The following is a 72,089-nucleotide window of genomic DNA, read 5'->3' on the forward strand; positions in this document are numbered from 1 at the left end:
CTTCCCCCAAGATCAGCTTCCAAGATTTTTTTTCTACAACCAATGAGATTTTTTTAAACTTTCTTTCCCCCTCCCTTTCCCTCAGAACAAAAGAAAAAAAAAAAAAAAAATCAAAAGACTGAAACTCATCTCTTAAGAATTTAACCAAGACAAACCTGAGGGTTGTACCAGGTCTAACCGCTAAGACACACATGGGTTAAGAAATTGCCAAATTCCATCAATCTGTTTGTAAATAAAACAAACCAACAAATGCTCAGGGAACAAGTAAATTTTTTGTTACATAAAACTGGCAGTTTTTTCTTTTGTCCCTATTATTCTATTGTTTTCATGTGAAATTGAAAAATAAACTGAATTTTGCAAATGCCCAAGGGCAAAAATTTTAAATGGACTGATACACAGAGACATTCCCTTCTATGCCAGCTATAGAGGGACATTGTTAATGATGCCATACCTCCAGCCAGAGTCCCCTAAAAGTTTCATGAGATCAAAGACCGAAGAAATGTTATAAATAAATCAAACCACAAGACTGAATAATCTCACCATTCTGTTTTCAACTTCAAAAATATAAACTGCAAGTCATTATCCTGCCGGTAAAGAAGTCTATGAATTATATAGGGCCGTCATCCAGAATTTGAATTCAAGTATCCCAGTAGCCCCAAAGAGGAAGCTGCCTATGTTTATTAGATAATTAAGTGGGATCCATCACTAACTTCTCTAAAGTCTGGAAATTTCCAGTTTTAAACTTTAAGTAATACTATTTGTATATCCCCAATGCAGCATTTGTTCTTTTCTTCCTCATGCAAAATCCATGGAGTTATCTTTGAAATACATGAGGTGCTTGGAAACATTTCAGGGAAAAGAAAAAAAAAAATACATTTGTACCTGCATTATACTTCATGGATAATGTTTTGCACACCGTTAAGAACTGACACACAGGAGTCTGTGGAAACATTAAATCTGAAAATAAACAACATTCTCTGCAGGTTACATTATGCTTTAAGATCCGTGGTGCAAAGAGCTAACTCTCCTTTCTTAAGCAAGATGCACTCAAGTGATCAACAGGTCGATTTTCAAAGAAAGTTGGAAAAGCCAGACATGGAACCCATGAAAACATGCTCAGAGACAGGCATTCATTTCTATAAAGAAATGGACTGTACAAATAATGTGGCCCAACACAAATCCACTGTTTAAAGCACCAGGTGCCACTTTACAAACAGAATGAAAATCACACACTGAATCAGATGCATGGACTCAACTTGGAGCAGCATGTTCCACAAACAAAGGACACATGCTGTTAAAAGTACGAGATCTAAAGGAGCCTGTGTTCTCTACATATTAGCGCATACTCACTGCCACTCCCAGGAACAGTATTAGTCTCTGGGAACTTAATGATGGCTACTCTCACTGAGCTTTCATCGTAATGGGGGATGCATATAATAAAGAAATAATAGCTAAGACTGGAAAAATTAGGAATAAATTGAAATAATACAAAGCCACGAGTGAGTTCCTAAAAATAGACCAGACCGATAACTTTCCAGGCAGGGACATTTAAACTGAGACCTTAATCTTAGAAAGTAAGACACAATAAGATCTGGGGAGAGCATGGTGGAGAGAGGGATCTGCAGAAAAAATTCACATAGACATTTTCATTTAGAAAGAGCAGAAGTACATTTCTTTTCCAACCACCCTCACATTTAACTAAAAATCCAATGGGTGTTCATATTTGGGGGTGTCAGTATAGGAAGACGGGGCTCCTAATTCATCCTGGAGGGGGTTTGCTTTAGTTCCCTTTGAAAACAGGGGTTAACCATGATAATCCCCTCTTCAACTTTCTCTGGAGCGTTGCTAGGGTGACACTGTAATTCAAAGGACAGAATATCAATACAGCCAGGATGTACAGGAATGTAAACAAGCTTTTTAAAAAATAGTCCAAGTGTTTGTTAAATAGACCACAACGGGACAGGTCCATTATCATTGCAGAAAGCTCTGTACTTAGTATGTCCAATTATCTAAATAGCTCAAAAACATAATCAATCCATCAGTAGTATTCAGCTTCCTAGCTCTGATATCTGATTGTGAATTCTCTGTGTTTATCCATATTTCTGCCAAATGTCGATCCAGAAATGTATTAGCATCTGCCAGTGATGAATAAACATAAGATTGTGCTCCTCCTGCAATTCTTAGTGGAGCGCATAGCACGAGGGCTCGTCGAATCCATACCCCACGGATGTTTCTTCACATCACAGAGCTATGTTCTTTTCTTTAATAGAGTCAGCATAGTCGAGAATGACTCTCACCTTGAATTCTTGGCCTTACAGCAGCGTGCTTTTCCTCACACACTCAGCCTGCAAGGAGTTGTGTATGCATTTGCAAAGATGAGCTCTGGTTGCTTACTCATCCTTCAGATTTCTTCACAGGAAAATACTTGTGGAATTTGCTAAGCTCCAGAGGCTGAGGGCATCCATTGTGACTAGGCAAAGAGATGCATGAAGGGCGAGGTGGCTGCATTGTCTGTAAACCTACACAGCTGCTCTGAGAGGCTTCCTTTGCTTTGTGACAGGCAAAGTGGTATGCCACGCAGCAGTTTAGTCCCTTCCATACCTAGGTTGTGGGGTCCAGTCATTCTTGTGACAGTGGGATAAGAGGCAGGCAACTTTGTTGTAGATGAATGTGTCACACGTAGAGCTGTGTGACCCTGTGTCATTTATTTGGTTGGAGCAATTTTCTTGGTGAGTAGCAGAAGTTTTCAACGATTCCCCACTTTTTGCCCCTACTGCCATTGAGGTGGGTCATCGGTATGGTTTATGTCTAGACGTCTTCTCAAAGTGTCCTGAAGTCATCAGTGGGGCTCTTTCAGAGATAGACAAATTTGAAATGTATGACGGTTGGATTAAGGGTCTGTGATTATAAAATCAATCAACTGACTGACTTAGCAATACCCTAATCTCAGTAGCCTAAATTGAGTATAAAAAGTGCAGAAAAAGGCTGCTAAGGCCCCTTGCTTGTTTTGTTTTCTTGTGCCCCCCATTAACTACTTTTCCTCTGACATACCTGTCTGCCATGTGCCTCCCTACATTGGAGCCAGCAGACTAAGGACTGCAACCTCTACAAACTGTGAGCCAAATAAACTTCTCCTCCCTTAACGTTAGGTGTCAGGTTTTTTGTCTCAGCAACAAGGAAAGTGACTAAGACAGCTATAATCCCTTTTCAATTTCAGTGATATTCTTCATGATGCATGTTGCAAAATACAGATAAAAGAAAAGCAGTAAACAATAAAATCAGAGTTTCAGTTATCAACTTGTATGTAAGGCAAAGGTACTTTCAAAATACGTGTCAAAATGGTTTTTCTTGGGAGTATTTGGGAGTATTTGACTAAACATGGAGATTTTCATCTTATGGGAGAAGTCTTACTATAGCCACCCAGCTTATTTGACAAAAGGGTAATCTTAGTAGCATTTTTTGTCCATGGCAGTGAGGACAAGGTACCTGTGAAAGTACATATGTTGTGTTTGTTAGGCAGGAGTTTATGTTCCATTGCTGCTGTTACTTCCCTATTAACATCTATTAAATGGAGCTGTGTGCTCTGACATATTAAGAGAGTGTTAGAATAGTAGTCATAGTAATATATTTTTTATATTTGTTCATAGAGAATTTTAACCATTTTCTAAGCGCTTTAAGTTTTTCAGCTGCCTAGACTGTTTCTGCCTTCTCCCAGCAATCCACCTCTACTTGTCTGTTAAAGCCAAGCCAAAATATTAGGGTACTAGAAAAGTATACCAGAACTCCGAAAAATGGACATCTCTTCCTTAGTTTTGCATATTATTGCCAGAGCACTCAATATCGAATTTTATAACTGTGTAAATGTCTGCCTCATTTGTTCAATGTGAGATCATCCTAACTGGTAAGTTACCAAAACAATTAGAATTTCAAGACTTTTGTTACTTAGTCAGAAAAATAAAGAATTTAAAAAGTATTTTGTGTCTAAGTTGTTTTCCACTAGCTTTCCATGTCCTCTGGTGTAGGCACTGTGTCTTTTTATCTCACATCTCAGAAACTTAGCACCATTGCTGGGCCAGTTCTCACTGACATTTTCTCAGTGAATGAATGAATGTCACTGCCATGTGAAAGCATTTCAGTGACACAATACTAACTGTTAGCAAATATTCAGGGATATGAGACATCTTACTATCAGAAGTTAAATAAACTAGAAACGTGGTAACCCAGAAAACAGAAAATAGTCTTTGCATTTTCACCATTTGAAAAAAACGATGAAGTCTTTTTCATCTCTTAAGATGTAACGTAACTCAGGGGTGCCCTTTGTGTACTGTTACTAAATTCCTAGAAGCAGACACGTTTTTAAGAATACATTTACTCTCTTCTTCATATTCTGATTCATTTAATGTTTCTTAATTATAGAGCTCTTAGACTATAAACATATTTTCTTCTTTTGCAAAACCAGTGTTTCCCAATCAGAGCTTATGACTCCACCTCAAAACAGAAAGATTGGAATTCTTTTTGTTTGTTAAAATTGTATATGTGGGGATAAAGAGAGAATTATCTGAATGAATACAGACTGTGGATGCTGCTAAACACTCTCTGGTGGTGAAAGCCCTCATAATTAAAAATGACCCATCGCATAATGTCAATAGTTCTGAGCTTGAAAAATGCTGTGCTACATAATGAACTCTTTAAATACCAGAACTGTGTTTCAGTCCATTGCTTGTTTTAATTTACAGTCAAACACCCATTTTTCTCATATCTATCCTTAATAAACAAATAATTAATTGAGTGAACAAATGAACAACTAGGTAGGTGGATGGATGGATGTGCAAACAGATGAACAAATGCAGGTATTGGTCAGTCCTTCTGTGTCTACTTTCAATTCTTGACAGCATTTCCTATCCAAGTCAGAATTGCTATTTCTTATCCGAATTACAGTCTAATCAAGCCACGAACCAAGATGTTGACCCGACCAATTCTCATTTTAAGCTGTGCTTGACCGGAGATCTTAAGACATCTATTCATAGCAAATATTACTCGCCCTTTTCTGGTTGTTTGGTAACAGGGTTATTTATATTCTGTCCCATTGTGCTGAGCACATGTTTCTCAGATTTTATCATCTATCTTGCTGTTGTAATGCTTCTTATAACCGCATTATTCTCCAAGGCTGTTGACGAACATGACGTGACTCTCACTTTAAAAACCTTCTGAAGGGTCTTCTCTCTGGATTCCTCCTAGTAGTACGATTCAATCATGATATCCGAGGTAGAAAACATGCATTTTTTTCGGTCACCCTCACCCGCTGATCATTTGGTCAACTGCCATGTACTTTCATTTGTGATTTTCAAAATAATTATATCTAGACATGAGAAAGATGTTACTCAGTCTGAGAGGGTCCCTCAAACAAAAGCTATCTACATTCCGTGATATCTTTATACCTTTTCAACTTGTGTTGTTTCTTTATTTGCTACAGCAGGTGCCTTATGGACTTCAGGTGAAGGAAATGTGTGAGTTGCATGTAATTTTTCTGTCAGGCTTTTGAAGTGGTTTCCATCTGTGCACACCCTTACTGCATTATGAGCTGGATCTGGTCAATGAATACAGCGACATCACCACTACTAGAATTGTGACTTTTTAAAAATCAGGCTTGCTATACTTTTTTAAATAACAAAGGACTTTTAAGAAATTAAACCTCAAATCATAACAGTGTAAGCATAATCACATAAATACATACATAAAGACAGTCAGACACACACACACACACATACCCCAAATTTTCCCTGGAAATAAATCAGTAAGAATGATTTAAATTGCATAAAACTTCTACTATTCAAAAAAAAAAAAAAAAAAAAAAAAAAAAAAAAAAACGAAGGCAGCATTACTGTACAGAGATTTTAAATCTTGAAATTACATTAACTCAGTGTTTGCCTGCTTGTATCGAGGAATATGGCAAGAGTGAAAAAAAATACTTTCTGGGGAAAAATAATATTTAGGTATCCTACTACCATTTCATGTTTTCCAGTGCTGACTGAACTCAGGCTTTCACATCCTGGGCAGATACGCTACCATTAAGCTAATTCCCCAGCCCTCCAGTGATTCTCATCAACTGTGTTTCAATAGGTTAAACAAATGCAACGGGGAAATTCCAAGGACCAAATGTCTAGATCGGCCAAATATGAAGTGTTTCATTGAAGACAGTTTTTAAAAAATAGTATGAATGATGTGTTCTATATCTGTGTCAACTCCTTGTAATGAATGTAATCATTATGTACTATAAACATGTACCCATAAAAATAAAAATTTGAAAGAAAAAAATTTAAAATAACCTGAAAGAAATATGAGATTTAGATACATTGGCAAGTTTATACGATCTCAATATGGCATACTTTTCTCCCAAATTTTCTTTGCTAAATGTCGTATACATGAATTTTTGCATAAAACATACATATATCATTTAAAGGATAAAATGCAACATATGATCATTGTGGGCCCTGTACAGGGCCAAAAGACTAGATGTTATCATATCTGAAACATTTTTATGTGCTTTTTCTTGAATTCATCTCTTTCTTCTAGCCTTCTACTAACAGCTTTTCTGAGTTTTGTGTCCATTTTTTCTGGGTTTTCATTTGAAATTTTTACTCATGTGTGCTCTCTGAAATTTATCTAATCTTATTTACTTTAAAAATTACATGGGACTACTTTTATATTTTACATCAGCAATATTACAACTTTTTGTGGGTTTTGTTGTTGCTGTTTTGTTTTGCTTTGTTTTGTTTTACACGAGAATAGAGGTTGCTGTGTAGCTCATATTGACCTTAAGCTTGCTATTTGGTTGCAGGCTCCCTTCATATCCACAACCTTCCTGCTTCAGCCTCTTGAGTAACTGGATTACAGGCACGTGTCACTGCATCCAGGTCAATAGCATGTCTTTCAGATTTGTAATGTGGGTGTGTACAGCTGTAGATAATTTATCCAACTGTGTAAATATATCACACTTTAATGGATTCTACACTTGAGGAAGATTTGGTTCTTTCTTTTTTGTGTTTTTTTCCCTTTACAAACAGTACTACTCTGAGTATTATGAATATACACACACACACACACATACATACACACAAACATATATATATATATATATATATGTTTGCTCACATTTAAATATTTCTCTAGGATACATGTTTGATGTTGGAACACTTGGGTTGCAGGGTACAAGGGCACATGCATGTAAGTTAGGATGGGGAGATGTATAATTAAATGACAGTGAAAACAGTAAATCTACACTAGAAGAGGTTTATTTCTCTCATCTGTTATTCATATATAGCAGAAAGGTTTAAAATCTGCCCAATATGTTCTTTAGTCCAAAAACAAGCACCAAATGGTGACATTGCCATGCATTTGCCAGAGAGAAAAGACTACCTTCCAGCTTTTGCCAGCTGTACCAATAGTAATCATTCCTTCTCTTCATACCTGAACATGTATGAAGAGTACCAGGCAGTGACTTGGCAGTAGGTCATTTAATTTAAAGCTGATGTGTTCTCATGGTTAAAGTTTTTCAAAGGAATTCCACAGGAGTCCTGCTGAGCTATTCTTAGTGTATCAGATCAGAAGTCAAACAGAAATGTTTTGTCCTTTCTCTGGTGATGCTATTATTTGAAAAGGATAGTAAAACAAAATTCTAGTATTACTAAAGATATACTTAAGTGGATAATTTATTATGATGAAATCATTTGAAATTACATATATATCCTATTGCCTATTCACAGACCAGATTTAGCATTCCGTGATGATTTTTGCCTGACTCAGTTGAAACTATGATTCTTGCCAAGTGATGACTTTCTAATTCTATCTGCATTTCCTAGTTGGCATTCTGTCATGAGATACAGCTTTCTCCTCCTTTTTGTTTAATTAATACGTTAATTTACTTATACCACTGTAAACTTGTGGATCCTCATTTTACTCAAATGTTTACAAACTCTTACCTTTGTTAATTATTTTGATGTTCAAGTTATTTAAAATATGACCAGTAGAAGTTATTTCAAACTGGTTTCCATTATCTGCAGAACACAGTGTGAAATGAAAATGTGGAGGCTCTGTCACAACAGTGATAGTAGAAGATTACAGCAAGCACTGAGCTTTCTCAGTCCAGACTGCATGGGATGGCTCAGAGCACGCCTTGCTAGCACTTTATAGTAGACCACGGATCTGTTAGGAAATTAGCCCATCAGTGAGCCTTTTTCCAAGTCCAAAATCAAGGTATCAGCAGGGAGACCTAGTCCTTCTGAACTCTGTAAAGGAGAATCCATCCTTCTTTGCCTTTCCCAGTCCACAGTAGTGACTACTGGTTCTTGGCTTTCCTTGGCTCCTGGTTGCATTACTTCAATTGCTGCATCTGATTTCACATGGCACTTTCTTCATGTGCTTCCTGTCTTCGCATAGCTATTTGCTCCCGAGGACACCTGTCAGAGCAGACTAGGAGCCCACCCCTAACAGTGTGACTTCTAGAGTAATTGCATCTGAAAGATCTTGTGTGAGAACAAGATCACGTTTTGAGATGTTGGTAACTACGACTTTGTTCTGAAGGGTACAAGGGAACATGAAAGACTGATGCTAGGCAAGAGAATATAGAATTCTGTTCATATTAAATACCATGAAGTTCAAAGATAGACATAAAGCAAAGATAAACATCATGGTGTTTCCTTTTAAAATATATTTTTATTGTATGTATTTAAAGTTTACAATATATTTGGATGCTTATATTTTGAAATGACTACTGCAGTTAAATGAAGTAAGAAACACAACAGCTTCCAGCTTCCTTTGTGTGTGTTCATGTGATCAGTGCATCTGAAACTCCACTTCCTTGTTAATGCTGCAATATGATATAATATCATTAATTGTAATCTCCCTGATGAACATTAGACCTAGTCATCCTACATGGGTATAAATTTGTACTATTTGTCCGACGTCTCCTATCTTTACCATTGATAGTTATCATACTACCATATGTTTCTACGTATTTGATTTTTTAAAATGATTATATGTATAAATGAAATCCCTTCTGTTCCTGGCTTATTTCATTTAGTATCATGTTCTTAAAAAAGAAGATACTGTCATTTACAACTGTGGAAGACATTATGCTATGCAACTTTTTTCTTCTTAGAAACAGATACAACATGTGTAAAACTCCAGGTAAATTCCAATCTTGAAATGTTAATGACTACACAATTTCCTTTCATGAAATGAAATTTGCAGATAGGCTTGTAGGTTTGGGAAGAACCTGAGTAATATCTTGTTTATTAGTCCTTAGTAATTTTACTTGGACTAATTCTTTACTTTCGATTCCATTTATTATGCATTTTTGTGTCTTTGTTGGTGTGTATGCGTGTCTTTGTTATAATTAAATTAGATTTTTTTGGTGGAACATTGTAGATAGTAATTAGATGCGTAAAATTATACAAATAAATCTGTGGTATTGTTGCGTTGCTGCATATGCCTACCAATCTACAAGCTGCATTTCCGAGGGAACAATGTCATCATTTTTTTATCTCCAGTTCTAGAGTTACGAGGCCTGGATTTAGACCCACGTAGAAACATTTGTAAAGATCATAAGTGCATTACGTTTCAGTAGTTTAACACAAGAATAAAAACTCTATTGATTTTTCAGGATCTGCCATGCAATATGTTAGCTCTCATTGGATTGTGTGGTGTGCTTACTTTGCTTAACAACCATGGATTTTTAATTTTTAAAAAATATATCACCCTTGGTTTCTGCTCAAAGTGGAATACACGAGAATTTTTTCTTTTATTTATTTATCAGCTATTCATTGAATACTTAGTAATTTTTAGGCATTTTTTAGGCATACTTACTGGCTCTGTCATCCTACACAGTAAATGTTCCATTAAAATGCTGAGAAGAGTGTACCTGACATCACAGAGCTTATACTCTAGTCATAGACCAAAAAAAAAAAAAAGAAGCTATTGGGTAAGTACACACATAGACTTCTGTTAAGTACAAGGAAGAGGAAGTGAAGAGAGGGACGAGAGCTGGGATGGAGATAGGCAGCTGTTTTAGCGTAGATGATTCATTGCTGAAGAGGGATGTTAGGAAGAAACCTGAAGAACCAAATTGCTTTCCTGCGAGAAAAAATAAAAAGCAAATGCTCTGAGGTAAGAATGTGCTTAGTAGGTTCAGAAAATAGCAAGAGAATGTCAAATTAGACAGAGTTCTTTCCCCTGGAGATATCTACTAGTGTCAAAGAGTGTGCTACGTAATCCAAGGGAAAGGAGCGTGGCTTGCAGTCAAAAAGGAGCCAGCAATTCACCGTGTCAGGAGTGGTCAGTGAAAGCCAGCTGAGGAGTGAAGACTTAGAAGTGAAAGCGTCCTCTTGCATTCCTCAAAACTTGTTTGGGGAAGTGCATCACCAGCATCTCCTGGATCTTCCTGGGTACACTGACCCTCAGCCTCCACTACAGGAAATGCAACTCTAAGCCACTGTCAGGGAATTCTCTTCTAGAACAATGCGGAGAAGCATGTTTCAGCGCTGCTTCTCAAAACTGAACAGGCAAGCACGTTTCTTGGAATCAGTTAAAATGCTTTTGCATTCAGCAAATCTCAGGGAGGGCCTGAGATTCTGCGTTTTTAATGAGCTCTCAGGTGAGGTTATGTAGAGAAATTATATGTTTGGACCTTAGGATTGAAGTTGGCCAACTTTTTCTCTAAGGGGCCACTTAGTAAATATTTTAGGCTCTGTAGGCCACTTGGTTTTTGCTGCAACATGGTATGAAAGGCGCCATGGGCAATATATAATTGAATGAGAGCATTCCTGTTAAACTTTCTTTTTGGGCATTGAAATTAGAATTTCATAAAATTTTTATGTGTCTTGAAATATTATTCTTCTCTTGATTTTTTTCAACCATTTAAAAATGTAAAAGCTATTCTTAGCTCATAGTTTCCTGATCCTTGACCTAAAAGAAAAAGAGCAATTCCATGTTTTTGTTCCTCATTTGTGTAATCAGCACCTAATATTTATACAGAAGAAAGCTTTTAAAAAGATAATTTCCCCAACAATCAAAACGAAGCTCCAGAAAATATTTTTCATCATTAATAATATGTAAAAGATAAGTATCATATTTTATTTTTAAAATACAATGCAGATTCTACTTTATCTACAAAATACAATGTATGTTTTATGTTTATATGTAAAATAAAATATTGAAGATTTAGAAAAAATTAACAGGTGACAAAATATTAAAATGATAGCTGATTTCAAATATATGAAATTTTGACCAATTGAAGAAGCCCACATCATCTGCTTTTCTGCTAAGGCGAAACTGTAAGTAAAAGTTACAGGGAATCAGATTCCAGTTGAACTCTGAGAAAAAAACTTCACTAGTAATTAGAGTTTGGAAACAACCACATCATTGGTTTCCCCGGGAGATAATGTTGTCCTTTGTTCTTTTCTGGTAAGCATGATTAAATAAAAGGAATTATACATTAGATCTAGGCCTCGTTCCATGTCAAAGAGTTCTTTCAACCACATTCACTTTTACATTCTCTGTAGTTGTGCCTTCACTGAGTTCTTTTGTTCACTCTGATTAATGTTTTAAGCTCCTCCTCACTAGCTTCAGCAGACCCTTATGAACTTGACTCCAACCCAACAGTCAAGTGATCCAGAAATATTTAGAAATTATTCTGATTATGTCATTTTCCTGTCCCTAAAAGCTTCCATAGGTTCAGGTGATATTTAGTGGATATTTTATTTTAGCCTTCAAAGCCTTCTACAGCCTTTCCCAGTGTTATACTTCCCAGTTCTTCTTCACTCATTTATAGATTACTACTTAATAGCCAAAGGGCAGTGTAGGTCCCCACCTGATTCTCCACCACTCCACTGCTGAATTTTCTCAGTCCTGTCTTTCAAATCCCATTTCAATTATTGACTCCTTCTCAAAGATGGGAATTATTCACACACACACACACACACACACACACACACACACACACTTTCCCCCCTTAGCATTTTATATTATATCCAGTTTTCTTTGACAAGCATCCATTTTCTGATAATTCACCTAGTTCCTGCACATCTCCACATTTTTAGCTTGCAAGTCTCCCCCGTCTTCTGGGCTCTCTCCATTCTGGCCTCCGCTGGTTATCCAGATGCTTTCAGCTCCTTTCACTCTTGGGTCCTCACTGCCTCATCCAAAGGTCTAGATCTTTGTATGGCTAATTCTTTTTGCAAGGAGATCTCATTTTAAATATGTCTCTTGTGATTTTTCCCATGTTCTCTCTGTGTAGTTTTCTGGTTAGTTTTTTTTTTTTTTTTTTCCTTAGAAACATGTATTGAAACTCTTTGAAATTTCTGAGATTTTATTTGCTTGTGGTCACCGCTTCTGCAATACTTTTGGAAAAAAAAAAAACACATAAAGAAAAATACTGCAGAAAAGACTTAGGAAAGTGGTCGCGCTGAATAAATGGACAGCTGAATGAACTGTTAAGATTATTTGTGCTTTAAGAGCGGACACATGATCAAGTTCACTCATTGCTTCCCATTCGGTCACTGCTTGCTGAGGGTGAATTGATATAGCTAGTTTAATGCCATGCATTTACTCTGATGTACATAATTTTGCTTCTAGAGTCCATCACTCACTTAAACCATGAACATTTATGATAACGGCCAAATAACAGTCAAGGCAAGATATTTTTAATAATTAATAGCAAAAAATAATGAGTCAAAAATGCAAGATGCAGAGGCAGGTATAATATGATGCCTTTTCCGAAAGCAGGCAGTAATACAAACTTCAGCTCGAGAAGAAAATAAGGAAGGACACAGGTCAGGTCAGCTTGACAGGAAAGAGTTTGACAATTGGATGGGAAGGACAAAAAAAAAAAAGGACAAAAGAAACGGTTGTGAAAAAAGCACAGTATAAGAACTGAAAGCACTGTTGAATAGCACACATTAAAAAAGAAGATTTTCCCCGTAACATATGGACCAAGATTAGGGAATAAGAAAACTGGAAGGTTAACATAAATCTAACGTCAGGAGTAGAGGTCAGGGAGACAGGCTGAGAGTGGGCTTTCATTTCTCCAGTGCTCATCTGATTTGATGTTTTCTCAATAATATATCAGTGATACCGGGGCAGAAATTACACGGCTGGACATCTGCTTTGCTGAGCTTAAATGCCTTGGCAGGGTGAATAGCTCTCTCAATATGCCTTCTGAAAAGTTATGATGAAAGTCATAGCAAGAGAATAAATAAAGCAAGTCGGCCACAGTTTCAAGAGTCACTTTCCTGATTACTGTGGCAATTTTAAGTATAGGGAAGAAGTCCAAGAAAAGGAGGAAATACTGTCAGAAGCACAGAACTATATTTAAAATATAATAGAGACTCCTCCTTGTAGATCTCCATTACAAGTCATCTGAGGGCATCTGTCATTGCCAGAATCCAAGGGCTCTCAGACTCAAGAGGGCAATGAAATGTCCACATCAGTTCCCATGACACATATGTCAAGCGCTCACAGCATATGCCCATTGGATGGCACATGCTGGAAAACAAGGAGCCATCCACAATATCTCTAATTGCATACTATATGCTTTGAAAACCCCGCACAAAAATATCACACTGGAATTACAAAGGAACAGTCCTCATTATCCTTATTTTCTCTTTCTTATGGAATTAAAGAAATAACAGTGCTCACCATTATTTACAATTTTTCTTAGCATTATAAACACAGCTAAAACAAGCTTTGTTGCATCAAGGCAAGTTCAAGAAACAAAGGCAATAGACCGACTCTCAGGCACTCACATTTTAACTCTGCCTTTTATAGAGTGTTGGTTAAAAGAGGATGCTCTGGACATGCTGAACTTATATTTGACAAAGTGTGTCGTCTTGGGCAGGGAATCAGCCTCCTAAGTCTCACATGCTCTCGGTAAAATATGTATAAAACCATTGCACATCAATGAAAGACATGAAAGAGTATGGAGAAACTCCTAACATATGCTAAGCACATGATAAGCAATAGATGTCAGCTGTTCTGATTGTTTTCTCATCATCCTGAATAGCACTCAAGAACATCTTTGTTGGGCTGGCTTGATAGTTAATGCCTTTCAGAGGAATGAAACATCGGTGTGAGGTAATCTAATTTCATGCCGAAGGTGTATTCTTGAAAAGGTCTCGTAATTTGAAACTGACATAACTCAAGATTAATTTTTCCATTGTAATAAATAGAAAGGAACTGGAAGTGAGTTCTCAAGGCGCTTACATCTATAATGACTGTAGCCACCGGGTTAATTCTATGGCCCATGTCACCACAGCTTTTTTCCGCTTTATTTGCCTTGTTACATAAGACAGTTTTACAAACTCAGAATGTGGTTAGATTAGAGATGCTTTTGGTTGTCTCAGTATGAGCTTCGAAATTTTTCCAAGTCCCCAGTCCTTAACACCATGGTGAATCACACCCTTCATGATACTCAAAAAACCTAACTTCTTTCCAGAGTTATTACTTTTTCCATGGGGCACCATCATGGCTAGAAAACGAATAATCTCTGAATCTTGTTAGAAATAAATTAAAATTTCAGAAAGAATAAATGCTAAAATAATAGTCTAATATTATGCCAAATCCTTTATATCTTTCAGTATTTGCAAAGGACAGCTTGACTCATCTAATTTTGAAAAATATAGTATTTCCTTTTACTAGCCAAAATGGCACCAACTTATGCTAATAGTAACATATTTTTTATGATCTTTTCTGCCTAAAGTTTTAAAATAATTTAATGAATCACAGTTTTTAAAAATCTGTTCAAAATATTCATTTATTTCAAATTTTATACACAGAGTACAATTTATCTAAAATATGTATTCAATTTCTTTTATAAAAAGTGGCTGTATTTGTCAGATTCTGGTCACTGAATTGTGTGAGCCCACTATTAAAAATCAAAGTTTATTTAGATCATAATTCTGAAAGTTTCTAATATAAAAAGGCCCTATTGCTTGAGGCCTCTGTTGAGTAGCCTAACAGTAGAGGTAAGTATTCTGAGCAAACTGTTCTTATCACAAGTCCAGAAAGTAAGGGCTAAGGACAGGAGGGCTCACACAATTCCCTTGAAGGCACACCTCTAATGCCCTTGAGATCTTGGACCTCACCTTTTAAAGGAATGCAACACCAGTCTGCATTTCCCCTCCAGGTACCAGATCTTTACACATGGACCTTTGAGGACCATGCATCCAAACAGACTCTAATGGCTCCACTAGGCCCTCTTGGCAGTATTACAACAGAACTCCGTGACATGTATATAGGTCCTGATAGTCTTCCGTGCCTATTAGTTGGTTCTACTAGGGTCCCCAAACATGGCCTTACCATGGTAATGTGCCAGGAGCTTTGATGAATGTGACTATTGTCCTAGTTAGGTTCAGAATAGAAGCATCATTGCATGAAGCTTTCTAGCTTAGGAACTTTCATAGGGAGAAATAGTTAAAATGAATTTCTACTTTGCTGCTGATATGCAAGTATGTCTGTAAGACTTCGTTTCTGTAACTGAGTTTCATAGCTCTTTGCACAACAGAATTAATGCACATAATTTATACTAAATGTTCTTTCTGCAGTTAGTGATGGACGATCTCTTGACATAAGATTTTTGGAGATCCCGTTGTCTAAGAATCTAGTGATTAGACTTGTCTGTTTCCTGAGTCTCACTAGAGGTTGTGGTTTTGAAATAAGGCAGGATTTCACATGATGTTATATTTTAGATCTAAAACTATCTTGTGTGTTTGCAAGGTGATTGGATGTGAGCTTTTACACTATAACTGAATTGCTGTTAAGGAGCAAGTGACTATGGATGTGATTGAATTGAAAAGTCCCCAGATCCTTTTTCCAGCTGCCATGTTTTGAACATGTTTTTCTCTACTGTGCCCCTTTGCCAGCCGGTTTCTGCCTTGAAGCCTGCTAATCACAGACTGGAACCAGGAGCAAAAATAAATCTCTCCTCTTTTAAATTGTGAATGTCTGGCATTTTGGCCCAGCAACATAAAGTTACCAAGACAGATGATTACCTACCCATATTAGTAAATCAAAATGCAGCAACAAGATAGATGTGTTTACCTAAAATTTTTGAACTCTTAGAAACTTTCCAGTTCATTGTCAAATCTGATTAAATTATTGTGCCATGGGCTGGGCATCGAGGTGCATTCCTATAATCCCAGCATTCAGGAAGCCAAGACTCAAACCCTGTCTCAAAAAGACAAGACTAAATAAATAATCATGTCAAAAGTTTAAAATTGGACAATTTAGTAATTCCATTGTGTTGTGGGATTTCTATTCTTGTCTCCCCTATGTTACTTTTCTTCTATTTGATGTCTCTTTAGGTTCTCTATCAGCTCATCTCTGTCTGACTACCAGAGAAGCCTTGCTGCAAGCTGGCCTTTCATGCCAAATGGATCTTTCTAAAATGTTCCTTTGTCTTTCTGAACCTTCATTTCTGTAATTAAAAATGGGTGACAATCTCTCAGAGATTAAAATTTTAATTTTCACATTAACCCTTCTGAGTAGTGTAGAAGCCACCCTAATTTTGCCTATCTACACATTTCTAGGAATTTCACCTTGTCACCACCTATCTCTGCCATTTTTTTTTTAAATGATGACATCTTCAAAAACACTTAGATGAAAAAGTCCCTGCTAAGAACCTAGTTAGTTTAGTGAGCAAGATGGAGTATTCAGTGTGGTGCTGCTACATAATGGGTAATTCATAACTGTCATTATCTTTAGTCTCAAATTAGCAATTATCAGATAAATGCTTGAGTGTGAGTGTTTGTGTCCACACATGTGTATTTATCTAAGACAGGTGCCTCACACTAGGTTTTATCATGTTAATTGCCTGGTCAGTGTTGAAGTGCCATCATGGTAACTACTAAATTCCAAGTGTTTGTCTTTAGTTTTCACCTTTCATATTATGCTTATTTTATTTTTGTTGTCTTAATTTTCTAAAGACTTCTTTGTGCTTTTATGGGTGTCTGCCAGAATTCTGGGAAGTGGATGGTTTTAAATATTTTTTTAAGGCCACATGCATAAAATGTTCACAGAAACAAAAGCTATCTCCAAAGTTGGCATTGTCTTACTTTTCAAGAATGAACTCCAGTTGAAAAAAGGATTATTTATTTCTCATGGGCCTGTGTTTTGGCTCGCTCTCTGGGAAAATCCTCATCCCGTTAGATCAAAACAGTGAAATGTCTCCCAGTGAATTAGGATACAATCCACATTCGCCACACTATCACGCAGTGATTTTAGAAATCTGGGCTTGTTCACATCTGGGGAATGGTGGCACGATGCCTCTCGTTAGAATGGCTTTCAGAACCTATACTGGTGATTTGGATTCCTTCTGCCTCATTTTCTATTTTTTTGTTTTGTTCTTTACTCTAACAGAAAACTCTTTTCCCTTCCTGATACACACACACACACACACACACACACACACACACACACAAAGTCAGACAAAGGCCAGGGGTGAGGAAGTGAAAGGTCACCTTCACAATGGGTTTTCCAGGATTATTTAGATGTAATGAATAAAATTGGAAATTCTATTGAGGCTTTTAGAACTAATGAAAATTATCAATGTGTTACACAGCTGCATTTCAGTTTTGTTTGTCTGAGCCTGGAACAGAATAGATTTTATAAATAGAACTTAAATGTGACCACAGAGCATGCATACTAATCAGCTCATTTTAAGATATTGTTTTGCAATACTTTTAAGATGCACACATGCTGGGAAAAATTACTTGTCAGAGGAACAATGTGGAGCAATTTCTTACCAAAGTTGCTAATGGAACTACTTTTTTCTTTCTTTTTCCTTTTTTTTTCCTTCTGTTTTCCTTTTAATATGAACTATCTACCACTATCTATCTTTTATTTTACACAAATGTTGAAATGGGAAAAGCTTAGAAAAAAGAAAGGTTTTGCTCCAGGTATTTCTATAGGAAATGTGATTCATTTGGGGGGAGGGAAGTATCCATTAATTTGAGCAGGTTGAAATAAAGGTAATCAAAATATCTTGGTTACCACATGCTGAGCTGTATCATTTGTTGCACATTTCTTCTGCTCACATAATATGGAGGATATTTTTCCCCCTGGCTCTAAAGAGGTTGGAAGCTTGTGGGGTGGTATGCTAAGTGGTCCCCCACTGAAAGCGTTCTCTATCAGCCACTGATTTTCTCTAAGTAGGCAATCCTATCTGAATAGTTCTGATATCTAGATAAGTCCACTCCTCCATAGCAGCATGCCCCCCTGCGGGAATGCATTTGTTTCACTTGTTTGAAGGTAGAAATCTCTGGGTGGGTTTTGATGTGGGATGAAGCACTAAGCCCAGAGCTTCCCTTAAAGGTGAAATCGGAGACACTCTCTCAGAAGAGCAAAGGTGACTAAAATGAAAGCTTCACTTCCCCAATCATTAGCAAGAATGAATGTGAAATCGTTAGCACTCAAATGCACTTTAAAAGCCAAATGTGGCCTCTGTAAGAGTATGTCATCTGTTTCCCACCAGGCCTCAGGAAGGTGCTCTGAAGATCCAGGCACCATTGGCACAGTGAACCACAAAGAGTTTTGAGGACTCTCTCATGCTGGAGAAAGCGAGACCAAAAATGACCTGAAAAATTAAAATCCATGGAAATCTGAACCATCAAAATGCTAAGGGGTCCTCACCTCCAAAAATATGATTAAGCTATCATCAAAGGGAAGAAAATAGACTTACAAGTGCCAGCTTCCCTCTAAAGCAAACCAGCAAACACCTATGCATACCCATCACAGTGTACTATGGTTCTTTACAAAGCTTTACTGGGCAAGCCATTGGGTTATCCTAGAGATGAGCAATTAAATCCCCTGTATTAAATCCAGTCCACAAACTCTTTGTATAGACTTTAGGATCAAAGGAATATAGTAAAATTTTTATTTCTATAAAACTTTAAAGTAGAAGAAAGTGGGAAAAAAGAAAAGAAATATAAAGTTCAGAAGCAATGTTATGGCATATCCCTGTAATTCCAATATTTAGGAGGCTGAGACAAGAGAATTGCAAATTTGAGGCCAGCCTGGGCTATATCGTAAATTCATGACAGCTTAGACTACATATGAAGACCTTGTCACAAACTATACAACAAAACAAAAAAAGAAAAGAAAAAAGAAAAGTAAAAAATGATAGTATAAGACTCCTAAAATGTAAAATATATACTGTCTAACTGACCAAGATATGCTGCCTCTGCACTACACAAAATTGATTAATCAAGAAAATAGCCCAGAAAAATTACAGTCCCCAGTAATGCTACCTGATGAACTTAGAAAGTAGAAAATTGTTGTGCAATTGAAAGCATCAGAGGAGGCAATATGTTCTTTTCTGGACTTGCATAATATGGGGATCAAAAGGGACCTTGGAGATCATGCAATTCAAGCTTTCCAAAATGCAACACCTATGTAAGAATAAGCAACATAGGGGCTGGAGGTTTAGCTCAGCAGCATAAGCGCCTGCCTTGAAAGCAGGCAGTTGTGAGTTCGATCCCCGGTACCGATAAAAAAGAAAAAGACAAAAAAAAAAAAAAAAAAAAAAAGAATAAGCAACATAATCTCAGAGGTATATGGGGGAAGAGGTTTTTATTTTAATATACCATATCAAACAGATGTTTTCCCAGATCTTATTGCTTGTGAAGAGGCTTAACTTTTAAGTAAGAAATAGTACAAATGTACCAGATATATTAAATTGGAGTAAAATATTAAGGTAGCTATGAGTGAATACAGTTTACTAAACACAAAATCTAGTTCAGTCTTTTGCCTTTTGACTTTACAATTGTGAGAAGCAGCTTAAGATTATACTTGAATCTTAAAACAAATCCAAAAGAAACATGCTTTGATACCTTGGGATTGATTGTAAGGCAGATTAATTGCTCTATTTGATGAGAATTTTAAATAAATTTAATTGCTCTGTTTGAAAAAATCAAATATAGATAGCATAGAAAGCTAAAATTTGCAGTAATTCCTTTTCACAAATTAGCCACTATTAATTTGATATACTTCTTTCAGACCAAATTCTTTTAGGCACATATTTGTAGTATCTGCTATATAAACTGTTAGAGTTTTCCGTTGCAATAGAGAAGCGTAATATAAGAAAAAGTGAAAGTGGCCTTTTTATTCAAAGGACATGGAGAGAAGCCCACAAGCTACCATGGTTTAGCTTTCTTCTCAGACTGGATACAGGAGAAAGTGGCCTGCAGAGTAAATGCTCCCGATTTGGCTTTCCTTCATGTTAGGCCACTGCCATAATGTCCTGTAATTTATTCTAGGGCAAAACCCTTTCATAAACAACATAATTTTGGTTTAGTGTCTGATATTGATGTCTTATAAATTATCATTTGTTCTTGAATCATATTTAGATATATGAAATAAGGTAAGCATAATTACTTAGAAAAATAGTTTTGCAATCCCAGTAAGTGCATTTTAGGAAGTGCGGTGTGAATGGGGAATGCTTTTATCCATTAACTCGACACAAAAAAGGTTGGGATGCTAAATGAGTGATAGAGAGGAGTTCTTGAAGCTCTTCCCTGCATCCTTCGTTTCTGCCTCAGCTGCAACTTGTGAGGTTAACCTGTGAGGTTAATATAATTGCTGACAGCTTTCAGGCCCTGGGTGATGATGAAATATACCACCTCTTCCCAAGGAGTTCCTGCTTCAATCTCAGCTCTCCTCACTTCATCCACACCACAGTTCTTAAACTCTCTGGCTCACCTTCCAGTTTCAGACAGGGCAACCCTTCCCACCCCAACTCGCGCCTGTCACTTAGGGCACTTTTAATGGACAATAAACTTGTTGGTGATTAAGCTCAAAGGAATCAAATTTTTGCTACCTCATGGATTTAGCTCAGCTGTCTCCTTCACTTTGAATATTGTTTTGATCTCAATTCTGATTTGCCTTGCTCTCTATTTGCATAATATGCAGGGCATACCGCACTTAAAGTGCTTATCTGAGTGTATTTTAATTTGAGTGTTTATTATCTGCCTTTCTCGCAATACTTATTTTTACTGACCATATCCTGTTCATTGCAATATTGCATATTAACAATAATTTCTGGGTTCAATAAATGATCTTTAGGATGATAACTTTGTCATGGATTAAAAATTGGTGGTTAACTTAACACCAGCTGAATTAAATCAGCACAGTGCTGAGTGTAGATGTTCCACCTGAGGAAAGTTCCCAGCATAGAGGCGTGGAAAAGACGAATGAGGCATTGTGGGTTCTCTAAGTGTTGCTGTTTGGAGCAGTTGGTTCTCCTGGAGGAGCTTGTCATGCTGCCTTCCTTATAGGAATGTGGCCATTATCTTCAGAAGAGCTTGGGATTTTGTCAGTGAGGATGGCTGTGGTTCACTTTAGGATATCTCTACTCCTTACATTGAGGATCATTTCCTGGCTCCTGAGGGGAAGATATGTGCTATTTAATCTCGAGGAGAAGCTTGTTGCACTGGCTTCCTGACAGTTACTCAACCGTTCTCATTGTTGGAGGGGCTCAGGACCTCCTTGTCACTGAGGATGTGTGTGGTATTTTTCAAGGCAGCCCTGGTCCTTATTTTGAGCATGACTTCTCAGCTCCAGTGTAGAATCCTCAATCTACTGGCACAGGTCCTTCATCTGTTGGCATAGACTTTCTGGCCTCCATCACTTACCTTTGGCCTTTCCCAGCATATCTATAAAACAGACTAGCATTAGTCTTTGTCGTGGGCAAAAGACCTTTAGTTGGACTCAAGGGAGGCATGGTCGTGGTCTCTAGGTCTTCAGCTGGATTCCTGCAGGACATTGCTGTGGAATCCAGGCCTTTGGCTGAATATTCTGGGTTTTTAGTGTTGTGGACAGATTTCCTGCACTTTCTTGTATTTATCTCTGGTCACTATCATAAAATAATATAAATTTTGTGCCCTGATTGTAATTATTCTTCTAATAACTTCTGACTACAACAAACTTAAAGAATCAGTAGTACTTGATTTCACAAATAGTACATACAGCAATCAAAGTCACCTTTTTCATTAAATTGTTACAAATACTATCTCCATTAAACTTTGCATGCACCATTGAAATTCCTAAGATGTTTACATATAAAAATGATTAGTCCAAGTACACACAGTAGTAATAATTTGAGATAGGATTTTATCCTTGGTTAATCTCATTCTTTTAGAAGCTGTGTTTCTAATCTCTATGTTGCATTGGGCAAATGCTACAAACTTTTCCTTCTGTGCAAATCATTACAACTCTTAGTTATTGCTATAGCTCAAAAATATCCTCTCCAAAATTCTGATGTTCCTAAGTGAAAGCAGTGATTAGATTATGAGGGCACGATTGGTAATGAATGAGATTAAGGACAGTATAAAAGAGATCCACAGTAAATTCAGTGTACTTGGTCTCTTGCTTAAACTATGTGAGTACAATGTTCCCCTTCTTCATAGGATGAATCCCTGACCAGACAGTTTAACTTGGTGGCAAATGGATTTTTGACATCCAAACATTCAAGGCTATAATAAATCTTTTTATAAGTTACCCATTCTTTGATGAGGGCAGTGGACTAATTGATCTCTCACAGAAAGTCTCAAGGCTGTCCAGCATTCAGCTTAAAGCATGGGTACTGGATGATACTTTTAACCAGATTTATAGGGATAATTGAAAGCAAAAAGAACATTATAAAAAGTTAAAATTTGGCCATGTGTAAAGTTGAAGTCAAAGAAGTTATGGTTGCTGAAAAGATTAACATCATTAGAAAGAAATCAAGTACTTTGTACAAAGACAAGAAAAGAGATACTTTGAGGAAACCTTAGAAATCACTAAATTCTACCCTTAAGGGTATAAAATTATCAAACTTTTTAAAGAAGAGTCCTTGGACCCTGCTTGAGAAGAATCAGTTCTCTAAGACTCATTTCACTGTACTCAGCCATCCAGGCACCCAGAGGTTGCTGTGGCCATGGTATTAGAGGATCTTGATATTTCTCCCTCTGGCAGCAGATTTTGTTGTCACCCTGTGATACTGACTTCACTGGTTGCTACACATTAAAGATGGATTGGCAGCCTGGTTGATTTAGAAGCTGCCCAGAGGATTACTAAAGTATCCTTTTGAGTATATCAAGGTTGAGTTGTGGAATTATGACCTTGAGGTCTCTGGTTCCTTACCACATCCTTTCTGGCCCAGTTCTCTGCTCTGATTCCCAGATGCCATGAACTAATAGCTTTGCACTGGCTCGGCTTTCTGCAAAGCTTTTCCTGTCTTGGATCCAGCTGACCAGAGACAGAAAGCTCTTCAATCATGAGCCACATTAAACTCTGCTTCTTTTAAGTTGTAAGTGTTGGATATTGTGTACTAGTATTAGGAAAATGACTAATACGAAAGTGAACAAGAAAGTTTAGGGTAAGGGAACTGTTTAAAAGGTAATTTGGATCTTAGATAAAGAGTATCAGTGTACAGTGTTATTGCTGGGTATATTAGCTTTTTGTTATTACAACAAAATATCCTAGGCTCAATAACATATACAGAGAAAACGTTTATTTTGCTCACAGTTTTGGAGAATCGAGAGCATGGTGTTAATGTAGGACTAGAATGCAGCTACTTCACACCATGACAGATGACTGAGTCATGGGGTGGGACATCCCAGAGGGAGCAAATGAGTATATTTCAGACAAGGAGCAGACAGAAGAGCAGTTAGGGATAAATTCAGCCTTTGATCCCTCTCAGAAGAGCTCCCAATAGCATACTTTGCAAGGAGCTTCACTACATCTGCTGTCTTAGAGATTTTTTTTTTTTTTTATCAGTACCAGGGATCAAACTCACAACTGTGCGCTTGCAAGGCAGGTGCTTATGCTGCTGAGCTAAATCCCCAGCTCCTATCTTAGAGTTTTCACAGCACCTCCCAGTACCACAATTTTGGGCACCCAGACTTTAATCCAATAACCCTGTGAGGACAGTAGGGTAACAGTCATACTGTAGCACTGGTCAAATGCTCATTGAAAGTATGTGCTTTTCCAGATACTCTGTCTTAATTTAAAACCACATTTAAACTTTCAATTGTAATTAAGAAACACAGGCATATGGCTGGGGATTTAGCTCAGCAGCACAAGTGCCTGCCTGGCAAGTGCAAGGTGGTGAGTTCAATCCCCAGTACCAAAAAAAACATGAAACACAGTCGTGATTTTAGATCACTAAAATCTTAACCCATCCCAGGCTGTTAATAGCAGTGACCTCAAATTTCAGCTTCCATGTTTAAAAAGAGGTTCATAATTATTGTAGAAATTTTATTTAGCTCTTGGTTCCTTCTATTTCTTTTCCTGGTAATAACATTTTGACCATGAAGATATTTGTGTTAAAACTTTTTCCTAAATTCTGTTCTCCTCTTTCTCTCCCCCCTCTCTTTCTCTCTCTCTCTTTCTCTCTCTCTCTCTCTCTCTCTCTCTCTCTCTCTCTCTCCCTCTCTGTCTGTCTCTGTGCTTTTCATGTTTTTATTACTACATATTTGCAGGAGGTAGTGTTTAAATTCCTGTGGGGTGTTGGCATATATATATATATATATATATATATATATATATATAATGCACCTTAATTCTGGTTTTTACACTCATTCCCTCCTGCCCCCCTGCCTTTGGAGAAAGATATTTTTCCTATTGTCTATCTTTTGTGTTGCTCATTATTTATATTTTGGATTCCTCATATAAGAGTAGCTATGTGAGTCTGATTTACTTCACTTAATATTATTGTGTCCAGGTGAATCCATTTCCCTATAAATGACTCAAAGTTTGTCCTTCTTTGTGGCACCGTGGTACTCCTACTCATGTTTAGTTAATTTTCTGTGAAGAAAGTGTTTCACAGTAAAATCCAATTTGGAAATGAGTGATTAAAACTGTGAAGCAAGATTCTCTCTCTGACTCTGTCTCTGTGTCTGTTATCTCTCATTCTCTGTCTCTTTCTCAACTGTTACTTTTTTTCTTTTTATTTACAAAGTTTTTCATGCCTCTTTGCTAATCTCTGCATTGTACCTACTAAGAAGTTTGTATAATTAGGGAAGACTCTAATCTGACTATTTGTGTTCTGTGCTTGGTTGCATTGGGATGCAGTCAAAGAATATGGGAATCATATCATAAAATATTTTAGGTAACAAATTTTCCCATTTTTCAGATCAATTCCTAAAGTATACATTGATCTATCATGATAGGATGGCTTTGAATTGCTTAAAATACAGTTCATGATTAAATCTATTGGAAGTTCATTGATGGCTATGTTCTCTTGTAGTAGCCATATTCTATGCAATTTAAGCCATCCACATATGATATATCAGTTCATATTACAGGGCTGACAGGTACAAAGATGATCAGGAGAACTCATCATGGAATGATTAGTAGATAAACTTAGATTAAAATCTGTGCAGTCTTTGAGAACAATTAAGGTGAAGAAAACAGCTTCTGGAAGGAGTGCAGCCTGAGAAAATATACTGGAACTGGTACGAAAAGTTCTAGGTAAAGAAAAAGTCCGAGACTGTTGGGAATAAAATGTGGACGTGGTATTTAAAGAGAAAGACCGAAAGGTGAACTGGATGTGTACTGGGCTCAAGTGTGGTTATCCTGTGAAAATGAAGAGACTTGCTCATATGATACAAAACAAAAGCACAGGAAATACGGCAAGGTTCTGAGGACAGCTTGAGTCTGAAATACATTCCAAATCATTCCCAGTCCTTGGTTGTCCTCAGGTTTTATGGCAGGTATGCTGGAAACCCTGGTTCAGAACGAGCTTCCTCTAATTCTAGCGCCATAGAGTATTTCAACCAGCCTCCTCCATGGCACTCAAGTTGTTGCAAAGGCTTTCCTTTAATAGTGCAGTGGTTAAAACAACGGATAATGAGGTGTAGGTAGTTAGGTTTGGATCCCAATTTCTTTAGTGCCAGTTTCCTCATCTTGGGTAAGTTATCTGACTCAGGTAAGCCTTGGAAACTTTGGCAAATAGGCACTTTGCAATGTGTGTTTGATAAAGTAACTGATAGAATTAATGAAGCTTTTAACAAAGTTCTCTCTATGTAGAGCAATGGTCAGTAAATATTCACTATTATCTTGTTGTTACTACTCCTAAACATTTGAAGGAATCCAAGACTCCTCACTCTCTTAAAATACACAGAGGAAGAATAGAATACAAGTATGAATAAAATGAAGTTAATTGCATTGTTTTCTCTGTAGCAAATTAATATATTTTAACATGTTTTACATGGGGAAAAACCTTTAAAAGCAGTCATAGCATCAGCACCTTTGAGTCCAACTAAAAGTTATTTTTTGCTTTTTAATTTCATGTTGCATCAATCCTCCTAACAGCTGGCACATATTTAACGCACTCAACCAAAATGCAATTCCTAAGTATATTAATATATGTTAGGGTAATTTTTAAAATCTGAGCACAAAAGTGACAGTTGGAATAGATTTTTACTTATTATCAATTTATCTGTTTCTCAATTTCTGCTATGTGACCATAACAATTATTAATTTCAATATTTCTAATGTTTTTTTATTCTTGGCTACTTTTCTGACATATTAGTTCTTAGTGAGAAAAAATAAGACTCAGTAATAGTAGACATGAATTCCACTATCTCTTCACAGCTCAGTAGGTTCAGTCATAGATAATGGCATAATTACTTTTTGAGTTTTAAAAAATCCAATCGGAATGCCTGCAGGTATATGTACATTTATTTGGCTTGAAACTTATTTTTTTAACATAATTCATTTACTATATTCAGGATGATGGGTCTGAATGAAACCAAGCATCCAGAGGAAATTATTTTTTAATAGAGACTCATAACTGAAGTATTAAGAACATTTCTTTTTTTTCCTCACCCAAAGGCAGAAAGACAGTAGTTCTTCTCAAACCCATTACCATCATCTGTAAGGAATATTTATTCTCTTTCTCCTGAGATTTACTCCACTTCTGTAGTCGTGCTTTGTGCGTTGAAAGCAGGCAGAAGTCCACGCCCATCTGATCTGACCATTCATTCACTCGGTGGGAATGTATTGAGCTCCTCCTTTGCACCAGCCTTTATGTGCTGGGGGTGCAGCCATGAACATATAGCAGGAAAAATTCCCGAACCCTGGAGGGCTGTTATGCTGGCCATGTTATGTCACCACCACATGATGGCTAAAGAAGAAACTCACTGGGTCTTCCTCATGTCTGAGCGCAACAGAAATGAAGCAGAAGTCATCCCATCTTAACCACACCATGGCTGATCACCCCATCTAAAGCATGCCAAGTTGTAACTTGTATGCTTTATCAGGCAATGTGAGCGACAAGAAGATCCAGATTTCTGGGTCAGAGTCAGACAGTTTGATTTTCCCAAAAGAGTTAATAATAAAGAGGAGCCAAATTATAGCCAGAGTTCCCTGAGCCCTAATCTCTCAGGACAATACACTGAGGGCCACATGGGCCCGCCCATCCAGGGGTGCACATTACAAGAAATTACTATATAGGAATCTTTAATTTTATACTGGGTTTGCTTGAAAAGCTGTCTCACATCCCTGTTTGGGAGGAACATTCTGCCATCATCCAATAAAAGCACCAGAGGCTCAAAGCCTTTGACATACAAGCCTTTGAGATCCTCACTCAAGATCCTCACTATAGCTGTACACTCAAGATCCTCACTATAGCTGTACAAAAATGTCTTCAGTGAGACAGATCTCTTTTTTCTAAATCTTCTTGGAAAAAGTTAACATTTGCTTATTTATTTATTTTTTGTGTGTGTTCTGGGGTTTGAACTCAGGGCTTTCACAAGAGCTACTTCAGTCTCTCTCTCCCAGTCTTTTCTCTCTTTCTCTTCTTTCTCTCTTTATTCACTTTTAGACAGGATCTAAGTTGTCCAAAGAGGACTTGAAATTAGATTCTCCTGCCTCAACCTCCCAAGCCACTGGGGAATTATCACTTGACTTTACATACTCAGAAATTTCTTCTCTCTCTTTTCAGGGCTTTCTTCCTATACAACATTTAAGATAGGCCTGAAATGTATGAGCCATTATTCACTGAATGAGAAAGAAAGTGCACACTTGTAGAGATATAGCTCCCCATAAGGAAATTGTACAATTAGAACGTAAGTCCTATGAAAGGAGGAATAATGTTCTCTTTTATAAATTTTAATAGTTTTGGGCAAAAGACAAGTCTGTAATAATTACTTGCATAATGTACATGTGAGATTGTTTTCTAAGAAGTTGATAGTGGCAGTTTTTGTCTTAGACTTTCAGAAAGTAATCACTTCTTTTAAGACTCAGCCTACACTACTATACAGAAACCCTAGTCAGAATCAAGAAGTCTACTAGTTTGCTCAAAAATATTTTGGAATAGGACAAATTTTGTCACCTGTACATTTAGGAAATAGTATCTCCCAAATTTGTGGGGTATTTTCCTTATGGTGTTGTGGCTTTATTCTGTTTATCTGATGATGCACAATACAACTATAAAATGATCAAGCCAGAGATTTAGCTCAATGGTGTAATCACCTGCCTGCCAAATGCTAGGTCATGAGTTCTATCCCCGGTACCAAAACATGAAATAAAATAAAATGTCAAGTTACATAATATGACAAAATGAGAACAACTAGAATAAATCCAATATATTATCCCTTTTACTGGAGTTGTACATTGTACATTGACATCTTCAAAAGTGAGAATTCCTACATAAAATAGTAAAATCAACAATAGGAATGAACTAATAAAATCCAACAATCTGTTGCTCTTTATTTAACCTGAATTTTCCAGAAGTGTGTCTTTTAATTTGTTAAAAATTTACTAACTTCTCATAGGGTATGTTACAACAAAATGTCTTTTTGAAAATACTAATATCTTTAGATTCCAAGTATTTTCCTGACCAGATTTTCAGTTTAACCTAAAATTCTTGGTTCTGGAAAATTGGACTTCCCTTGATCTCTCAAATCCAAAAATATTTTCACTATACTCTTGGATGTAATTATAGGCAAGCAACATATAAAGGCAAAAGGGAAATGAATGATTTTCACCAAAAAAATGAGTACATAACCTGAGGGGAAAAGATAGAAAAAAAATTGTCCCAGTTGTAAAATTCCGTATTCCGGGAACTGTGGTGATGCTGGCACAGGTGATCCTGGCCATCCCCAGTTCTGTGCTCACATTTACAAGAACTCTGTGTGTCAGGAAGCATTTGATACATGCAGAAAACAGAGCTTCTTTTAAAATTTCTCTTTCTAAAATGAAGGACAATCTTTTCTGGAAATCTAGAGAAAACATTCTGGTCTCATCAGCCTGAAAAGAAATGGAAAAGAATGGCTAACATGAGAAAAAGGGCCCTATGACTGGATCAGCTGGGTCACTATTGGGGTCTCTCTCTCAAAAAGATGTGGCCTCCCTGCTGATGCAGTGCAGTGGAGGGTTCTGTCAGCTGAGAAAGAACACAGGCTCTTGGTTGCAGAGCTGTTGCAAAGCTGTTTGAGTCTTGCTCTGCAAGAGGCAGTTAAGATTGGAGTGTTGGCGTTTTCATTGTAACTCACATAAACTGTTCCACATTTCATCCTTAGTTTAAAAAGGTGGTCAAGTGAATATTTCTGTGCCTACTTGGCATTTTATGGACGTTTGGCAGGTGAGACGGGGTAGCCAAAGGTTTTTGCAAACCATACAGCCAGCTGATAATATGGAATTACTAAGATCTGGATTCTCTTACTTCTGCAACCGTTTCCCTTCCCCTACACTTCTTTGGACTCTTCACTGAGATTTGGAATGGACTGAAAAAACGTAGGGGCGTGTGTTTGTGCCTTTAAAGAGGAATCACATTTATAAATAGTTACCTGCATTTCCTCATGAGATTATCCAGTGATTTTAGCCCAAAAGTCCACACTGGTGGCAGCCTGTGTTAGCAGGGTAAGCACCTGAACTGACGCCAAGCCTTCAGGCAAGCAAGCCAGTGTGCAGTGCAAGCAACTCCTGTTGACAGCGATGACAGAAGGTGCCACACACAAATTAGCATTAGTTCAAAAATTAACTGCCAGATTATTAATTTGGAAGAAATGTTCCCAGCATAGTCTCTCTATAGTTTCACCATCGCTGGCTGAGTTTGCTGATCTGTTGATAGTGATCCCCCTTATTCCCAGGGCTCCACAGGGCAGCGTCAGAGATGCTGGATGTCTTTGCCAGGAAAGATTGAAAAATCAGAGAAAGCCAGGTAGACGTTAGCTCTTTTGAAGTTTCTAGTGGTCACTGACTGTTTCTCATCTGTGAAATGCAGGCTTTTTAATCCCAGACTGCAGGTCATTTGAAGAAAAGCAAATAAATGAAAAAGATTTCAATAAAGAGATGAAGCCTGATAACCTCTCAGGAACCTTCATAAATCAAACTATCTTTTCTTCATGTTAAAGCAATGCATTGTTTAATTAAGTATAAAACATATGTATTTGAATACTACAGTTCTTAACTTTATTGCAGAGATAACTCAACAGTTTGGGTTATTTTTTGAGATTTAACTTTCTGTGTGAATAATACTACTTGGTATAAACTGTTATAAGACTTCATTTTGTAGCTTAATTACTGAATATATTTTCCCGAAGATAATCTTGATAATTTTTTTCTATTTTAATTGCTGTATAGTATTTCATTGTACGGGATATTTTATGATTTATTTAGCTAAGCTTTCATCAATATGTATTTGCATGGCTTCCGATTATTCACCTTTGTACATAATTCTGTAGTAAGCATCCATATACACACACCTTTGAATCTTTATATTTTGCAGGATAAACTCTTTGGAAAGGAATTTCTAAGCCCAGGGCCCAACATCCTTTCTACACTACTTAAGATGCAGGGTCACCTAGGCAACACCCTCAAACCAGATCTTGTCTTCCAGTGAGAAATTCTTCTTTATTTGATGGCCTGAAAATTAGCAAATTTCCAAAAACACACTTCTGATGGTTCTTTTCACTTCTTTTTCCACAGGCAGACCTAAAATGATTTCTTTCTTGCTCATTTTTATGGGTGATAATGTGTTCCTCCCACCCGGCAGTTCTTTTTATTTCACTACAGCTATAACAAGCACTTATAAGATCAGCAATCTAGGTTACCTGAAAACCTTTTCCTTGTTAACTTGGCTCAAAAAATGAAGACTGAAGATAGAATAGGAAAGCAGGAGCTCAGTCATGGTTACAGAAAGCTGCTCTTGGGCATATCATTAACTTCTTCTCTCTTTAAAAAATATGTATGCAATTAATTTACTAGGTTTGTGTGGACAACTCAAAGGCCTTGTTAGAATGTACTGTATACACTTTATCACTCTCCCTACACACAAATGGAAAACAGTTCACTTTAGAATGCTAAGTGAACATAATGCTTAATAATAATAAACTAGTATCTTAATACTTTCTGATTAGCACTCTGTAATGACCGATGTTTAGACCTCCTTGCTTCTGTCAAAACTCCATTTTATCAGATGTGGAAATGGTCTAAATTATGTGATATGCATTAGCTATGATATGAAAAAGACCTCATGCAGCACTAGATATTCAAGTCTGTGACCCTTGTAAGCTGGAGCAGCAATTAGGCGAGCTATCTGTTCCATTGAAACCCAATAAAGACAGGATTCAGTGCCAGCAACACAAAGCACAGGAGTTTCAAATCCGAGATACTGTCATTTTAGTACTGACTCACATGACCTCCTCCCCAAACCCGCACCTCCCAATTGCTCTTATTACCCTCCAACCAGCTCGTGTTTCTCAAACACATTGCAGACCACCTGCCACACATTACCCGCTGGTTAAATCGAAGGCTCCTTCCTAACCTAAGGGAAGTAGGCTCAAGAACATGCAATTTTTAGCAAGCACAATCTATGTAATTTTGAATCACTTTCATATTTGAGGACCTCTGTCCTCCTGTACCATGCATCTGAAATGTTCACATGCATTGGGGTACCTGAGTAGCTTGTTAAACTTTACATCTGATTCAGAAAATTTGGGTTGGCGCCCAAGATTCTGCATGTCTCAAAATTTCCACATCCCAAGAGCCTAAAGCTGGTGGTCCATTTACCACACTGTGAGTAGTAAGACTTTGTCACTAAACACCTACATGGCAAAGCTATCTCATGCATCTTTATAGCCCCAGAATATTGTACAGAGCTTGAGTTTTGTGTGTCGTATTTTGATCAAGAAAATTAGTACATCCCAAATCTTGGAGAGTGAGAAAATTGGAAAAGTTATCTATTGTATAACTAACACTAAAATTACTTCAATAGATGATGTGATATTTGTAGGATATGTATAAGAATTAGGAGCTCGATGCTGTCATATTCTGATACACACATTGCACACAAAAAGCCACAGTCCAGAAGAACCAATATAAGATCTTCAGCTGTCTTTACCTATGAAAAACCCTGAGGCTATGATAAAGAGTGAGGGTTGAAAAAATATCATTGGGAATTTGGCATAGATCAAGATACAGTCATTCATAAAATATTTTAGAAGTCCTTAATGTTCATGTAGGAAAATAACATTCAAAGGAAAACAGTAAATAATATTCCTGGGTTAGAAAGCAACAGATGTAGCTGGATTCAGATCCAGTGCTGTCTTTGTATTTGATCCCTTTGAGATAATTAAAGTGACTTTTTAAAGACTTATTCAATCAACACTGGCAATATCATTTGAAATGTACATCTATGTAATATGCTTTCTCTCTATACCCACCCTATCCTTGGCCAAAAGAGAAAAGTTAGTTGATATACAAAAGACCTAGAGTTTACATCTAGTATATTTTCTGGGACATTTCACATTTGGGTAGGCTGAGGCCAAAAGGAAAGAACTTCCTGTAGTCCAACTGTATAGTTCTGTATCCTTGGAGGGTTGGAAATTTATCATGAGAACGGCAACTTTGACCCACATCCTAGTTCCCAAGAAAAAGGGCAAAGATCAGAGGCAGTGGGTTGAAGTACAAAGGAGAGTTTGGCTCCATTCTGATATGCTGTCTCTATCCAGTTGAGAAATTGCACATTTTTTCTTTTTTTTGTTGAGAACTTGTATCTTGGAAAGCACACATTGGAAATCTCTCTGTCTTCTATATCAGTATATTCAAAGCAAAAGTATCATAGTAGTAATTATAAGAGTAATAACTTTAACATGAAGTGCTAACACATATTTTATTGAATATTAAATATTACAGATCCACTTATCGATTTGAACACTGAGTGATAAAGAGGTGTTATTCGGGGACTGTTTCTGCAAAGGTAAGAAAATGTGAAATAATTTTCACATTATTATATTTAAGGATGAAGATCTCATATAACAGTAAGATGTTAGTACGTTTTGCCTGGTGATATGGTACAAAGCATTTTGAATGCCTGTTCAGAATGTAAAAATCTAATTTAAGCACAGCTTGAAAGAGAGGTCCTGCAATGATTTTTTTCTTCTTGCTGAGTTTTCCAAAGAATTGTGAGTACATGCATAAAGGCAAAGAAGCAAGAAGGCCAGACCCGGGAATCTGAAATTTCACAGTACAAATTGCATGGAAGTCTTTCTAGAATTTAGTTTGCTGCTTATGGTTTACAAAGAGACGATGGAGTAAAAAGTGTTTTTGTTTATCAAAGAATAAATCAAGTTGTGCTGCTACTCAAATGTTGTATTAGATGTTCTCTGGAAAAGGAGCTGGGTTTAAAGGTCCCACAAAAAGGCTCATTGCTTATTGATTTTGTGTCTCCGGATCATACTCTTAACTCTTCAACGAGATCATGGCCCTGTGCAAGACAGGTCATTCTTGATGAAGTAAGGAGCCTAGAAAAGTTAGCAGGTACCCCACATACCGTCAACTGCAGCATGACTATAAACTCGGGCCCTTGCCCCATGATGGTGGTTGGCAAGCTTTTGCTGTAAAGGACAGGGTCAGACAAATTTAAGTTGCTTCAGGCCACCTGGTCTCTTATCACACCTACTCAACTCTAAGTAATGCTACCCTTGTAGTACAAAAGAAGCTGCAGACAGTATGTAAAAAATGGACATGGCTGAATACCAATAAAACTTTATTTATAAAAGCAAAGTGGAACATTAGTACACTTTGCTCTATACCAACACAGAATGTGTCTTTGCCTGACTCTGTTTCCTGTGGGTAAAACAAATATCTTTCATAATAGAGTTAGCTCTATTGATTCATTATTATTATGAATTTAATGCATATGTCCTCATTAGCAAATATGTGTCCTGTACCATTTTATGTACTGGGGAATCAGAAGACAGTCTGGGGGTGGAAGAAAGGAAAGAAAACATCAGTTTCATTTTTTTCCCTAGAATGCCTTCAGTCTTCTTGGCAGATCTGTGTCGGGGTCGCTCCCGGCCGGCAGGAAAGACACACGACAAAGTCTGGCGGTGTGCAACCTTGCCTTTATTTATCTCCGCGTGGGCCCCGTGAGGCCTCCACTCTGCCACCAGCCCTTTCTCGCCGGTGGACTTTTTCTATCTCTCTCTGTGCTTTCTCTGTGCTTCCCTCGTGGCGGGAGAGGCATTCACTTTTATAGGGCAACAGTAGCCAATCAGTTCAAAGCGCGCGATGCGGGCTGATTGGCTAACATCAGTTGTTGCTAGGCAGACTATCTTACAGAGCGGGTTGTTTAAGTCGCCAGCGCAATCAGGGGGCAGGAAGCAGGCGCCAACTTGACTCACTCGATGGGAGGGGCAATCTAGCTCAGGCTCCGCTCCCACCCACAGGCCCTACGTCCGCCAAGTAAGGCGACCGGTGTCGGCGGCTCCCAACAGATCTGGGCATGGTGATAAATAGAACAAATCAAGAATGGGAAGTAGGTTTATTATAAATGCAGGCAGGTACAAGTTACAAACTGTGTGTATTCCTTGGTATGTTCCATGGTCCCAGTTGTTTATGGATGGCACAGAATTATCCCAAAGCGCAAGGCATGAGGTGCAGCAAGGTTACATATCCACCTATGAAACTAAGGTATTGAGGTTAATGATTGCATCACTCTACTCAACTTCTCAGCCTTTAGTCCTGATGCTTTGATCCAAATGTACACATAGCCTCACTGCTTTTTAAACTTTAATATCCTTAAGAATCCTTACCTAAGAGATCCTGTGAAATGCAATCTGGTTCAGCAGGCCTAGGGTTCTGCATGCCCAACACCCCTGCTATCGGTCTACTGGATGCACCTAAAGCAACAAAGAGTGACGATACCTCCCCAATGAGCAGACACTATCCTCACCATGACGAGGTTGGCATCACAGGACAAGTATTTTGTACTCCAGGAATTTCAAATAGGTCACTTCCTTATAATTCCTTCCTAATTTCTTTTCCCAACACTATGTATACAAATTCCCCCACTTACTGCCCATGATTAAACTGTGAAGGCAGCTGAGAAAATAGTTTATCTGAGTTCATACTAAATCTTAATATTCTACTGCGGATGGAAATGGTTTCTTTGATAAAGGTGAACTTCCCACCAGGACCATAATAAACTAGAATTAAAGAGAAACAAAGGGCTGTTGAGAAGTGTCATAAATTCTTAGGTCACCAAAGCTGCTTAAGACAACCAAATTCTAGATTCAAACTAGTGAAATAACTATGTGTACACAGGAAGGAACTTCGGATCCAGGTTGAAAGAGTAAGAATTTAAAAAAAAAAAAAAAAAGGAAAGGAAAGGAAAGGAAAGGAAAGGAAAGGAACAGAAAAGGATCCAGAGGAAGCTGGGAAAGAAATGTCTGGAGAAAAAAATGAGCTAGAGAAAAACATTGGAAAGCTGAAATTTTCCGGTGTAGAGTGATCTTGTTTTAACTTTCTCACCTTTCTGGTCCCCAGGCAGCCAGTCTCTCCTTGAGAACACTGCTGCTTGTAGTTACACCTGAGCAAGTATATCAGAACCTCAGGGAGAGAGGACAGAATTCTGACATTTGTTAAATCCCAATGTTTTGAGAATCTGTAAAGTACTCACTTAATTTATACGCGCAGATTCAAAGCCTAGGGGACAGCTGAATTGCCCGTACTTACTGAAGTTATATTTCTACAGATGATCTTTAAATTCAAGTCTCCTGACATCCAAGTTAATCTCCTGTAAAAGCGTCTCCCTTTTGGGTGATGAAGCAGTTTGTTAGAAACTCACTGGCAATGTGTAGACTGTGTATCACTCATTTATTGATTTTTCCCAATATTATGCAATTATTTCTTAAACTTTTTGAAAGATATGTAGAAGGTAGAATTCACATTTTTAGATTATAAGAGTCATTCTCATTTATCATTATGAAAGCATCTAAATTATTGACTGTATGAGCTTAATAAAAATTCAGTGAATTAATTGTAACTGTCTTGTCCACATTATAACAAAATTAATATATTAAATTTTGAAAAACAAGAGGCTCATAAAATATTTGAGAAACATATTAGGAAATTTAATTTATCTAAACACAGACTGTATCCTTAAAATACTTGTAGATTTAGTGATGAAATAAACATGTATTCATGAAAATTCTTTATAGATATTTAATAATCTGCAAAGGAAAAATTTCTCAACAGATCCTCTTATAATGTTATGTGTATTGTATTAGAATAGTTTCCCAAACTATTCTGCCCAAATCCTTTAAAAATATAACATGAACTCAATTAGAATAAATTATCACGCTGAAATTTAAATTGTTTGCTGTTTGCATATTTCACTGCAAGAAAAAAAAAATCAGCAAGAAAGTTCACTGCCTAGCACGATGACTACATATATTAGGCAGCAAAACAATTATTTGGTGATTGAATATGCATGAATAGATAATCACATGCCTTCTATATATGGAATAGTTTTTTCTGTGTGTAAAAATATAGTCAAAGTATACATCATTTGTGATGAAAATGTAACACAGTGGTATAATGTTCAACTAGCATGTAGAAATCTTTGTGTTCTATTCTTGGGACTGCAAAATCATGATTATGATGATGAAGATTATTATAATAATATAATATTTAGTACATTTATTTATATAGTTTATACCTGATGTATAAGGTCAAACTCATTAGGATGTGGTTTTGTGTACTATTTTGGAGAAATAATTTGCCAGTAAGGCTATTTTTGCTTCAACATCTTAATAAATATTTCTCCAACTTTAATGTATAAAAATTGTACCATCCAACTCTGAAAACTAATGGAGAATGCCAGATATTTTGCATATACATGCTCTATATGTATAAACCCCAATTTATTCCTTCTAGAAAATGTTACTGCTTTACATAAATTATTTCATTTTATCCTCACAATAACTTTTCAAGACAGAAATGATTATTATCTCTATGTACAAATGAAGAAAACTAAAGTAGTTAGCTGAGGTCATAGAGTTATTAAATGGGGAAAGAATAAAATAAATATAAAAATAAATCTAGACTTGCAGGACTTACAAACTGTAGAGCTCCAAGTCCAATTTGGCAGCTGCTTTCCTGTAAATAAAGTTTTATTGAAGAGAGTCATCCTATTCTTTATGAAAAAAATGACAATAAATGCATTGGTTCAATTTTATGATTAGCTTTGTTTATAATTTTGAAATACTTGTTGTAAATAATATAGGAGAAAAATGCAGGTTGGTAGCCCAAAGTTTCTTCTTATTTCCAGATACTATAGTATAATGGTAAAATTCATCATAATTTGTTATAATTTCTATCATTTTGTTAAATAATTTATAAAACAGTGTGACAGCTGTCTTGTATTAGGCTTACTAGATATTCTAGACTTCCCAAAGAGTTCAATGTGTATTAGAAATGTGTGCTTCTTAAGATTAATATTTGAATTTATAACTTTAAACAGATTGCAAAATATTTATAGTACTGAAATCTAATAAAGATTTGGTGGTATTCTTTTAAGGTAATAACTTCAAAATATATTTGTTTTTAATTATATTTTCTTGCAAAGCTCTGTTTTAGAAGCTACAGGAAAACATACATTGTAAAATTGCTAATAAATTGCAGAGGGGCTTTGCAGTATATTTTTCTTACTAATTTTAAGGAGGAGTTTTTCAACATTATTGTGAATCATAATTATGTCATTATATGTTATAAATATATTACATGTATTTACACTACATAATTAGACCTAATTCTAATTATGTAGATTCATGGTAATCAGCTAAAATTTGCTTTAAAAAGTAAGATAATTCCTCTAACAGATGCTACCTTAATAGAATATTAAGTTAGAAAAAAAAATCTCATGAAAATAAAAAAATTAATAAGTAATGATTAAACCTTAACATGCAATTGGAAAAGCATATCATGTCACCATTTTCCCAAAGCTTCATTATAAGAAAATGTGTTTGTACTGAGATACACTTGAAAATTTTGTAAATAGTGTTTTGGAGAAAATACCTATTAAATTGAAGGAGAAAGCAATCCAATAAAAAGACCTCAAAGTTTTAAAGATTTGTTTTGGTTATAACATAAATACTCTCTTTTCAAAGCTCTGATATAAAAACCTTTTTAAAAGAAATGTTCTAGTAACAAAGAGGTAAATAAAAACACTATTTCCCACTGGAATCTTGCTCTCTAGATGTTAAATCTAGCATCATTGCTGTAAATTGCTAGTTGTAGTCTTTGATTGACATGTTTACCCAGATAATGTAACAGTTTTTGTGAAAGAAATCTACTTAGTGTCTGGATGACATGAAACATGTTTCTTGTGGAAGGAAAAGCCCCAAAGTGTTCTTTCAAATGAGAGTCTTTTCTCTCCAAATCTTTCCAGCTGATAACGAATCGTGTAATTTGTTTTACTCCCTCATTTACACAACATTAGTAGTTCAGTTGCAGCATGCATCTAAATATACTTTGAAATCCCCTCAGTGGCTCTGTCCTTGACTTTATTTCAGATTAATTTACACTCTGAGTTACAGGGAAGCCCATTCCCTACCACAGGATTTTCACTAGGGAACCCAGTTGGTTGTCCTGAGCACTATCTTTTCTAAATGCTTGCTTTGTTTTGTAGATACTCAAACAACATGCCACAAATGCTTCAAATAAAGAAAATCATTCATTGTTTCTAATAATTTTCCTGCTAAATGTAAAGTATACTCTTTCTCTATAAAATATATTTTCTTTCTCTATAAAATATATTTTACCTATTAGAGCTGTGACAGGTTTTAAAATAATGTGGGGGTGATGAAAGACATGTCTACCTTGAATCTGAGCAGGTGAACTTTACATTGCTGTAAAACCTTGAGATTATATAAAACAGCAAATAGCCAGAATACACAAGAACAAATCAAAATTACTTCTGAGAAAACTGGCCAAGGTATTCAGAAGACAGTCTAACAGAGACCCCAGGGTAGTCAGTATACATTCTTAAGGTTCAACAACTGGTGTCTATCAAACTCCACCATAGCCAGACAATCTTGAAGCAATAAAACAATCACTTGTTAAACTGACCAGGCACATTTCTCTGTGGGCTTTGTAGCTAATGTTTTAAAATTCCTTCCTTGCCACTCATTTGGGAGGCCTTTTATAAGAAGATATACTCTTTTTTGGACCTACATACAAATTTCCAGTGATTTAGTCTTCCCTAAATTAATATCCTCTTGATAATATGAAAATCTTAATCTACAAATCCTAATCTGTTAGGTTTGTTCATCTCCAAGGAGAACAGTAAACAGTAAAACATTCACTTTGTCATAGTCCTTACTTAATTTTTTTCTCCAGAGAAATTAAATCAATCCTGAAAAAAAGAAACAAGAAAAAAAGAAACCATAACAGAAAGTTTTATGCCAACCTTATCTATGGAAAAATCATAGCAGTTAAGAATTTAATACATACAATGTTGGTCACTCACATCATTTTCACATTTTGTACTGAAATCCAAATTTGAGTTCTAGGCAAGGTTGAATGCTGAAAGGCTCATGATGAAGGGATTATGTTGATTTTTATTTGTTTACCAACCGAACCAAAGTTAGCAGAGCTTTATTTCCTCATGAACACTGACTACTTGCCTAATTAGCCACTGTTAGCAAGCAAAAGACAAGATGCAAGACAAATATTTGTTCTTGGAACCTCAGAATCTATGGGGAATGCTAGACAATGCAGAATGGACAGATTCATACATATTTTTGAAGAAACTTGCATATTTTCAGCAAATCAAAGATTTCGTGACTGTTTTCATGGGTTTGTTTAAAGAGGGGTGGTGGTTTGTTTCCTTTGCATTGGAGGCCAGGCCACTTGAATATTAACTTTTTAATTCAAAAGTCTACTTTTATGCAGTGGCTTGTCTGAAGAGTCGAACATAATGCTTGGGAAAGATGCCTTATCAGTATTTGGATGTGACCTTTTTTTTTTCATTTCTTCTTTTGATATTTATTTAGAAAACATGAAACAGCATACCACAGACACAACAGGTACTTAAGGTAGTCTGGAAAGAAAAATCAGTTGAACTGAAGAGGCAAGCCAGGGCCAGCCTAGTGTATGCAAGATGTCCCACTCCTCCTGTTCTTCCTGTCCAAGCCAGACATTGCTAATCAATCACAGCCCTCACTCCTGCTGAGCCTGGACACAGCACTGAACCTTCTCTGTGCAGGGTTTCTGTCAGCCACTACCAGTCAGCTGGAATTGGCAACTGTTTGCAAACCATTTGCCATTGTTGAAATAAACTTTCTTTCTCTAGAAACATAAACAGGAGATAGCACCTTTCAGTCCTGAGACTGACTTCACTCTTTAAACCACCACTGTGACTATTTTTTAATACCTGTTTCATCTAGTGAATTAATCTCATCAATTTCAAACGCTGTCCCAGATAAGGCTGTTTTTATGGATACATTTTGAAAAGCAGCTCCTCAGACTGTGGAGCCATAAAGCAGATTTCTTTGTTTCTATATTTTAAAGTGAAATGAAAATTTTCTAGACAATACTTTGAAAATTTTTATTATGAAGAGTACTATAGAATTCCCTTTACCAGTGCAGAAATTCCCAATCAGATGTAATTTTACACACCAAGGGACACTTAACAATATCTGGTCGCCATTTTAGCAAGTACCATTGGGTAGAGGTCAGGGGCATTGTTGTATATGCTAAAATGTTTAGAGCAGACCATATGTAGACAAATTGTCTAGATGTGAAATGTCAGTGCTGGTGAGATTGACAAATGCTGCTCTTAGCTATTGAAACACTTAATTCTGTGTTGATATTGAAGATAATTTAAAAACTGAACTATGTACACTGCTAATTGATATAAGAGAGAAACGTTGTCCTTTTCAAAAAAGTGTGATCACGTTCACTTTTGAGATCTGTCTTGAGTCCAGTGTCATAAGCTGATGAATAAGGCATTCCCTTAAATTACAGTCAGGGGGTGCCATGGGACCTGCCTGTGGACTGCAATTGAAACTCGACATGGTTCTTCTTTTTCATCACCAGCGAATGTCCAGAGTGTGAGCCCTTCAGTGTTTCACACTATATTGAATCTCACACTGAGAAACTGCTCTTGTAATACAAGATGGATTTCAAGGGTTCTCCACTTTTTTAAGTGTTAAGTTTAGTCTCACCAGATTTTTTTTTCTCCCTATGAAAACTTGGTTCTGTCTACACAACATACCAGTTGCTCGTTTTTGAAATACTCCCATTAGTAGATGTGGCTAAATTTTGCTAAAGTGAAGGGAGGAAAAAAAGTTTTCACTTATACCCACCTCCCAAAAAGGCTTTGCTTTGTGAGGATTAAACTTCATGCTTTTCTCTACCCATTTTCAACCATGCCTTTTAGACTGATTCTCGAGACATGCTGACTGAGTACATTTCATATTAACTCAAACTATAAGCCTTAATAAGCCAATTTCCCATTCAGTTTAATCTATTTTCAGCAGATCAAAATAATTAAAAATGCTAACAGTTATGGTAATTTTCAATACACTGTGAGAGAAGCAATTTAGATAGCACCTTCTCAACGAATCTATATTTGTACAAATGCTGATCAAGAATATTTGTTCAATTTTATACAAATCAAACATGAATAATTTCTTCCATATTACTTCTTCCATTGTTGTGCTTTCTCTCTATCTAGTTATCCATTTGCTGTTGGCATGCTGCTCTAGGAAGATTTGATTAAAATCAATAACTTATTGGGAAGATGGCAATTAGCAGTCTTTCACCTATAATAGCATTGTCTGTTAAGCTTCCTTTGTGTTAATCACAATATTTTAGCATGACTGTCCTACCCAGCCATGAAATTTAATGAAATGGAAAGCTTAAAAAGCATCCTTAATTTTGGGCACTAGAAATATGCTTCTGTGTTTTCCACTGTTTTGATCAGAGTATCCAGAATTTGTGCATACATCAGAATCCTCATCTCCTTTGTGAATTTCCCAATTTTAAGATCTCAGAAATAATTGCATAGAAGTTTATGTTGCATAAATTTCATGTTGGTTCAATGTAGTGTAAAAACACCAACAAATGTCATTGTATGGATTTGCTTCACTATTTCGAAGTGACTGGATAGTTTGTTTTGTTTCTTGTTTGTTTTTGTTTTTGTTTTTGTAGTAAGTAATTGACGTGGAGAAATTCTGCACTTTGGCTGTATGGTGTGGAGTGGTAAGTGGCTGGGCTGAAGACCAAACCTTGACTAATGACTCTTTCAACAGTAGTAATGCTCGTAAAAGTCATTAATTACAATGAGATCATGGCACCATCCTTTTTCCATTCATTATCATTTGTTTCTTTATTCTTTTTCTTGGTGGGGGAAGGTACCAGAAATCCAACTGAGGACCTTTTGCTTGCCAGATAGGTGTCTGTGCTGCGAAACTATATCCCTGGCCCTGTTTATGTATTCTGAAGGCTCCTTTGTTGATATTTTTCCTTAGTGGAAGCACAAACACACACACGCATGCATGCACTCATGTGTGTGCAAAAATGGATGTGGTTGTTATTAAATGATGTATTAGGTTTTTTATCCAAAATGTTTACATAATGACAATGGCTGTAAAAACAAGCAGTTAAGCTAGTCAGTAATATGCATTTTAGATCTGTAACTAAGATTCTAATTCATAAAATGATTAATAATTCTCCACTTAAAGAATTATCATAACAAGCATTAAAATAGAAAAACTCAGATAATTATTGGACATTTGAAAACACTTTGGTTTCTTAGGGCACTGCCTGTTGATTGCCCAATTCTATAAAACTTAGGGTGCCTGTTACATATCCCTCTAAAGATGCAAATCTCAAAGTAAGAACTGCAAAATGTGTGCACAAAGTATGAAAATGAGTATTTGCCTCAAGAAATTGTCTAAAGAGCCAAAAGAGGTGGAGAGATGATGCAATTACAAAGATCATTCGTACCAACTCATTTTTGTGGAAGAAGAGAAGCTATGATATTATTCAAATTGTTTTCCAACCTGTGATGTCCAAATTTTTCTGATCAATTATGAGGCATTCCACTATAGTTGCCTGGAGACTCAACTCAAAATAAATGAGGTGACATCAGATACTCAATACTCTTAGTTCCCAATTCTTATGTAAAATATTTTATCTCCATACAAGTAAGATTTCTGATACTTGGCATCATTTTTATGGATCTAATAAGTTTAGAAGACTATTTTTAAAATAGCGGGTCTCTTATTATACTCAAAAAGTTGGAATAATTTTTAAGCTAACATTTGATTTTTTTGTAAAATCTTTTTACAGAATTCTTATATTGTAATGAATGTTACTCAGATGTCAGCATCACCTGCAAGATAACACAGAGATTATTTTAATGAAAGTAATGAATTTGTTTTACCCTTTTAAGAATTTGAAATGCATAATTTCTCTAAAATACATATTATGGAAATATTCTGGCAAATGACAACATTATGTGTCTTAATACAAGCTTGCTGTTAATTTGCATCTTGAATATATAGTGTTTGGCTTGAAAAGAGCAGTAAGTTTTTAATGGCAAAGAGAGAAGGAAGTAGAAAGGGCTATGATGTTTCACCATCCATCACATTTAGTTTCCTTTGTAATCACAGAGCTATTCTTTTCTATTTTTTTCGTGTTAATTAACTCCATCTAATTTCGTAAATTAGAAATTTGGAAACATTTAAACAATCCAGTTCAACATTTTATCCTTCACAATTTAATGTGCACACTGAAACAGCTTCTCAAAATACAGTTGTCCTTGCACTGATGAAGATGTAACAAAGTTTAATAACCATAGAAGAAATGGAAAGAGACGCACACAATCACGCGACTCTTGGAGGCACCATGTGAAAGTATTAGACAGCAGAGTACCCTAAGTGGGTGGAGGATGACTATGACAATGCTAGGGCACCATGGAAGAAATGAATGGATAGCACTTAAATTGTTAGTTCAAGTAGTGTTTTACCAAGAGCATTACTAATGTTACTCCTACATATGCAGTAAGGGATTCCTAAGCTCTAATACTAGGAACTCTGATAAAAGTATTTCATTCATGAGACCTACAAAGGTGTATTTAACAAACATCATTGGTGATTCACATGTAAGGGATACAAAGTTTACGAATGCAGAAACAGTGTCCAGGTAATCGTTGAAAATGTCCTCTTCCTGAGTTTGCTACCCAAGTCTCAGTTGACTAGCACTGAGTCAGTCTTATCACTACTTAATTGAATATGATTGCAAGATTTATTCAGGGTGATTTGTTAAATTACAGACCCACAAGAAGTATTGCTTGATTCCTCAAAATATTTGGACATACTGAAGAATATTTTTGATGGGACTCTCTAAGAGTCTGGTGAAAGCTCAGACTACTTAGCCAGGTCACTACTCGATAAGGGTGCCACCATATTACTGAAAAGGCAGTGAGATGGGTAGGATGGTATTGCATTTTGCAGAACTTCTTTAGAAAGAAATTCAACTAACTGCCTGATGACTTGCAGTAAAAGACAGGTGATGCCCGGAGTAAATGCTAGAGTCACAATGGCAGACTCTTCTGTGCCATCCTAAGGAAGATGGCTCCAGTTAGCTGTCTGGCTTTTATTTTATTGAGTGTGTCCTGAGATTATGGGCTGTATAATCTCTTTGTAAAAATATTTGCTGCACATCCTACAATACATTACAATAGAGTAGATACTGTTTCCAGAATGTTTGCCCTTCCTTCAGAAGCAGTATATATACAGCTATTTTAGTTCATTCATGAAATACATTTTAATCTTCTTTGACATGTTTAGGAATTTTAAAACTTAAGTACTTTTTGCTGTTACGAATGTAGAGGCTATTTGGAAAATAGTGTGTGTAAATAAATTTGTGCCACAGCAGATGAGTTGTTTTGAAGGAACTGCGCACACTAGAAGTGTAAAAGAAGCCAAGATTGTACCCTGGGACATCTTCAGAGGCTTCAGGAAATAATATGTGAATTGGTGGAACAATTAAAGTTTAGAAAGGAAATACAGGGCATTCTGAGAAACAGGAGCATCATATGCAAAGGCAAGGTGGGGACACAGAATATTCAAGAAATAGTGAAGTTTTCGGACTGTGGGAGAGAATAAGAAAACAGTTAAACTGAGCCTAAACAAACTCCTAATCTTTATGCTAATATACTGAGAATTTACCCCCAATGATTGCTAATCTGAATTTTAACAGAATTTTTTCAAGTGAATTTTACTAAAATTGAAATATACACTTTTGTTCACAGAAGCTTTTCTAGTTGTAATCAATTAACTGAGTGGTAATACTTTGAAATATCTTCCTCCCCAAGTAAATTGCATATTCCATGAGAGAAGACATCACAATTACCTCAATTATGATGTTATAGCATACTGGCCAGAGTTCAGTCGGAGAAGCAGACCACATAGAAGGTCCACATTGTAACATTATGGGTTTTTCCAGCAGCATTTGGCCTTATGCGCTATGGGAGCTACTAAAGAAGTCTTAGTAGGGTTTTTGTATCCATGTCTGATGTTGAAGCTTAAAGTTCACAAACTGGAGAGGGAGGCTGATGGTTGTAAATGTCGAAGGTCAAGGGGACACTAAAACAGCAGAGTAAGCCAGAGCCCCAGGAGGCTGAGCTGGAGCCAAGCTTCCTCTGACCTCACTGGTGCAGTTCTGCACAAACCAGAATCCTTCTTCATGGAGCCAAGCATGCATTTCCCACCTATCAGTCTAAGAAGTTTAAGGAGGATCCAGAGGAAGATAAAGCCCACAAATGAAGGCAACATTAGCAGGTCACTAACAATGTTTGTGAACTCAATAATTGGCTGTTGCATCCCTTTGATGTCTTCCATCAACTCTGGAAACACCTCTTATGGTCCAATCTAACCAGAAACATCAAGGGAATGGAATTCTATGAAATGTAGTTCAGCCTTAATGAACTGATCCATTACAAAGCTCCACAATAGCTATACAATTCAGCACCTTCAGAACGCCTTACACACAGTAGGCACAGGATATCAGAAATAATGGACTACACACAGAGGAATAGCAGACATATGGAGGGTGAGGATTTACTAAAGGTTAACGTGAATTCAAAGAGCAAAGATGAAAGAACTGGTTAACTTTTACTGCCACACAGAAGGGAGTCCTACGTCAAACAAGAAAACACACACAACTCTGCCTCTCTTTCCCTCTGTGCCTGTCTCTTCCACATTCCCACACAGTAAGCACACACACATACACATCATTTTTCCTCCTTAGAATGTGTAAAGTGTAGGTAATGAATTAGTTGAAACAGCAATGGCCTAGTTTCTGGGCTATAAACTCATCACAGTAATGCCTTTACAGTAATGGCATATGAGTAGGAATTTGTGAGATGAAATTTTTGGCAGTTCATTAGTAAATTTGGGTTTTGCCTGAGCCTTAGGGAACAGACGGGATCCCAGAAGGTATAGCAATCAGCAGATGAACAAACCCTCCCCTCAATAATGTGAAATGCTATTTTAGAAGAATGAAACAATGAGAAGTTAAGCCTGGGAAAGGAAATAATAGCTCATTAAAAATAATCTTTTTGAGTTATGTGGGCAGGGAGAGCATACATTCTAATCACCAGCGTAATTCCAGGAACTAATATCTTTGTTTCAAAGGGACTTTATCTTGTGTTCCCCACATGTCCTTTCCCATCGGTCCGTTATATGCTTCAAAGTCTTTATCACACTTTAATTCACTGTTGTGTCTCTGTACTTACTGTATGCCAGCAATTTCAATGCTCAATAATATTTAATGAAAGATTAGATGATGCAGTGTAGAAAAAGCATTTAATAATAGACAAGAGAAATATTTACTTTGCTAGTTTGACATCACCTGAAAGAGACTAAAATCTAAGTTGTAGGCACTTGTTGAGATGGCGGCCTGACCTGGGATATTGCTTCCTCACTTGTCGTGAACCCTGAGCACACTCAAATCTAGATGAAATCATGGATTTCAGGGCTGAAAAGGAAAACAAAGAGGGCTTCTGAGAAGTAGAGGGTGTGCTTTGCCAATTTGCATATGTGATATATAAAGTGTGGAGATGAAGACAATGCAAAGCAGCCTAAAAGCATAAGACTGTAGGATATTTTGCTGCTGGGTTTTGTCGTCTTGCTTGATTTGACAATAGGAGTTGTGTTTAGTAACTCAGGACTCCAGTGTTGAAAAAGAATGGGGATGTGGTTGAGGCTAAGCAAATGTCATATTAACGTGATTGGACAGAAATTCATAGGCTGACCAGATCTGCCGAACCATTTGTCTCTCCTTTCCTCCAGGTATCAGTCAGGAATGACTGGGACCCTAGAGGCCCTCCTCCTCTCAGTGCTGGTGCTTTAGAAGAGCTTAAAATGAACCCATGATGGCAGAAGTTTCCAGGGGTATTAGGAACAAATACAAGTACTTGGTAGTCTTCATTTCTTTCTGGAAATCCATGCTCAGCATCCTTCCTCTTCTAATTTCTCATGTTCATCTTCAGGGACACCAACCAGGGCCTTCATCCATCCTGTTATAGATTATAGATTCGATAGAAGGTATTAAATTTATATGTGATAATATGTGATAATAACTAGATACTGGAGAAAAACAAGTATTAACAAAAAGCAGAAAGGCACAACATACTTCGTCTGATGCAGAATATTTAAAACACAGAAAAATAGTTTGATATAAGCACAATAAATATTAAAATATAAAGGAAGATGCCTTAACTTCCTTTATATGAAGAGAGATTCAAAGAAATATGAATAAAGACTGAGAAATCACAAAAGAAGCCATGGAAACAGGAATGAAAAATAATGGAAATGGAGAACACAATAGTTAGAATAAACAACAGGTCACATAAAGATTAAGAACAGATGAGATTGATGAATTCTGGTAGGAAGTGGATAAAAAGATAACAGGATTGAAATTATAAGTAGAGCTTCAATAGACAGAGATGTTGCAAAATAAAAATATCAGTATCTGAGCAAAAGACATCTCAGAAAGAGAAAACATAACTAAGATAAATTTTCTAGAATTAGAAGAAGTGCTAAAAATTATCAAATAAGAGAATCAAATTGGAAAGGATTAAGACAGGGACACAATACAAATAACGATAATATCAAACTTAGATACAGTGAAATTTAAGAATGAAAAACTAAATCTTCCAAAGAGATCACTTACAAATGAATTAGACTGGCATTGGCCTTTTTAAAAAAAAATACTACAATTAAGAAACCAAACATGTAGTTTCTACATCGTGGGGGAAGAAATCCTTACATTGTATACTTAGCCAAATTTTCACTGAAGTATGAAAACATACCTGAAATATTCTGAGACGTACAAGCCCTGGTTTCTCATACAAAGGCATACCAGAAATACACTTCAAAGATCTACTCACAGAATAAAATAAAAAGATTCTGTAAATGATATGAAAATGAAAGAAATCAACTAACTTGATCAAATTTGTTTCCTTAAAATAAGTTTGAGTATATGGAAGTTACATTCTTAACTCAGAACTATCTAGAAATAAAAGTATAGACAATAAAAGAGGAGATATATTGATAAATTTAAAAAATTATTATCAGAGAGTTGACCTTAAAGGAAGAAAACACACCCAAAATATGCAAAGCATAATGTTGTTTACAAATCAAGAAAAAGACTTGTGTATGTAATGGAAAGTAGGACAAGAATAGATGGTGGGAAAAAGTGTAAGAAATGAAAAACATAAAACAGCAGAAACATCCTACTCCAACAATATTTGAAATAATTGGGAAAAATATCAAAGACACGACTATGTGTCTCACAATAACAAAAAGAGTTTACCAAAATACTTTTTATAGAATGATAAATTTGCTATAAACACTTAGAAATATTAAAAGAAGGAAAATGTAGATCAGGTAAGCATAAACTGAAACTAAGATCAGTCAGTACTCTGTATATCTGTTAAAATGTAAATTGAAGCTATATAATCTTGAGCAGATTTAGTGAAGATTTTGTGTTAGTGAGAAAAGGAACTAGCTGCAATTGCCTGTACAAAGCTCTAATTTTACCCGAGGAAAGGTGGCATCTGAATACAGCTTCCCATGAGCTATGACCACTGCTAGAGAGAAGACAGGATGAGAGAGAACTCCTATAAACAGTCACCATTCACATTCAAAACTCCCAGTGTCCACCTTGGCTGGGTTTCTTTATTGGTAAATGTACACTGATGTTTCCCATATAAAAGAGCTCAATCTAGGATCTAGTGATGCTTGGTTCTAGTAAACTGGGATGTGGGGTAAAATGAGTACTCTGTTCCTTTCTTTTTCTCCTATTGATGCAACTTCATAGAGTACCTCTGTTTCCTCATGTACCAGGCAGTATTATGGAATTTGTTCAGAGAACTGGTGGGAAGCAGCCACTAAGGAACCTATCCAAGTATGTTCATGTTATAAGGAGCCAAAAAAGTGATCTTATACAAGGTGTCACAAAAAAAAAAAAAAAATCATGGTGAATGTTAGAATTAAGAAAGATATATTGCAGTAGAAAACACATTGTCCGTTGGCTCCCCTCAAAGTACTCACCTTACCTTAAACACACTTAAAGACCTCATTGCTGACACTTGCTGAAGCTGTGCTAGAAGTCCTCTTTTGTGATTATCTTCATTTGAATAGTCTGGCTGCTTCCACATCCTGAATAGATTCAGAATATTTATCTTTTAGGGTCATTTTGGAGAGGAGCTAGAAGTTTCTTGATACCAGATCTAGTTAATGAGGTGAGTAAGGACACACGGTAAAATTTTGCAAGTCTACTTTTCCACTGAATGGTACTAAGCAATGGCATTCACTGTACTTTTTGTCACGTCTCACAAAGACACTCATGAAAGAGGACTCCCAGAACAACATCAAAAAGATGAGATCAGTATGTTCAAAGCAAAGAATATTTTCAGGAGGAATTAAGGGCAATGTCTTTATTGTATTTTTTTTTTTTTTTACTTAAATACATGCCATATTTTATGAGCCGTTGAGTACATATAGAGAGATCATAAAAGTAGCATAATATTATACCTACATAGCTGATCAAGTAAATATGAATAAAAGACAAAGTTGTTTCCTTGAAAATATTCTCAGATTGTTGACAAGACTGTCTCAGGAGATAATCTGTAGACATGATGAACAAGAAAAATAACTAGAGTCAAACAGAGATTTTTTTATAAATTATATTGTTTTAAGTAAGTCTAGCCTATTTGAAAATATAGATAAAATGGATGAATTATCAGAAATAACTAAAATACTAAAATCTATGAAAAGTTACAAGAAATATATTTAAAATTTAAAAAGTAATCAAAAACATGTTTTTCCATAAAATAACAGAACTTGATGACTTTAGAAATAAATTCTGGGCACTTTGGAAGAAAACAAGTCTAACTTTACCATAATATACACCTCAAATAAAAAAGAACAAAATTGTTTAACTTTACATGGCTTAGTGAAGTATTGTTTCCAATACTAGGAAAACTTAAGAGACAACAAATTTATAGATCTAGTTTAGCCCATGAATTTAGGTATTAGAATTTTTAATACATGTAGCTAATGGAAGGTAAATTAGTACCTAAAACTTTAATGAACTGTCATCAAGAAATGCAGGAATAGTTCAACATCGTATTACTTCTTTAAGAGGAAAGACAAATGCGGCTCAGTCCAGTGGTTCTTAAGTGTAGCTTCAGAATCTTACAGAGGGCTTGTTAATATACAATCTCCTGGTCAGTTATCTCAAAGACTCTGCATGAGCTTGTCTAGGATAGAACCTAAGGACCTGCATTCCTAACAAGTCTCAGGAGATGCTGATGCCACATGTCTGAAGACCACACTTGTAGATCAGTCATCCTCAAGACAATACATGCTATTGGTGCTGTTAAGTCTGCCACCTCGCCTTTGGGTCAGACATTGTGCCAATTTTCCTATAAGCATTAGCTCGTGTAATTTATTCCTTTCAACAACCCCTTCTCACTAAATCTACAAGTGTTACGTTCCTTGCACATGGCTTTTCAGAGGTGTGAATGTGCCAGTGTATGTTGTCTCCTTTAAAAATCCACACTATTGTAGTATGTATCTTTCCACTGCCACTCGCAACAAGAAGGGTCACTCTTACTCTATCCACTTCGTACAAGACTGCAGAGAAAAAAGGGATATAATTTTCTCTTGCCCTCCAGTTCCAGAAAGATTCAATCCAAATGCTCTTCTCTTCCAGTCTTCCAGACCAAACTACTATCCATCTGCTGCTGCCTCTGAGTTCCCGCATTATAGCACACGGTTCTTAGGAAAGGGGTGAATCTCAGTTTAATTTTGTATTTAAGCAATGATTAATTTAAAACAAGACAAAGTCAATGATTTTTCTCAGCTGAGTCAAGAAAAACACCTGATTGTGTTTTATACCTAAGAATGATTTAATGAGAAAATTAGAAAATGCAGAATTCAAGGAAATATTCTTATCTAGTTAAAGGTTGTATGCTAATAAAGCAAAAAGTTTGTTCAATAGCAAAGCTTTAAATTATTTGTCTTTGAAACTAGAAACAAGAGAAAACTACTTATTTTCTAATTTAACATGTCACTGAAGGACTTCGTTAGCACTATAAGGAAGTAAAAATAACAAGAACATAAAGGATTTTTTTTAAAAAGGGTTTTATTATTTACAGCATATATTATAATGATACATGAAACACTAGAATTTATAGTAACATTCAGTAAATTTTCTAGATTAAAACAGTAGATAAAAATTTATCCCCAACACTAACTTAATGGAAAATAAAATAAATGGGATTCCACTCATAATAGATACAAGAATTATAAAGTGTCTAGGCATTGAGGCAGCTAAGACTATGCATACAATCTTTGGTGACATTTTAAAGTTATAATAAAGCACAAAGAGGGAGAGATAAGATAGCAGCTTGCTAGGTTACTGGGTGGAGAACCTCCCTGGGAAAAAGAGGTCAGATGCTGGAATTTGACAACATGGAGAGGGCCAGATGAGTGGAGAGAGATTCTCACGACCCCAGAATGAAATTGAAGGAAAAAGAAAAATAGGAAAAGGAAGGGAAAACATGAGTGGAGTGCTGGAGCAGGACATGCTCACTGAGGTGGGTCCCACACTGTGCTGGGAGCACCGTGGAGTCCAGCGATTCAAGGTGACGCAGAAGTCAGGCTGCTGATAACGGGAGTTACTGAGTCCACGGCCCTTGGTGGGAGGGTGCAGCACAGTGTGGATTGGAGCCAAGATGGAGAGCTGCATTAATTCTCAGTGAGTGCTAGAAATTGGAAATTGGGCCCCAAGGCCAGTGTGGTGGGCTGGAAGACATCTTGGAGTGGGGCAGAGCCCGGAGCCTCAGTGGCATCAGTCAGCTGCCCCTGCCCAGAGAGGATTGGTGAGATTAGCTTGGGCTAAGTCACACCCTTGGTCAGGACCTAATAGCCAGGGACAAAACTGCTCAATCCTGTGATGTCCCCAAAGCAAAGGCTAAATTGCTGAAGGCAGTTGCCAGTTAACTATCTTAAAGGGAAGGGGCCAGCCCACATTGTCCCTGCATGCCCCTCAGATAACAGTAAACCCCAGCCAGCATTATTCAGAAAAGCCTTAAGCAACACAGAGAGGGCCTGAGACCTCCACCACACAAATGTCTGAAAGAAGCCAGAAACATGACAAGAGAAAAAAAATGTAAAAAAAACTCCAGCCATTGATCCTGGGAAAATAAGGACAAGAGAAGTAAATACAGACGAGAACCAGTGCAGCAATCATGTAATATTGGCCACAACATCAACAGGCATAAAGAAATACCTTTGTGACCTCGTAGATGAACTTAAAACTGAAATTCTAATCCAAGTGAGGTAAGATATAAAAAGATTAATAAAAGAAATGCTAGCCCCTCTCAAGAAAACACAGATGAAAGAATGGAGGAACCCAGAAAAGGAAGAAAAACCTTTGGTGAAGAATATAAACAAAATCTAGAATACATGAAACGGATCTAAAGAGATTACCAGGAAACTGAAAACTCCATTGAAGGCTGGCAAAATGCCTTGACAGAAACCAAAATTAGCCTTTCTAAACTTGAAGAGAGATTTACAATGTGTGACCTTGAAAGAAAAGACGTATTAAAAATATCAAGACACCAGGAAGTAATAATTCAAAGGCTAGAAGATGACAAGAGGATCTATAACTTAAGAATAAAAAATGTGAGTGAAGAAGCAGGAATAACCACAAATGAATTACAAAGGCTATTCACAGAAATAATTAAGGAAAACTTCCCAAACAGAGGAAATAGAAATGATATCCAGATAAATGAGGCATACAGATTTCCAACCAACTACAAACAAAATATATCTACCTCCAAACATATAATAGTGAAGATCCCAGAAATCCACCATAGGTCAGAGAAAAGAAGCAAATCACCTGCAAAGGAAAAACCATCAAAATAACAACAGACTTATCAACACAAACTATCAAATTGAGAAGAGCCCGAGGGGAAATAGTCCAAGCCCTGAAAGAAAATAACCTCCAACCCAGATTGATGTACCTTGAAAAACTCTCTCTCAAAATTAATGGAGAAATAAGATGTTTCCAAGACAGGGAGGGACTGTGGGAGTTCATGGCCACCACCCAACCCTAAAAAAATACTGAAGGACATTCAAGAGAGAGAAAGAAAAAAATACCAGGATTCCAGCAACAGTGACAGAGGCCTCAGTGAACAGGGTAGACAGTGGAATGAAGGAGTAAGTAGACAAATAATAACAGAAAAATAGAATAGCAGAGATGAGGCAGAGAAGGTGGGCTTTAATTTCTAATATACACTTTTTACACTAAGAAAAAGAAACACATGCAGAGTAGATTAGGAGGCAGGATTCATTGAGATGTTCTGGATAGGAAATATACTCAACCTGCAAGATGGTTAATAAACTGAAAGTCAAAGATGAGAAAACGATACTCTATGTGACCGGGAACCAGAGAGAAATAGCGACAACTTGTTCAACAGCCACAGACAGGTTGGAAAGTTATGACACTTTTGTGCAGTGTAGAACTACATAGCTAGAATGAAGGAAAACCTTTTGGCTTTAGTAAGTAAAGGAATACAGCTCAAGATCAAGCTCAGGGGTAAAAAGGTTCAGCACCACTCAGATAGATAACGGGTTGACGCCCTAATCTAAAAACTAAAGGAGCTAGTGGGACCCAAAATATACAAAGCATCCTGAGAAAGAGAAAGGTGAGGAATTGCCTTAAAAAGGAAGGCAGAGGACATTGTTAATTGTGTATCAGGATTTAAAAGCCAAAGTAGTCTTATCACTCTGTTTAGTTTGATTTTATTTTATTCCCATCTGTCTACTCATACTAGATTTGAGGGCACAGACAGCTATCCCAAAAATAGCAGGCTATACAATGGTAACTATCCTTAATTTCCTATTAACTTAAACTGAAGCTCTGTAATACTTACATTGTCTTACTATGACTGAGCTTGCTTGAAGCTGGTTTGTTAGATCGCTGTTTTGCCTTGACTGATTTTATTCAAATTTGGTATGCTTGATACTATCAAGTCTAAGAGTAGAGGCAACTACTCTAAAGATGACAAGATGTAATAAGATACCCATTCTGGTTTGATTATTAACTGCTTTTGAAGTCCTACAATGTCTCCAAACTTGTGTTTTTATTAAAATAGCTATGTAATGCTATGTTCAATTATATTATATCTGATGATGTTGACAATTCTATTGAAAATAACAAGAGAAAGCATAGTAACTACTGTAGATCACCTTATATTGTGGTTTTATATGCCTTTTTAATTTCATGTTTATCTAGTAATTTGTTTTGTTGTCTTGTTTTAATCTGTTTTTCCATATAATACAGAAAGGATAGATGTACATGTAGGGATTCATACATGGGGAGAATTTCTAAACATTTTATGGGAACGGATTATATAATGCACGATGTAATGAACAGATACTCTGAAGAAGAAAAGACACTAAGATACCCAGTGCTAATTCTGTAGCATTATAATATAAAATCTAGCAACACTAGTATTCACTGTTCAGAGTGATATTAGTCTAGTCCCTTACGTTCAGTTTCAGCATACATAAAAATAAGGACAGCCACTTTAAAGAGAATAAGGGACATTATGGCAGTCATTATTGACTTCCCCAATGTCAGGTCTTGAAGACCAAAAAAGCCTTCATCATCCTGTTATGATTAGATTAGTTTTATAATGTTCAGCATGTATGCAATGTGGGTGAATATGGGGACAAGTATTTGGAAGAAAATTAGAGACAATAATATAGACAGTGAAGAACTCCAGCGGACTTGCTTTGAAATCCATATTGCTTAAAGTTCTTTCCTTGTGATCTGCATTGTTCTGTTTAATGTTACCCTCTTTAAAATAATTTAAAAAAAAAAAACCTCTAGCTTTCAAAACAAAAAGAAAAGCACAAAGAAAATGAAACATGACTAATATAACATGCTTTTAATGGATACAAAATGGTATATTGTTTAGCCTTAAATTAGCTAGTTCAAGGTACTTCCAATTAAAATTTTTGATAGAGTTTTATGGGATTTGACTAGCATCAAAATTTTTGCAGAAAAATTAAGAGCCATAAAAATTGCTATATTGGTAGTGATAAAACTGAAGGAATAGGTGCTTGACCTCTTGGACATAGGAATATGCTTCAAAGTCATATTAATGGAATGATTGTTATTGACCTAAGAATTCACAGACTAGTGAAATATTATAACTCATAGACAAACTCATGATGCATGTGTATGCTTAAAATATGAGAAGTTTCTAAATGAATTAAACACTCAAATGATGGATTTTCATAAAGCAAATTCACAAACCTGTTGAAAGAACACCATGAACAAATTTAACAGTTGAAAATCAGAGAAAATATATATGAATATACAAGTTTGGCAAGGGACTGTTATTTAGAAGCAACACGAACTCCTAAAAATGAACACAAAGAACTCATCAAAATGAACAAAAGCACCATAACACTAAAGAAAGAAAAGGAAAAGGTTAAGAATAGGCAGTTTCCACAAGTGGAGTATTCAAAGGCTAGTACGTGTATCAAGAGTTCCTGAAATGTGTTAGTAATTAATGTACAAATTGGCTATTAATTTATACCTAATAAATTAGCAATAAAATAAACAATAATAATGCGGAAATACAAAATGACACCTGGGGTAGATATCATTGCTAGTTCTCTAAATAATCTCCAACAGTGTTTATTCAAATTTAGTATGTGAAATACATATACATATATATATATATATATATATATATAAATGTACATATCTTGTATATATGTATTTAGCATGTAAATCTATATGTACACTTAGTTTAGACAATTGTGCTCCTGAGTTCATGTCCAAACATTTTTGTCACCTAGATACTGAGGAATGTATCGGAGCAGGCCCATCATAATGCTGCTCATAGTGATTGGGAACTACATATTTGTTTCCTTCTAAGTATGCATCACTGGAATGTCAGTGCTGAATGTATTCCATGAACTTTATGGAAACCATTAAGTACTCGTCAAAACAGGAGTCATGACTGGGCAGCACCCAGGTGGAAGGGTGGATGCTGAGAAAGCATTGCTCTGGGTAGAAAATGGGAAGAGGAAGACAGTAATTATTCAAAAATAGTGACAAAAAAACCAAATCATGATTGTATCATTCCTGGATTTAGCAAACGAATATTGGGATGCTGATTTAAACTTGAATCTCAGAAAAAAAAGTCACTTTCATATAAATATTTTTATACAGTATCTAAGGCACCCTTATATTACAATTTTTTCAGACTTTGTCTGAACTTTTAATTGGGAATCTGTTTTATCTGCTAATCTTAGACTAAAAGAAAGAAAATAGATAAGCCTATTACACTATTTATCTTTTAAGGGAATGGAGACACATGGGTCTTGAAAAATGTAAATAAAATACATGAAAATAAAACAGACTTACCAGAAAATAAGGACCAGTGAGGGCCAAGCACAAGCCTCTGATAGTACTGTGGCATACACTGAGTACAGTTAACTAGGTGGTTCTAAAGAGTAACAAGGGAAAAAATGCAGAATAACCATTGGATAAGGAAGGAATCCTCAGATACAATCTAGAAGCCGCATGGGAAAAATCATGGAGACCATGGAATGGAACTGATTTGTTGGGGAGTTTTCCTAGTAAATCAAAAGGGTCCTTTTAAATATATATATATATATATATATATATATATATATAATATTTATGCACATATAATTTTCTAGTGTGTGCATTCTTTTCAAAATTTTTATTTCTGAAGAAAAATATACATAATATATTAAAATAAATCCCAGACTACTATGTAATAAATGCATTTAAGTGTAAAAATACACAAAATCATTAAACAAACAGCAGAAAGTTTGAATCCAAAATTGTCTGGATTTTTTACTTCTGCAGTTACCACTTAGAGAAAATGTGGTTGGCCAAAATAAACAGATCTTTTGGAGTAGGAAATCCTGAGCCCATCATAAAGCCCTGTGTCTTAGTTCTAAAGTCATCTTTATCAGCTTACCTTAACCACAAAAATGATGTCCTCAGGCCCAGCATTACAAACAAGACCTTAATATTAGTCCCTTGTAAATCGGAAGTAATGTACATATCAAAACGTTGGATTAATAAGCTCTTAAAGCCAACCAAATTCAAACAAGTCAGTTAAGTTAAAGGGATAGCTAAGTGAGCAAACTGCAGAATTTCTGGCTAGACATTTCTTCACATAACTAAAAGACTACCTGAGTGCTGGAGATGTAGCTCAAAGATAGAATGCTTGCCTAAGATTTACAAGCTGCTGAGCTCATTCTCTGCCTTCACAAAAATGAAGACAAAACAGGACTCAAGAATGTAAATTTTCTCTTCACTTTTTAAGAAATTCAGATATTGCATCAGCTAGAAATGAGGGGAAACTCCTAAAAATCCACAACATGGTCCGTTAAATTTGTCCCTCATCATCAATTATCTTTCTCTTATTTATTTTCCTTTGGTCTTTATCTTGTCACTATTGTTCATCTGTAGTTGTAAATCAGTTCAGCCAGGTGAGCTGGCCCTATTCTTTTTGGCCTGAGAACTTAGTTCTACTTTCCTATCCCTTTGGGCTTTACCCTTTATCACCTCTTGCAAAGGGGTTTTCCAAAAGTCTTTCAAGATTGATAACTCCTGAGTTTATCATGAAAGTTGTTGACACACCAGTCCACACAAACAAGCAGTGCTGTTCTAAGAACAAAGATCTTGGAGTGAACTTTGTGTTTCCATAATAAAGAATTAAATATCTAGGAGTTGGGTCAGTATCATGCTACTTTCAGCATTTGTGACTTCATTATAGGAACTGAAGTTATCATTTTGAGTGCTTTGACATTCTAGGTCTAATGGTCAAAGCCTGTGTAAATACTGCAAATTTTTTAAAATCCTTGAACCAGGGCTGGGGATTTAGCTCAGCGGCATAAGCACCTGCCTTGCAAGCAGGCAGTCGTGAGTTTGATCCCTGGTACTGATAAAAAAAAAGGGAAAAAGACAAAAAAAACAAAAAAAAAACAAAAAAAAAAAAAAAGAAAAAGAAAAGAAAAAGAAAACATAAAGTCCCTGAACCATGCCTTCTAATAATCTTTCTTAATATAAGTAAAGAAATGGACACTGACAGTTTTTCTAACATTTTGTTGCAGTTCTGCTAAGAATAAGCAGAGCAACAAGCCCATTTCTAGCAGAAAACATTTGAAGTTTATTTCACCTAATTAGTTCATCATCTTGAAATATTTATTTTCTGTGAGATGTACCTTCAGTAAACAAGATGATCTCCACCATTTTAAAATTTATGTTTCAATGTTGGGGTGGGGAGACCAATGACAAACAAATAGAAAAAAAATTAAACATTGGAAAGATTCTCAAATAAGCGATACCTTGGAAGTACTATTTTGACTCATGTGGTTTTTAGTTCCCTTTTCTCATGCATGGATTTTTCAGACAAATTATGCGTTCACTGTCCTTGTTACTCCAAGACCAAAAGTTTACATAGACTGAGAGTTGGCCGATTTATTTTTCTGGAAAGTGCCAGACACTAAATATTTTAGACCAGGACAGTCATACAGTCTCATTTCTGTGCTTGTAGAACACAAGCTGCCATAGATAATACATAAACAAAGAGGCATGCCCATGTTCCATTAAAATTTTACTATGGACATTGAACTTTGATTTTCATATAATTTTCATGTGTCACTAAATATTAATATTCCTTTTGTTTTCAACCATTTAAAAATGTAAAGCCCTTTCTTAGTCAGTGTGCCAAACAAATAGGCAGCAAGCTGCGTTAGGATCACAGGCCTGAGCGCTGTGGTTTGCTGTGTCCTGATTGACACTTGTTCTCAGACTTCATTATGTGTATGAATGAGTTGCTGTCTTAGACAAAGGTGCATTAAGAAGCGGAAGGTTTGCAATGGGACTGGAGATCGTTACATATTCATATTACTGGTCTGGGATACCAGAAATGTAGAAGTCGCTGTGGCCACACAGAAGTTCTGTCTGAATACAGAGAAAAGTGCTGGAAAGTCTATTACTGGATGGGCTCAGGGCAATGTGAATAAATGGAAATTTCACTATTTCTCCTCCAGACTTCTGTTTTGCTTTTAAAACTGAGATTTTATTTTTAGAGTAACTTTCTAAAAACACAAAATTTGGGATAGACAGAAACAAATTTGGCAGAATCTCATGGTAGAATTTTAAAAAGCTATTAGATACACATTTTCTAAGAATAGTAGCAGGCCTGGAAAATACATTCAAAATCCTTTTAAGAGAAAATTAGAATATACAGCCTACACAGTCACTGTACCTATACTTATGTGTATGCATACAAGACAGGAACTCCACGTAATTCTGCCAGGGATTGTATTTGGAGAGTAGAGCAAGAGAAAGTTTTACTTTTTTCTTTTATATTCTGTATTTTCCAATTTTCCTCTGTATGGCTATATTATTCTAAAATAAGATACATGAAATAGTTTTTTGGAAAGTTAAAGTAACAAATTAAAAACCAGGCCATGCTGAAATCCATCACTCTCAATCAAAATTCATTCACAAATACTCATTGACCTTGATAGTTTATGACCTTGATAGAACAAGATGCTGTTTTTCTTGGGAATGACTGAGTTTCCAGGCATGACCCACTGTTTGGAAGGGAGGTTTTTCCTGGAAGTTCTGGGTAACTACACAAATAGAAGCCTGATTCTTTGTTCTTCAAAAATGGAAATACAGCCTATTTTTGTTCCACCTGAGGGACATTAAAGGAAATATGTACTAATGAAATAAACTTACTGTCTCCCTGTATGACATGCGTTATATTTTGGTGATGTTTATTGTACAAAATAGTTACACTGTGCTCCCAGCTAAATATAAAAATGTGACAAGGGATTCAAGACCCTCTAAGCCATCAGAATCCCTGCCCTTCTTCCCAAGAAGTGAATTTCAGGACTTGGCCCCTTCATTACAGTTTCTTACACTTTCATACACCTTACTAATTTCAAAACCTTTAGCACCCTTCTCTGATTTATCATTGCCACTATCACCTGATGCCGGCAGAGTAATATCTCTTGAAAGACAACTCACAGTGGTTTCGTGGCTTGCCTAAAGACATGCCGCACATAAATGATGATGCTTACAATACCAGTTGAAGTCTTTCTTGGCCCTCTTTCCCTTTTTACTAAACCTCCCGGTTGATTTTGCAAAGGGAATAAACACAGAGTCAGTTGACAGACAACTAGATTTGTTAGGACATTTCACTTTGTTTCAAGTTAAAATTTTCTGTAGTTGTTTGGATCCAACATTGAATCCAGTATAAATGAAGCAGGAGCTGAAGTAAACTAGGGCACATTTAGCCCTGATGTTATGTGTCAAAATACCATTTGGATCTGTCTATTTAAATCTACATTCCAGGATTTTTCACGACAAAGAATAAATAAATACATGCATTCTTGAGCACAATGCTCCATGAATTTGGAAATTTCATTTTGTGATTTTTTTTTTTTTTGGTCTTCTGATTACTATTCCAAGCTTATCTTTTGATCCTCTAAGATAAATGCTGTATTTTTTTCAAAGAAATTGCTGTTGAAGCTGCTACTGTATTTTGACTTTGATATGTTACTTTATTCATATTTTCCTCTGGGTTTTTTTTCATACTATATATTACATTTCAGAGTCTTTAAGTAACAATCTTTTCATTTGTAAAATTTCAATTACAGAATCTTAATAAAAAGGGGTGTGGTCAGATATATTTGTTATTAAAAATTGAATAAAAACCCATTAGTAAATTAAACTGAAATTACTTCTCTCACAAAGGAAGAGATTTATAAATCAAGAAGCCCAAGGTTACCATAGCAATCGGTGGCATCTAAAGATTAGTAACAGAGGGCTATGTTCCACTTTCTAAAAACACTTCATTAGAGAAAAGATATATGTCTTCAAGGTGGGATAGAACAATAAAAGTATATTATCACTTAGCAAAAATACTGCCATTTTCCCCCAACTAAAAATAATGTGAAGTAATTTTGACAGTTTGTAGCATGCATGCGCATGACACATTTATGTGGCACTGTCTGATATTTACTCAATAAAAGGAGTCAGGTAGGATCATATTCTCAGCTGACTATATTTATTGAAAATGCCCTAGATGTAACAAAGACATGGTAGGATGTCATGGTAGGACATGGATGCTTAAAAGAAATGAATGTGCAGACAGAAAAGCGATTTTTTAAAAGAGAAAAGAACCAAAGGAGAATAAAGTCAGCCAAAGCTGAGCTGGACGTGAAACTTACTCGAGGAATTAACACAAATGTGTGTGCATGTGTGTGTGTGTTGCTGTGGGTCTTTGCATGATTTCTCGTCTCTTGGCTCATCAAAAATACACCAAATAGACCTGCTGCAGTGGACATCTGTTGTTTTTGCCTGCCCAGCATCCATTCTCCCTTCTTTTGGTCAGAGCATTTTATATTTCCTGTGAAAAATTACACTTTGCCAATGTGGATAATCTTTGTGTGATATTCACTCAAGATACCCTGCTCTGCTCTGAACAAAGGGTAGGCACACCACCCCAAACAAGCCGGCCAGACTGTCCGTTGGACATTGAATCTTTCATAAATGATATAAGGGCAGCAAATGCTTGGCGGGAATCCATCTCAACAGGAGCTCCCTGAAGAGATGACACTCTGTGTCCTGCAATTTTGATCCTCGGAGCAGGCCACTCACCCTCTTCTGAGGCTTGATTGCTTGGACTTTCTATTCAGATTTAATCTTTTATTTATCTATTTAGATTAGCTCAAGTAAGCCAGAATTAATTTCTATTACTGATAACCAAAACTTAATTGATATTCATGCCAAATGGGGCATGAGACTCTTCAACCATGCAAGTGTGTACACTGACCAGTTTCCGTTTTATAATTAAGGTTTATTTGCGAACACATTATAACCCAAACATCAACATTTTCTAGGGATTGGCTTCTGTACAATTTATCAGGATCTTCATCCTCAGAACCTGTTAATATCTTATTGAAATCATTAAATTTGTGATTCACATGTATAAAGGAAGAAAAAGCAAGGACATTTTTATGCATGAATAGTCCAGCTGGAATCATCCAGTGAGAGAGTGAAGTAAAGAGAAAAGACAGACAGTGTCCTGGGTAACAACTAACACAGCTTTAGGTAGGAGGATTTTGTGTGTCCAAGACCACAGTGCTTTTTAAATACAGATAGGACTCTCCAACATGGAAAACCCAGAAGAAAGGAATAATTACTCAGTCTTCCAAGTGTTTTATGTGAGTCCGATCTTTTATATAAGTAATTGAAAAAGAACTTAGTGGAGATAGTGCACTATTCACAGAAGTTGAATGTGGCAGCAACTCATTTTGTGTCATGGATGCTTAGACAGGATAATGTGGTATGCGCATGTGTGACAGGGTGTTACTGAGCAGCAAAAGCAGAAAAAAATCTAACACATGTTAGAGCACGGATGACACTAGAGAAGATTATACTAAGTGAAATCAATCACGAACGATAACTGCAGAATTCCACATATGTGAGGTACTTTGGTACTCACAGTTAGAGACACAGAAATAGTGTTTACCAGGGGCCACAAGGTGCTAATGGAAGAATTTAATGGTCAATATTTCAGTTTTAAAGGGTGGAAACAGTTCTGGAGGTGGACAGTGGAGCTGGCTGTGCAGTGTTAGGAATATATAGAATACCACTTTTAACTGCACAATTGAAAATGCCTAATATGGTGAATTTTGTCACACATATTTTACTAAAATTAAATCAAGGGAGAAAAAGTGAGCTTATAGGAACAAAGTTCTCAGCTTTTTGTGGAGAACATTAGGGCAAGAGCTGTGGCTATGATTTTAATCTAACTATGAAATACTGTAAGACTCAGATGTTTTATTTTTTTTTTAATTGGAATATATTTCAGACTCCATTTCTGGAAATGCCTCAAAGTTGAAAGGGAACATGAACCCATTTTTCAGATATAACAGGTTCTGATAGGAATTTAGTCCAAATATCAAAGCTAATCAATAGAAACACCTACTGAAATGCTTGCTTTTAACAGTTGAAACAATGAACAGTTTATAATTTGAAATAAGCTTTCAATTCTGGAACTTCTATAAATTAGATCATACTACATATATTATAGATGGTACATGGAAGTTACCGTCAGTATCTAGAGATTACCGGTTTCAGTCTCAAAAGGTTGTTATTTTTTTTTTCACAATTCCAGATATTCTAAGATTTATATGCTTTTTTAGAAATCATAAGCAATAATCATGTTGATAATAATTATGTTCCTTTAATAATTAATAATTTTATTAGCTTCCTTTATTCCACAGGTTCTGCAAATCACAGTGTATATATCATTTCATTTAATGCTCACAGGAAGTTTATAAAATTTACATGATTATTATTACTACTAATCTTTCTCTTACAATGAAGAAACTTAGAGAAACATAAGTGACTTTTCCAAAGTAAGTCTACCATTTCCTAAGAAGTGGTGATAAGATTCACGAACAGGAAGTTTGACACCAAAGCCCAGAACTCCTCATAGCACATTCCTACCTTTTGAATTTGAACTCTACTGCTGTTGGGTTGCCTCATGGAGTTGGTCCTCAAAGAGTGAGGCTGACACTTACTGAGAGCAATATGCTCACTTCTTTCTCAACAACATCAACGAGGGAGTGGAATTAGATTCTCCTGGAATGGCAGGACGTCTATCACTGTTTCTTTCTGTGGCACACTTCCTTTCCACCATATTCCCTAGATACTCAGTACTTCTGTTTGTTCTACTTCCCACTGGAATCTTCCGGTTCTTACTCTGTCTTCTGTTCTCTTGTAGGACCAATGATGGTTATCCTGGGATTTGGAGGCTATATAGGTGTCCCTCTCATTAGATTAGGAATTGCTCTAAATTTGGAATTCAGATGATTCATCATCTCCAGAGCCTGGCAACACCATCCCTGGCAAATGATAGCACTCAGTAGGAAGGGCTGGCAAATAAATGATCCTGTAAAGCCTTTATTTGAAATCTAAATTGACCTCCTTGGCAAGTACATTTTTAAAAACAGTGCTCTGCACCTTTGATGTCCTCCCCTTCTCTTGATTTCAATTATTTACATCAGAATTACTTAATCATGTGACAGATAATTAAGGAATACATTATTTATGCTAAATAAATTACCCTGACATCACTTCTCTTCCCTTCTCCTTGACTGCAGAGTCAGAGTTTCAGATATCTCAAAACCATGTTGGGCATCATCTGTGCCCAAGCAGCAGCATCACCAGGCCAGGTCCTCTTGTTCTTGTGCTTCCAGTTTCTTTTCTTAATCCTTTTATGTTACAAATCAGCTTTAGCTTCTGGTACCTCCATAACTGTAAAGTCCTTTAACTTACTTGGGCCTCAGTTTCACTATCTGTTAATAGTTCACTTTCCTTTGCTACCAAGTTGCAAGTACTGTAAGGATTTAATGAGGGAATGATTTTAACCCTTTAGCACATAAAATGCCAGCTCAACCAACCCACCCCCCACCCCACTCTCACCAAATACATGTGATCGCTTAGCTGTAGAAGACATATATACTTACTGGAAATAAAATGGGATCCCCAAAGTCAAGAACATTAGAGCTGAAATCATTGTGTCATTATAATCTATCCCAGTGTCTTTTTTTGTAAAGCTCAGAATGCATAAGTCTTTTTACCATGCCTGGTAATATATTAATAGTAATGATGTATATTTATTAATAATAACCAACATTTAATGAGTCACAGTACCAAGCATCATGCCAAGGACATAATTAACATAGTCTAATTTATTGGATGATCACAATACCTTGTAAAATCTTCACTTGCTGGGGAAACTGAGGAAGGGAACTTCAATAAAGTGCCAGGCTATAGAGAGGTAGTACTCAGTGTTAATATCAGGGCTTCGGCACACATTCATTCAGGATCAAGAGTACAAGTTCTTGCTCATTATGCTGAATTACTTCTCAGAAAGAGTAAGCAGGTATGTTAGAGGTCAGAGTAGTTACAGGTGTTCTAACCTCTTGCTTCCAAATCAGGAATCTTTAAGATATTATCTTCCTACCCTGCCAGCCTGCCTACCACACCCTCCAAGATGGAGAGTCCATCTCCAAGAGATGGTTCCTTGTTGCAGGCATAGCATCTTATGTGCCTGATGACCTCTCAGCAGAGCATTATGTATGGCTGGGTTCTCTCTTTCAGCATCCATGCATCTGTTCAGACATCTTCTTATGACAGCATTTGTGCTTGTGGAGCTTTAACATCAGTCAGAGCCCTCTTCTTTGCCACCAGATTGTAAAGCTGTCTGACATATCTGCAGGATTTTCATGCTTAATGCATCTGTCTGAGCACATTGACTTAATAATATATATTTAATCTATAGACAATAGCTGTTACCAGTGATTTAGATGGGCTCTTATTTGTGTGGTGTATGACACTCAAGTGTTCCATCAGCCCTAAACAGAGCTTTTTGATTTCAGATGTTGAATATAACTGTTGATTCTGGCTCAGCAGTGTTCCATTTTTCTCTCCAGTGCTTATGGAGAAGCAGTTGAAGGCTTCAGGGAATTTATATACTATGTCAGTATTTTAGTTCATGTGAGCGAAAATGCTGTGTCCATATTCATTGCATGGACTGTGCATTTTACTAAATCTGCAATGCTGGTTGAACATGCTGTGGGGTACAGAAGACCGTGCTTTCCCTAGAGAGGAGATCCTTTGTCTGACTGGCAGTGCAAGTGACTGCAAGGTCAAGGTTGCTTAGTAGTATTGGCCATCTGTTATCTTGGCAAGTATTTGACTGGAGGGCATTAATGTGTTTGTAATTTCCCACTTGATCTGAGAGTAGGGTTAAAAAGACACGGTTGCCACTGGGAGTCACAGGACAGATCTATACCAGCAGTCCACCTCCTTGCTTCCTGCTTCAAATGGCCTGGGCTGTGCTCAATTTTGCTTTCCTGAAAGTTGCTGAGGGATAACCTATTTTGTCATGCTGCTTGGAAGGAAAAGCAAAAAGAAGTTATAATCAGTAAGATTATAATAAACAGTTTTAAATCACTCTGAAAGGTTTTGATCTTTATAAATATTTCTAAAGTCAAACAACAAAGTAATCCACCTTGCAATTTTTATTCAGATAGTCAATTCTCATTGCCCTATTTAGCTAGGAAATGGGGGCCAGAGCAGTGGATTCTGATCAAGTCTTCTGTGTGCAAAGAGACATGGACCTGTTTGGCGGCCTGTTAAATGGATGAGAACAGACTTAACAGCTCTTAAGTTTCTGTGGAAAGTGGTCATTTCCTTGTACCTTCACCAATGCAAAATCCTCAACAAGGAAAATGTTTCGGAGAAATGTCAGCTATAAAACGTCATCACAGCCAAACTGAATGCCCAGGAGGACAACACCAGCTAATAGGAAACAAGATTTTAGCATCATAATGACTACATTGGTGCACCCTGCTAACTATGCATCTACTGAGTCAGGCAGCTCTTCCTTTTCAACTAAAACAGGGAAGAAAAGCAGATGGGGAAGCAATTGTTAAGCAGACTATAAGTGAATCAAGAAAAATAGCATATTTTCAGACTGAGTGTATAGTCACCAAGACGGATAGGATTTATCAAGAAGACTCACTGCTAAAGCTTAGCATTTGGTTGGGAACTTCACCCCCCTCGAAATGTTAGTTTACCAGAAGATCAACATGTGTACATTCAACTTTCAGAAGTAATATGAAAACTTCAACATAGTATAAAGATAAGTCTAGATCTCTCTTTTCTCATGATTTTTATCACTTTCCAAACCATGGTTAAAGATACTCAAGTAAGTATTTAGGTCTTAAAACCAGTAATATCTCTGCAAAAAGGTATCTTTTGGCCTGGCTCAAAAGATACGTTGTCTAGATTGTCTCATCTCTGAGAGTTGAAGGGATTTGGGAACTCTGGTAGAATTTAGAGTGGGGAAATAAAGCTATTTTCACTTTTATGATAACCTTGCTTTGCCTTCAATTGGTAATAAAAAATTATTTTTATCACTCTCTAAAGTTTTGCTTTCTTTATATTTCTTAAAATGTATTCAGATCCTTTTTTGTGACAACTCATCAAAGACTTTCCTCTACCTTTTTATAAATTCAGTAAGAGTTCTAAATCAAAATATGATAAAAAAAAATGACCATTCATTTTACGTACCATTAGAAGGAATATAGCTATGTAGCTAAAATTTATATCTGAGGAAAAGTATTCTTTATGTTCATTACTGTAGCATTATGTTTACTGGGCTTCAGAGAAATTTTATAGACTTTTATTATAGACCAATTGTAAAACAATTGAGAAAGTGGTTAAATAATTAAGTGATCAAAAATAAAATCCTTTTCCTGTCTGGGTGTATTTGCTAAATTTCAAAGCAGATTTTTTGGCAGGCAATCAATTAATTTAGTTTTCTTACATCTGATATTGTTTCATTTTTCCTTTTTTCCTCCTTGCCCTTCATACATCAAGGATACACCCACTGAATATAAAATTCTAGGTTGACAGTAGTGTTGTTTTGTTTTGTTTTGTTTTTTCCAGCACACTTAGAGGGTTTTAAACTTTCTTCTGGGCTTCATGATTTCTGAAAAATAAATCAGCAGTCATTCAAATAGTTTCCATGTCAGTAAAATGATGTTTTCAATTTTTTAATCTTTATTTTAAAGCAAATGTGTCTAGGCCTGAATTTCTTAGAATTTTCCTTCTTTTGGATAAGCTGACCCTGAATCCTTAAACTTAAGACTTTCACCAAATTTGGAAGTTTCTCAGCCATTATTTCATGAAAAAAATATAATATTTCCCTCTTTCTCCTCTCTCTGTAACTATAACCATCAAGTTATTTTCCCAGTTTCACTCATTTATTTCAAACATTTTCTGCTCTTTGCTTTTTTTTTGGATTAATTTATATTGGCCAATTTTAAGATTAACTGACATGTCTAATATGTGCATTCTGATAACGCATTCACTAGATTTTAATTTCATTTATTTTATTTTTATTAATCACTCCCATTGATTCTTTTTGTATCATGGTTTTCTGTTAGTTTCTCTGTCTTTTCCATATGTGTCAGATGTAGTTGAAGTAGCTTCTTAGAATACTTTTATTCATTAAACTCATTAGTGAATAATTTTAACACTTCTGGTCATCTGAGCATTGACGTCTATTAATTGACATTCCTTACAGAAGGTTGCACTTTTCTGGTTCTTTGTATGCCTAGTAACGTTGGTTGAAGTCATGGATATTTGAATTCTGTAAGACTTGAGTCTTGCTAAATCCCATGGAGAATGTTTACAGAGTTTCTTGTATAAATCTGGCTGAAGCTATACTTTAATGTGTCATCTGTAAGGTATGAGTCTGGTGTCACATCAGTACCTAAATCCTTTCCATTCATACTGAGATCTTCTCCACTTGTGTCCTGTGTAGTGGCCATCTTGGGACTCAGGAAGTGGTCTGTTAGTTCACCTGTCAAATTTTTAATGTTCATGTACATATAGCCAATGTGTTAGTACAGCAGTTTGTAAAAAACTGTAGGACACTGCTTTTTTAGCAGCCTTCTCCACAATCTTCCTAGCTCATTTCACTTCCCTGGAGAGCAACTTCCTATTCTGCACATCTGAAGAATGCTGCCATTCTGGAGAACTAGGAAGAAGCTCCCCAAGAGATGGAGGGAGTAGAGAGGACTGTAAGGAATTTTAAAAAGAGAGAATCAAAGAAAAGATGGAAATACAGGTTTTTTCAAATTGGAAGACAAACAAGAGTTGACAGGAGCAGGGAGGAAATGGAATGGAAGGGAGCAAAAAGGAATTAAGATGTGTTCAGCCCATGTGCAAATTCCCCATGATAAAGGTAATCTGCACGTACTGCAAACATGTACTAATAAAATTAAATTTTTAAAAAAATTCTAGGGCTTTGGCAAACACCTGCTGCGGTGCACTGCTGTGAGTGTGACCATGCTCTGGGCCAAGTTACAAGAGGGCAGAAGGGGGATTGGGGGCGAGGCGCCTCCCAGTGCCACAGAAGAGAGAAAGGTATTCCTTTCTCAGGTGTTAGGCTAAAGTGAGAAACATAATGAAAGCAGGAAAGTAAGGTTTACTCTGGTCTCCGTGCTGGGAACTTCCTCTCCCTCTCCTCCAGATGGAACAAGAAGATAGTGCCTTTGTACCTCTAAACTGTTTTTGAGTTTCAATTTACATGGAGATTAGCTAGAAAAAAGAAAAAGGAAATAGCACCCCTTCAGTCAATCAATCAATCAATCAATCAAGCTGGTGTCTGCATTGCCAGTGATTTCAGTGGTGCTGTGGACTCTGGACTTCTTATCGCTTTTTGGAGTCCTCAAACATTCATCCGTTGCATTCTTTCCAATTTCGCAATCACATGCAGTGTGACAGATACACTGGATGTGACCACTCCACCTATGTGGCCATAGATTCTACATCCGGTTTGCTTAGTTTTGTACATTAGAAAGAATAGAGCCAACCTCACATAGAGCTTTTATGGTACTCAGCGCAGTTCTTTCAATTTAAAATGTTAGTGCCAAAGAGACAATATAGAAACCATTGTTCATTATTCTGTTAGCTGGTTCTAAATACTCTGCAATGCTTTCATCCACTTGAATGGTGTTACACTGTCTTGATATGTTTGATGCTATAGCATATGAAGCTATATTCAAATATTTCAAGGAAAAGACACTATGGTAACTACTATTAAGTCAGGTTATTTGGTGGTGAAGCACTAGGTTGCTGAAACTGTCATGCTTTAACCTGTATTGTTATGTTGTTATGCCCTCTTTTATCTCAACCTCTCCCTTATTCATTAAAAAATTATTTAATTTTTTAATTTCTTTTTTAAACTAAGGGAAAAAATTCAAAAAAACTAGCAGGATACATTGTAGTAACTTTTTTGATTTCCTATTAACGTGATTTGAAGTCCTGTAATAATCCCACTATCTTGTTTTGACTGATTAGAGACTGTTTCGCTCTATATGATAGTATCAAGTATCAGAGTATAGGCAACTACTTTGAAGGCAATAAGATTCACTATGATGCCCATTCTGGATTGACTATTATCCTCTTTTGAAGTTCTGTAAGGTTTACAATGTTTAGGTTTTATTGGTCTTGTTCGCTACTGTTTTGTTCAACTTTATAATACCTAATGAGATAGACAATTCTTCTTAAGGAAGCAAGAGGCATTATGGTAACCATTGTTGATAACCTTGTACTCTGTTTTTACATCATGTGCTATGTCTATCCTTGATTTTGACTGACAGCTTTGCTTTATCATGTTTGATTTTATTCTCTTACAAAAATAAGTAATAATATTTATGGGAGCAATAAAACCCAAAATGTGTAAATTTTGTTGTAATAAAGAGAGGGAAAAAAAGTGCCCTAAAGGATACAACAGCAAGTGTGTTAAGTGTGTTAAATAGATGACCATATTAATATTCTTGATTGGATCATTGAACACAACTATTTGCAGTCTCACTGTTTGAATGTTCACTTTGTATGCTTTGATCCTGTGACCTGAACCACCGTTTCTAAGATGATAGTGTGTAATCTATTAACTGGTGATATCTTACTGTTTTTGTTGTTGTTGTTGTTGTTGTTGTTGTTGTTTTTCCGTTCTGTATTACTTGTACCCTTACACTGTTTTGTTTTGTTCTGTTTTTTATTTTTCCTTTTTCCTTTCAAATAAAAAATAAAATAAAATGTTAGTGCCAGTGATTCAGCTTTACTGTTCCGGTCAATAAGAAATACTTCAGTGAATTTTAGAAATGAAGAGGTATTCTGCATGTTGACTGTTGAGTAACTGAATCCTCTTCACAACAGTCTGTCTTCTTTTGAAAGCTGCGATTTGTCCTCTGTGAGTCTGCAGATCATCTGCAGTGTGCTCTTAGCAGACACCTATGCTGCATGAATATGGCTCAGCCTTTTTCATAATGAATTCACCACTGTTGCCTTGAAACAAACCTTTAAATACTACTTGCCCTACTTTATAAAAAGCATATTCAAGTGTATCTTGTAGATCAAGTTAGAAGCTTCAACATATCAATATAGACCAAAAAAACAAACAAAGGACAGAAATCTGTAAAGCTATTCCATGTTATTTGAAAGTACACAGTTAATTGAAATTTTCAATTTTTCTGTATCAAGGAATGCTCAGAGCCTAAGCA

This window comes from Cavia porcellus, unplaced genomic scaffold (genome assembly GCF_034190915.1).
Source record: "Cavia porcellus strain 051 isolate PalLab524CR breed Dunkin Hartley unplaced genomic scaffold, mCavPor4.1 scaffold_19, whole genome shotgun sequence".
NCBI classification, from domain to species: Eukaryota; Metazoa; Chordata; class Mammalia; order Rodentia; family Caviidae; genus Cavia; species Cavia porcellus.